Source organism: Triturus cristatus, chromosome 1_2 (genome assembly GCF_964204655.1).
Source record: "Triturus cristatus chromosome 1_2, aTriCri1.1, whole genome shotgun sequence".
NCBI lineage: Eukaryota > Metazoa > Chordata > Amphibia > Caudata > Salamandridae > Triturus > Triturus cristatus.
The window spans coordinates 183,242,252-183,314,340 of NC_140580.1; positions in this window are offsets into that span (position 1 = coordinate 183,242,252).

Consider the following 72,089-nt stretch of genomic DNA (forward strand, 5'->3'; position numbering starts at 1 on the left):
TTAAGTGGGTAGCACAAGCAGTGCTGCAGGAATGCCTGACATTGTTCAGCAGTCTGTCCATCAATTGTTCTTTTTTGATTTGTCACCCCGAGTGAGACAGGTATGGCCAGACGTGGGTCCCGTGCTCTCCATGCCACTGGAGTCAAGCTAGCCTGGCTGATGCGGAGTGAAACCCCGAAAACAGTCCCAGGATGCCTGTTTTCGGTCCAGGGAGGACCTGGCCTGGCAGTTAGGGCTGGACTGTTCCCATTGACAACATGATCAAGACTGAATTGCATATGGCTGGGTTTAAACTGGACTGGCATGAGGTGCAAAATGAACAATGGGTTTAGACCCAGTTCTCTGCACTGAGGTGAATGTTAGACATTGTTCAGCAGTCTGTCCATCAATTGTTCTTTTTTGCATTTGTCACCCAGAGTGGGATGGGTATGCCCAGACATGGGTCCCGTGCTCTCCATTCCACTGGAGTCAAGCTAGCCTGGCTGATGAGGGGTAAACCTCCGAAACTGGTCCCAGGATGCTTTTTTCCAGTCAAGGGAGAACCTGGCCTGGCAGTTTAGACTGGACTTTTCACATGGGGACCAGTGTCAAGACTGATTCGCATATGGCTGGGTTTAAAATGGAATGGCATGGGGAGCAAAACAAACGATGGATTTAGGCCCAAATGTCTGTACTCATGTGAATGTTTGACATTGTTCAGCATTCTGTCCATCAATTGTTCTTTTTGCAAGGCCCACTAGTAGCAATTAATGTTCAGGCCCTGGGCATATGTAGTGCACTTTACTAGGGACATACAAGGAATTTAAATGTGCCTTATTGGGTAGCAGCCAATGTTACCATGTTTTAAGGAGAGAGCACAGGTAGCAGTGGTAAAGTGCACAGAGTCCTAATATCAGGAAAACTGGGGTAAGAAAAGTAGAGGAGCTTGGCAAAAAGTTGGGGTCTAACACTTATGACAACTCCAAAGCACATTACCATGACGTGTTGCACAATTGGAAAGCAACCACAGCAGACCCCACACCACCAGACAAATGTCACCAAATGCTACTCTACCCACTACACCAATACCAAGTGCTGCCCGTTTGCAGCAAGATTGTCAGGGATCTGTATCTCATGAAATCATATTCTTGATATCACCCTACATGTGCGTCTCTAGCGCTTGCATGGCCTTTCACCACTCTTTTCCCGTAAGATAAGCCCAGCATTACTTACATTGTTTTGCATGGGTGCTACATGTGTCCAGCGTTGGATGGTTTTTCGGGCACTCTGACACTGCCAGACGAGTCATCTTTAAAGGGCCTGTGTGCTGACTACTTTTTTAGGTCCCATCATAGCCCATGGGACAAAAAAACGGCCTCTTGCCTTTCAAACTGGCCCATCGGGCAGCGACAGGGTCTTCTAAAAAGGCGAGTCTAACAGCGCTTCTGTCCCTGAAAAAGAATCTGAAATCTGGTGCAGATGGTTCCTTAGATACACTAGATTGGAGTCAGGCCCTCTCCTCTCGATTTATATTAACTCTAATGTTTTCTCTCTCTGCTATAGCAAGTCATTCCGACATGTTTGCATTGATTGGTGATACTAAAACGATTTACAAGGCCACTCCCTCATTATTAATCAAAAGAGAACAGTTTTTATATCACTGCCGAGAAGAATACATTTTAATGCAACAGTTAACAAATACTATTCATGCAATACACTAGTTTGCATGAAATTATTTCCAGTATTAGTTTCACTGGACTTAATTAAAATGTTTTGACCCTCCAACGTGGGTAATTATAGTTACTGCTATCGTAGTTTTACCATAAAATCCAGAAACGGTATAACAAATTAAAAATATGTTAAGAAAAGAAATTCCATAAACATGTTTGGTATTTCATTCTTTCAACGTTTTTTATAATGTAAAATGATAGTAAAAGGCTGATGTTGAGAGTGGATTTTGTCCCAACTATTTCCATGACTGTTTTATAAATATAGCAGCATTCTTACAATGCTTTGAAACATAAAATCTGTGCTCATTCAGTTCTTGTCATCGCTATTATTCGTTTCCCAGCTGCATACTTTGCTATAACATTTTCAGTTTTCTATGAGTACCCTTCAGATATTGTCTATTTAGCAATTCCCCATTAAGTCCTTTTGCAGAGAATCCATGAAAAGTTCAGCAAACAAAAAAATCGATAACAGGACACTGTCTTGGGGAAAGGTCACCTCTGCTTGCCAGAGCTGCATCTCTTGAGCTGGAAGAGCATGCATTCATAAGAACCGCCTGGGGTCCTCCCAGGTGTTTGCACAACCACGAAGCATTTACGTAGGGTGTTGGAATTCTAAATATTCAGATGCTATTCTCTCCATTGCATCTGGCAAGTTTGGCCATTGTCATTTTAAACTGTCAAATTGGACAGAAAGAGAAAAGATTTACGAAATATGTCTCCTTTATTCCTCCTACAACTGGTATGTAAATATTTAGATCAAATATGGAACAAATGCAATTCTTGTGGTTATAATTTGTGGTGTACAAATGTTGTGCACCGTTTTTCTAACCTTATCATTAAAATTTACAACACATCATCCTGGAAGCACACTCTGCTGCTCCCTTAAGAACACTGCTCGCTATGCTGAATAGTGCAGCACACCGTTTACCACAAAATAACACCAAAAACATATTTTCAACATATCATAGAAAGTGGCATGTTTAGTAGTTTAAAATTAAGGCTTTACGGTTCTGATCAGTAATTAAAGGGCAAACACAAGCCAATATAGACTGAGCACCAGAGATGCTTTTTTCAGACATCCGAATTTTAACTTTGGTTTCCAAAGTCGATTGGCTGATAGGGTCTAGCAGATCTGTTCATTGCTCTAAGGTTTTCCAAGAAGATCACAGCCAGCAAAACGTAATCTGTTTGAGAGGACAACCCATGTAGTGCTTTTCTGTAAATTTTAAATTTTATGAAGTTCGGGGAAAGTTTTGGATCTTACCGATTTTAAAGCTGCTTGGTCTTAGGCAATGTCGCCCAGCATTTTTATCCCTTCAACTCTCAGATAACGAGTACACCGTGTGGTCTGTGGAAATCTTCTTGAAGAATGTGGCGGTATATTATCAACGTCCGGCAATAAATATCGCAAAGCGCGCTTAGCGCTTGCATATTTATCACCGGTTACCTCTGGAATTTATCGCCCGGTTAGCGCGTTATCAACAACGCGCATCGCTGAGGCGATAAAAATTCCAGAGATGGTGGGGAAATCGCCATTTTCCATGGTGGAAAACTGCGATATCCTAGATGATAGGGTCTGTGGTCTTAGCCACACAATCCACCCTCCATGTTAGGTATGCCTTAGTCAGGAATTTAACAGACGTTAAATTCCTGCGTTAAGGCATACTTAACGTGATTTTAAATATCGCTAACCCTCCTTGTCAATATGACGAAGCTGGGTTAGCGATATTTTCCCAAGGGAGTCTTGTCAGGCACGCCTCCTTTGCATCTCATTAGGGATGCGATGGGAGGCGTGCTGACAAGGGGCACTATTGCCAGTAAACTGTCGCTAACAGCTGTTAGGGCGATAAAAATATCGGCGTTTTAGCGGCAAAAAGTGCCGCTAAAGCAGCGATATTGCCCTTGATGATATGCCCCGTACTTAGAAGTAGAAAAACCATAATAGTGTGATCAATTAGTGTCACTGACTGTCCGGGGCTATGTCAGGAACACAGTCAGGGACTTGGGCAAGGACTGGGAACAGGGTAGAAAACGTACACAGAGAGAGAAGTACAGAGCTGCCCAGGATCACACAGGAAGTTAGAGGAGAAAAGGGATCCATAGGGGAGGCCTGTACAAAGGAAAAAGATGGCTAAGACTCAGAAAGGACAGGCACTCATGAGGGGATTTAGCATTCAGAATAACTACACCCAGGACGAATGTGCAAGACATATATATGAAACAAATTTAACAATAAAGCAAGTGTGGGGTAAAGCACTCAGGAGCTCCACACATTAAGACTGAAGCTCAGTAAGTTCCTCACCCACAATTGCTGTTACAGATACTGACCGCAAATACCCACAAATAGGATATGCATGCTAAGGCAGGGTGTGTGGAGCTGATACCTATGGTGATGTTATAAATGTAACTCAAAGACAATACTCACAGTGAACAAAAAACACCACCGAGTTAGTTAGCTGTGCCCATGGATTCTGGTGATCAAACAGGAACACGCAAGGCAGTAACAGCAAGGGTGTAGAACTAAATACAAGCACAATAGAAAAGGAGCTAGCAAGGAGGAGTGCTTAACAGGAAAGGAAGAAATCACATGGCACACATGGCAGAAAGCAAGAAACAAACATACAAGGTAATAGAAGCAAGACAGCAGGAATAAAAAGAAAGCTAACTAGGAACTGTAACCAAGGAAGTGAGAAGAAAGGCAAGCACTGGAAAAAGGTAAATACAGAGGGAGAGGCTACAAAGGTGTACTAGAAAAGAGCAGGTTCAGGAATCAAGAAAACAAAATAGCATTGAAGTCAGTGCTGGTGCAGGAACAAGAATTGAGCTAAGGCTCAGGAGTCAAGGTAGCACTGCATGCAGTGCAAGTTCAAGGAAACAGGAAATAGCTGCAGCTCAGGAAACAAGGAGTCAAGAGAGCGCTGCAAACAGTGCAAACCAGGAACAAGAAGTAGCTGAAGCTCAGGAACAAAGAATAAGTATAGCTCAGGAACTCAGGCGCAAGGAATAGCTAAATCTCAGGAAACACTGGAAACATGGATATCAAAGCTCAGGAAACACTGGAAACAAGGATCGGTCTCACCGGTATACAGCTATAATGACCAACCTTGGCCTGAAGGGAGCTGGGGTATAAAAGAACTCACAGTAATCACATGCATCATGTGTGAGCAGGCTAGCAGCAGCCAGCCACAGGTGAGCTGAATTCCTCCACCCATCCTTGGCCGGCAGGAGTGGAGAAGAAGCAGTGAGCAGGGGATTATAGGTAATGGAGTTTCCAGCATGAGCAGACTGGCTTCCACAAAACCCAGCATTGATTGGGAATGGATGTCAATTCCTAAATGGTGTCCAAATGCCTGGGAGTCAGGATATGCATGCAGGGGCGTGTCTGGAAGCATATTAAAACACTGGAAAGCCCCACAATGTGGCACCGTGGTGGTGGGCATGAGAGCACAGGGAGTGAATTGTGACAATTGGTGATGTAAATAAGATTGTTTTTTATGCTGAATTCTTTATCATTTGCTGCTGAAGATTTTTAAGTTTTAAATAAGCTTATTGTATAGTTCATCATTTTGTATATGACTTTTAACCTTGTAAATCGTATGTGGCTTATGTCTGTACTTGCTGTTATGATTTCAACTGAACAAATAGAATAAAGCTTATTTTGAATTGAATTGAGAGGACTGTGTTTATTTATTATAATACAGTGTACATTCTAATGTCCGTAAGTTGTGAAATATCCGACAATTACTTAAAGTACTGTTCCCCAAAAAATCACGTATGACTTGTCTATTTCAGGCATCTTTGGACTAGCGTATTTAAATGTTATGGGGAAATTCTGATTGCCATCCTCAATTAGTGGCAGAGGATGCTGAAACAGTGGTAGTAAATATCTTCTGAAAATTAGACTATGTCAGAAGTTCACATGATTTGCTGCTGAAAAATGACTGCACGGTTACTAAAAAATTGCTGAGCAGATGGCTCTGTCTCATATTTGTTCTGTGGGTCACTAGAGCAGGTATAATTGGGCACCTCCATCTTTTTTGTTATTAGTAGCCAACAACTGCACCCCTCTTATACTTACTCTTCATAAATTGTCACAATATTTCTTTAATTTAAACTCTAGACATTTTGATGCTAACCATTTTAAAGGGTACATTGTACTTACTGGATAATATAGAGAACAATCTCATTTTTTCTATCTGTATTTATCATTTTTTGTAACCCCCCTTCACCCATTCTTCATCCTTCATCCTTGTGTGATTCCGTACTTGGTTAAGATCTGTAACTAATGAAGCCAGTCTGACTCGCAGGTCTGGCTTACATCTCTTCTCTACACTTTGTGCTTGAAAAGAGAAAATAAGCGAGTGTTCTTGGCCCTCCCTTCTGAAGCCCTAAAAAAACAAGCACTGGCAAATCCAATAGGTCTTAGCACAGATACCCACTCACTGGCTTTTCCAATGCTTTAAATGTATCCTATATGGGTGCTGCAAACAAGTACATATCTGGCAAAGTGTTAAAAATAAAATCAATACAAAAAATGGCCACCATAGGCATGTTTACATACATGGCAGTCATCTTTAAAATCCTTTAATGATATTTTTACCTATCAAGTTCATAGATGGCCACCATGGATGTGAGCACCTCTGCAGTGACAATCTTTGAATTAATGTTGTATTCTATTTTTTTACACCTTATTCAAATATAGCCTGCTTTTCAAGAGTGTGCATGCACACACATGGCTGCTTATGCTGAAATTGTTAAAAACCGTTTTAAGATCAGCTCCACTTGGAGGGTTGAGAGCCACAACGTCACCCGTTGGGAGGTGAGAAAGGAGTAACTGCATTGAAAAAAGAGGGAGATGAGATGAATATATATATATATATATATATATATTACCTACTGGCGGTCGCCAGTAGGTAGTTATAGTTAGGACCCCTTTTCCATAGGAAATCCGCAACATTCTATTATGAATAACTTTGGCGCCGGTCGATGAATCCTCGCGAATTTCTCAAAATAGGTGGGGCGCTACGCTCCGCTCCTACCCTGAAAGTCTCGGGGGGATTCGTCAAGCGGGGGCTGAGATAAAAGGGGGGTCCCAAAACGCGTTTTTCCCATGCATTTTTCCATAGGACCTTTAGACAGGGCTACAGCCCGAACGGCTGAACAGAATTACTAGAAATTTGGTAGAGAGGTAGTCCCTAGGTCAAGGAAGTGCCTTTTGTAGGTTTGGTGTAAATCTGTTCAGTAGATTCTGAGAAAATAGCCTTTAAATCAATATATATATCTGAGCCAGCTTACGGTACGCGTACCGTAAGCTTACCGTACGCGTACGGTGGCGTGCGCGAGCGCGATTCTGATTGGCTGTTAGATCTTAGTAAACATTCGAATCGGCCGAAACCAGGAAGCGGCGGCCGCCATTTTGTGTGTTTCACTCAGAAAAAAAAGAGTGAAAACAAGAAAAGGGGGCAAGGAGGAGAGTTACAGACCCCCTTACATTTGTGAGGGGGTCAAAGAAGGACTGTAAAGTTCAAAGAAAACATTTATTGATTTTTAAAAAAATCACGGGGTACGCGTACGGTAAGCTTACGGTAAGCGTACGGAAGAAAAAATAAATTAAAAAAGAAATGTAATGCAGATTTAAGAGTTTAGATATTAGGGAGCTCTAAAAAGAGCCGTTGTGTTTATGAAGTCATTTTTTTAGTGGTACCTACAAGTAAGTACCGATGCAGAGTCTAAGGTTCAAGAGGAAGACTCTGTTCCCTTCATCATTGAAGTGCACACCATCTCCTCTATAAATGTCTTGCATGTCATAACGCAAGTTGTTGTGGTAAATGGCACCCATTCCATAGTCACGGAGGAAAGCAGAAACAGATTTGTTGACGTGCTTTCTTGCTTTGTCAATCTGCGGACAGAAATGATTGGACCAGTTCCATTTTTGCCTTTGGCATATGTTGGAAAACACAAAGGCAGTTTTAGGGAAAAGTGAAAACAGTTGTGCAAAGGTGTCCTTCATAAGCATTTCCAGACCTACCCCAGTCAAAGTGCCTAGGTCATTGCCACCACAGTGCACTATTATGAGGTCAGGGTGTTGGATTTGCATGAAGGATTTCACCAATGGCATCAATTGGTGCCACTTTAACCCTCTCTGACCAATCCATTTAATGTCTACATTTGGCAAAGCAAGGTCTCTCACCATACCTGTTTTCTCTGCAAACTTTTCACTCCAGAAGACATAGCTGTGCCCTACAATCCACACTGTGAACATCTTCAAAGGAGAACTGGATGCACTCAGGAGGTGTCTTTCAGTAGAATGGCAATATGAAAAGAAAGACAGTTTGGAAATGGAGGCATACATATTTTTTTCAAAACAAAAAGAACTGATTGGCTGTTTCATACCATTCTAGAATAAAAACTAGGCTGTATGTGTAAATTAATAGAAGCATGTTTTGTATTGGTACAAAAAAATGTGTTACCAAAGAACAGTACTATGGATTTGCTGTTAGGTTTGAAAAGTCAAGCACTCTTGCTCTGTGGAATTGAAACATTGTGTGGCGAACTTCTGACCTAACTCCACACAGCAGTGTTCCATGAGCTGTTGCTATGGTAGCAGGCAGAAGTCAAGTTGGGGGAAGGGTACTAGGCAGAAGTCAAGTTGGGGGCAGGGTACTTTTGGAAAAGGGTTGGTTTTCAACCAATAGAAATGTGTGATTACATTTGAAAAAAAGGGGGAAGCACTGAGATTTGAAACTTACATGTATATGTGTGGAAAAATAGAGGGAAAGTTTGCCATTATCTGGTTCTGCTGAGAGGAGAGAGGTGTACAGCTCTGAGATCCTGGCTCTGCTAATCTGCTGTTTGAGTGCCACATTTCTTTCACAACTAACTAATTTTAAAGGTGAGGTTAGAGTTTGAGAGGAGATGTATATGGTAAATTAAGAAATGAATAATAGAAATGGAAATCCTTTTGTTGAAGTTGCGTTTATCATTTTCTGTTTTGGGAGAAATTTAAATGTGAGGAACATGTAAAATAATATGGACTATGTTTTCACGATAAATTAAGGTGTACTGGAAAAAAAAAAGAATAGTTTAAGGGTTTGAGGTTGGACTCAGTAATGCAAATACATTCAGCATCACTAAGGCTGGTTGCCCTTGCTGGAATGTAGGCAGCCACCCAGGTTACACATGGTGGTGGTCTGAAAAAGCAGTTTGGACATGTGCATTTAAAAAAATCAAAAAAGTGGATTCATAATGTGTCAGTCTGTAAAAGTGATTTTCACTTGCCAAAAAAAAAGAGCAGTAAGTGTGCTTTCAAATTGGCAAAGAAATTTCGTTTTGGGACTAATGTGAAAACATGACTCTGTGTGGAAATAGGAATTACAGGCAGAGATTTATTGCGTTTTTCTCTGGTGATTTCACAGTTGCATTAGTAGGAAAAAGGGGGAGCGATTTTTTGGGGGAAGAAGCAGACTCTTAGCATACACCCAGCTGCTTGCCATGTATAATCATGCACAGTATTTACAAGCGAGTGGGGTTTTCAGGTTTCAGTCTGTAATGCAAATACATTCAGCATCACTAAGGCTGGTTGCCCTTGCTGGAATGTAGGCAGCCACCCAGGTTACACATGGTGGTGGTCTGAAAAAGCAGTTTGGACATGGGCTTTTTAAAAAAACTGAAAAGTGGTTTCATAATGTGTCAGTCTGTAAAAGTGATTTTAACTTGCCAAAAAAAAAGAGCAGTAAGTGTGCATTCAAATTGGCAAAGAAATTTCGTTTTGGGACTAATGTGAAAACATGACTCTGTGTGGAAATAGGAATTACAGGCAGAGATTTATTACGTTTTGCTCTGGTGATTTCACAGTTGCATTAGTAGGAAAAAGGGGGAGCGATTTTTTGGTGCAGAAGCAGACTCTTAGCACACACCCAGCTGCTTGCCATGTATATCATGCACAGTATTTACAAGCGAGTGGGGTTTTCAGGTTTCAGTCTGTAATGCAAATACATTCAGCATCACTAAGGCTGGTTGCCCTTGCTGGAATGTAGGCAGCCACCCAGGTTACACATGGTGGTGGTCTGAAAAAGCAGTTTGGACATGTGCATTTAAAAAAATCAAAAAAGTGGATTCATAATGTGTCAGTCTGTAAAAGTGATTTTCACTTGCCAAAAAAAAAGAGCAGTAAGTGTGCTTTCAAATTGGCAAAGAAATTTCGTTTTGGGACTAATGTGAAAGCATGACTCTGTGTGGAAATAGGAATTACAGGCAGAGATTTATTGCGTTTTTCTCTGGTGATTTCACAGTTGCATTAGTAAGAAAAAGGGGGAGCGATTTTTTGGGGGAAGAAGCAGACTCTTAGCACACACCCAGCTGCTTGCCATGTATAATCATGCACAGTATTTACAAGCGAGTGGGGTTTTCAGGTTTCAGTCTGTAATGCAAATACATTCAGCATCACTAAGGCTGGTTGCCCTTGCTGGAATGTAGGCAGCCACCCAGGTTACACATGGTGGTGGTCTGAAAAAGCAGTTTGGACATGGGCTTTTTAAAAAAACTGAAAAGTGGTTTCATAATGTGTCAGTCTGTAAAAGTGATTTTAACTTGCCAAAAAAAAAGAGCAGTAAGTGTGCATTCAAATTGTCAAAGAAATTTCGTTTTGGGACTAATGTGAAAACATGACTCTGTGTGGAAATAGGAATTACAGGCAGAGATTTATTGCGTTTTGCTCTGGTGATTTCACAGTTGCATTAGTAGGAAAAAGGGGGAGCGATTTTTTGGTGCAGAAGCAGACTCTTAGCACACACCCAGCTGCTTGCCATGTATAATCATGCACAGTATTTACAAGCGAGTGGGGTTTTCAGGTTTCAGTCTGTAATGCAAATACATTCAGCATCACTAAGGCTGGTTGCCCTTGCTGGAATGTAGGCAGCCACCCAGGTTACACATGGTGGTGGTCTGAAAAAGCAGTTTGGACATGTGCATTTAAAAAAATCAAAAAAGTGGATTCATAATGTGTCGGTCTGTAAAAGTGATTTTCACTTGCCAAAAAAAAAGAGCAGTAAGTGTGCTTTCAAATTGGCAAAGAAATTTCGTTTTGGGACTAATGTGAAAACATGACTCTGTGTGGAAATAGGAATTACAGGCAGAGATTTATTGCGTTTTTCTCTGGTAATTTCACAGTTGCATTAGTAGGAAAAAGGGGGAGCGATTTTTTGGGGGAAGAAGCAGACTCTTAGCACACACCCAGCTGCTTGCCATGTATCATCATGCACAGTATTTACAAGCGCGTGGGGTTTTCAGGTTTCAGTCTGTAATGCAAATACATTCAGCATCACTAAGGCTGGTTGCCCTTGCTGGAATGTAGGCAGCCACCCAGGTTACACATGGTGGTGGTCTGAAAAAGCAGTCTGGACATGGGCTTTTTAAAAAAACTGAAAAGTGGATTCATAATGTGTCAGTCTGTAAAAGTGATTTTCACTTGCCAAAAAAAAAGAGCAGTAAGTGTGCATTCAAATTGGCAAAGAAATTTCGTTTTGGGACTCATGTGAAAACATGACTCTGTGTGGAAATAGGAATTACAGGCAGAGATTTATTGCGTTTTGCTCTGATGATTTCACAGTTGCATTAGTAGGAAAAAGGGGGAGCGATTTTTTGGGGGAAGAAGCAGACTCTTAGCACACACCCAGCTCCTTTCCATGTATAATCATGCACAGTATTTAGAAGCGAGTGGGGTTTTCAGGTTTCAGTCTGTAATGCAAATACATTCAGCATCACTAAGGCTGGTTGCCCTTGCTGGAGTGTAGGTAGTCACCCAGGTTACAAATGGTGCTGGTCTGAAAAAGCAGTTTGGACATGGGTTTTTTAAAAAAACTGAAAAGTGGTTTCATAATGTGTCAGTCTGTAAAAGTGATTTTCACTTGCCAAAAAAAAAGAGCAGTAAGTGTGCATTCAAATTGGCAAAGAAATATTGGTATTAGATGATATTTTTTTAGAATATTATGCATTTCTATAATGTTAAGTTTAAGTAAAAAGAGATTCTGGGCTTTTTTAATACAATCTTTGAGATTGTTATTTTTTTTTGCCCGCTGTAAAATGATGAATGCAATTGCTTTCACAATTTATAGTGAAATGCAATATATTCTGAAAACAGCAAAAATAAGGCAAAAATATTTTTTGAAAAATATATAAATATGTGTACTGTATTATAAAATGTTTTAAAAATATTAATACTTTTTTCTTTTTTTTCAGATTGATATAGAAAAATTTCGAAAACTAGAACCATTTTTAAAGCAATTTTTTTTTAAAACAAATGAATAAATATTTTTTTGAGTGGGTATGGTAAATCAATAATAATAATTGTAGTCTCTCAAGGACCTTGTAATGTGATAATTGATTTTTAGTGTTTTTAAAAAAAAAAAAAAAATTACGCGTACCGTACGCGTACGGTAAAAAAAAAAAAAAAAAAGTTTTTAAAAAACATATGTAAAAAAAAGATGAAAGATAAGGTTGGCTCTTAAAAGAGCCGTTGTGTTCATGCAGGGACAGAGGAAAGAAAGACTGGGAAAATTAGTCAAAGCGACAAGTGTGCTGATCTATTTTGAGGTTCACTAGGGAAACACTGGTCTCCCTATGACAAATTAGATCATGACAAGAGGCGCATCGAATATCAACCCTCAGAAATCGAGTGTTAATTTCCAGAGGGCCAGCAAAAGGAGATGCTCCCCCCACAGATGAAGGGCTCACCTGACCTGCAGAAGAAGGAGTCAGCCCTGCAGATGATGGTCCAGGCTGAGCTGCTGTGGATGTGCTTGGTTGACTTTCTGAAGAGTTACCTCCAAAAAGTCGAGCATGTGTCCTTCTGTGTACATCCTTGAGGTGTCTCTTCATGGTATGATTCCCAAAGGAATACTTCTTGTCAGGATTACCTCTTGAAAGTACACGCTTACACAGCTTACAAGTTACTAAAGGTGCATTTACCTTTTGCTGGCCTTCAGGAAAAGTAAAATAATCCCATACATAAGAGGGCTTGTTTCCTCGCTCTCTGCCTCAAGGTAGTGCTGCTAGTGCTAGCCTCACTCTCAGAAGAGCTCTGCTGTTCTGCCATCGTATCACAAAGACAACCCAGCTCCTTCTCCTAAGGGATCACAAGCAGAAATGAGAGGAATGGGTGTGGTGTAGGAGAGTTCTAGAACTGAAAGTAGTTTCAACCAATCAAAAGTTGTGTTTCATGATCACATGACCTACCGTACGCTTACGGTACGCTTACGGCAAAAGTGCGCATGCGCGTAAAAAAGACACGCGCTTGCGCGCATGCGCATAACAGTCACTACCCGACACTTCCGCGTAACGTGCGCGTGTAGCGTACGCGCGCACGCGTCCCACGCGGAGTACGCGCGGCTACGCAAATTGCGTAACTATACGCAAGCAGCGTAGAAAAATTACGGGCGTTGCGTAAACCGTACGCTTACCGTAAGCTTACGGTACGCGTACTAAAAAAAATAATAAAAAAAATAGAAAAAATGTACTGCAAATAAATTTTACATGTTTATTTTAAAAAATATATTAAAAAAAAACATATTAAAGAATTTTAACAATTTAACCATAGTCTTTATAAAAGGTAAGAAAATAAAAAAATATATATGTTTAAAAAAAATAGAAGAAAAAAAAAAATTAGCATTTAAAAAACCTTGCAAATTCACTGAAAAAACCATGGGTTTCACACACGTTATAGTTAGGAATTAGCATTTAAAAAACCTTAGAAATTCAGTGAAAAAACCATAGGTTTCACACACGTTATAGTTAGGAATTAGCATTTAAAAAACCTTAGAAATTCAGTGAAAAAACCATAGGTTTCACACATGTTATAGTTAGCTGGACATTTTACTCGTAAAAAACCAATGAAATTCCCCCGTTATAGTTAGTTCAGCTAACTATAACTCGCGCGCCCGCAATGCACTGCTGATGACGTCACATATTACATCACTCATGACATGGTCAGTGACATCACTCATGACATCACTGATGACATCTCAAATGACATCACTGATGACATCACTGATGACATCATCCTTGTGATAGAGTGGCAGACCTCCTCTTCCCCTAATATAACCTTTGATACACACATTCAAAAATAGAGACTAAAATTTTCAAAACAATGGACATACCAATAACAGTTACAACAACCTCTTCAGTAATTCTAAGATCCACATACACATCCACTCATTCACCAACAGTCCTATACAGTCACTCATACATGTACTCACTTATCATATGTACTCATACACCTATACATCCTGTTACACAATGCCACTCATCCATAGAGCTACTCACACACATAGTCACTCATGCTAATAAAGAATCAAACATACATTTACTTGCATATACAGTTATACACACACCACCACACTTACTTCTACGGAAACTTACACATACTTAGTCTTTTAAACAATCACTTATAGAAATACATACTTATTCATACAGGAACTCTTTCAATCTCTCACTCTCACATATACTCACATATATAAACCAATAGTCACATATACTAGTTTTAAACATATGTAGTTACTCATAAAGACACTATTGAGACAGTCATTCACTCACTAACACACCCATACACACACTCATCCACCCATGCAGTCCTGCACACATGCTCTGTTCAACACATACAAACAGTGAGTCACACATTCATGCACCTATGCACTACGTCATACCCCCCACCGAACCATGCAGACACTCAGACTAATACTCAAAAAACCAACTAATAACCTATATAGACACCCATGTAGCTACTCACCAACCCATGCAGCCACTTATACACAAAGTGAAAAAATGATACAGATATTTACATATTTAAACATTACTCACTAAGCCATGTATTCACTATGATACACTTAATCAGTCAGTTACACAATCAATTTTTCAAAAAGAAATCTTCCATTTAGACAGTAATATACCCATTTATTCTTCCATCAACCTTGAGATATACATATATAAAACATATTTAATTTTCAGAAAAAACACACATTCACTGGAGGATGTCATCAGTGATGTCATCAGTGATGTCATTTGAGATGTCATCAGTGATGTCATGAGTGATGTCACTGACCATGTCATGAGTGATGTAATATGTGACGTCATCAGCAGTGCATTGCGGGCGCGCGAGTTATAGTTAGCTGAACTAACTATAACGGGGGAATTTCATTGGTTTTTTACGAGTAAAATGTCCAGCTAACTATAACATGTGTGAAACCTATGGTTTTTTCACTGAATTTCTAAGGTTTTTTAAATGCTAATTCCTAACTATAACGTGTGTGAAACCTATGGTTTTTCACTGAATTTCTAAGGTTTTTTAAATGCTAATTCCTAACTATAACGTGTGTGAAACCCATGTTTTTTTCAGTGAATATATATATATATATATATATATATATATATATATTCACTTAAAAAACCATAGGTTTCACACATGTTATAAATAGGTGGATATTTCACTCGTAAAAAAACAATAAAATTCCCCCGTTATAGTTAGTTCAGATAACTATAACTCGCGCGCCCGCAATCCACTGCTCATGACGTCACATATTACATCACTCATGACTTGGTCAGTGGCATCACTCATGACATCACTGAGGACATCATCCTTGTGATAGAGTGGCGGTCGCGCAAGTTATAGTTATCTGAACTAACTATAACAGGGGAATTTCATTGGTTTTTTACGAGTGAAATATCCACCTAACTATAACATGTGTGAAACCTATGGTTTTTTAAGTGAATTTGCAAGGTTTTTTAAATGCTAATTCCTAACTATAACATGTGTGAAACCTATGGTTTTTTCAGTGAATTTGTATGTTTTTTGAAATGCTAATTTATTTATGTATTCTTTTTTTTTATATATATTTATTATACAATAAACTACGTATTTTGGGTTTACACCGTGCGCGCACGGTGCGCGCACCCCCGCGATGTTTGAAAAAAAATTGTTCTGCCTTCGGGGTCCTTCAGGGACCCCCTGACAAAAGCTAGGGGGTCAGGAACTCTCTACCCTGCCCCCTTTTCATGTTTGCCACCTTCCTTTTTCACTCTTGCACTGAAAACAAACAAAATGGCGGCCGACACTTCCTGATTTCGACCGATTCGAACGTTGACTAACATGTAACCACCAATCAGAATTACGCTCGCGCACGTTAGGGTGCTTGCACCGTGCACGCACGGTGCGCGCACGGTGCGCGCTTATAGATATTTATATGCTTTTAAATGCTATTTTCTCAGGAACTATTGAACAGATTGACACCAGACCTGCAAAAGGCACTTTCCTGACCTGAGGACTACCTCTCTGCCAAATTTCAAGTAATTCTGTTCAGCCGTTCGGGCTGTACCTTCGACTAAAGGTCCTATGAAAAAATGCATGGGGAAAATGTGTTTTGGGACCCCCCTTTTTTCTCGGCCCCCGCTTGACGAATCACCCTGAGACTTTCAGTGTAGGAGCTGAACGGAGCGCCCCATTAGTTTTGAAAATTTCGCGAGGATTCGTCAACCGGCGCCAACGTTATTCAAAATAGAATTTTCAGATTTCCTATGGAATCTCGGTCCTAACTATAACTATCTACTGGCGACCGCCAGTAGATAATATATATATATATATATATATATATATATATATATATATATATATATATATATATATATATATATATATATATATATATGGATATATATATATATATATATATATATATATATACTAATGATGCTGTCATTATATATTTCTTTGGTGATTTGTATATAGGATACAGCATCCCCAGAGTAGATGGTATTGAAAGAAAAGATACTCTGGTGGAAAAAACATCCATTTCAGAAGAAACTATGGATGTGGACACCAGGGTGATCCTCACTTTCAACTCTGAATCAGATAACATCAAACGTATTCTATCACGTAATTGGAATACACTCAGGAATGATGGTAGTATAGGTCACACCATCAAGGATAGACCTAATATTACCTACAGAAGAGGGAGGAACCTTAGAGATCTGCTTGTTCACAGCGACATCACTCAAACACAGGACAGGAGCATACAGAATCTCAAAGGTTTCTTTCCGTGCAGGCATTGCAAAGCGTGTTCGGCTAGCACTTTTCGCAAAGAATACACTAGTGGTCCTAATCAGAAAGAAATCACCCAATTCCTGACATGCAGCGCCACATCTGTTATATATGCCATAGAATGCCCCTGTGGGTTATACTACATTGGCAGTACCACTCTCATGGCAAAAAAGAGAATTCTTGAACACAAGCAAGCTATCACAAATAATGATCCCAAGTATCCGGTGGCTCGCCATTTTCAAGAACGACATTTTTCCAACTCCTCGTTACTCAAATATTTCATTTTTGAACAGATCCGGAGGGATCATAGAGGGGGGAACAGAACACTCAGACTCCGACAAAAAGAGTCAAAGTATATTATAGATTTGCAGACGAGAGCCCCAGGCGGCATGAATCAGGATGAGGAACTGTCGATACATCTGGAGAAAGAGTAAATCTTATTTGTATCATGAGACTTTGTAATTTCTTTTCTTTCTTTCCTGTGTTCTGTCCATATTTTCTTTCTCGAGTTTCTTTCTTTCTTTATTGTCTTTCAGTGTGATGAATTTTCGAATAGAGCTGAGTGACCACACACGATGAAAAATATGTAGGAGCCTTCTCCATCCTTGTAATAAGTGCATTAGGAACTGTGGTTTTAACAATTTTGTCATTTTATATTGTAACTTTATTTAAGTTTGTTTCTTTTGCAGGAGAGAAGGAAGGTACCTAACCACTACACAGGTTGCCTAACCTTTTCTTCGACTTCACTTTTTTTGACATCACTATTTTGGATATTTTGATGACTCTGGTGTACACGATGGTATCACGGACAGTTTGTATTGTTCACACGTCTGGAGGATAATAAGCTAATACTCCTTTTCTTTCATATGTGGAGATCTTGTTGGTTGAGAAAATGGTATTGTATACACTATTTTTTTACTACTATTTTTCACCACCATGGACTTATAGATTTATTAATGATATCAGCTAGAAATTCATGGTGCACTAGGCACATCATTGTTGGATGTATCAACAGATGCCCTTCCTGATATCCTTAGAGCGTTTTATAATAGCGAGATAATGCGGATATGCTTACTGCATAACAGTGCCTTTACACTATGATGCCATTAGTAATTTATGGTTTTGGTAATGCTGAATAATTTTTAACTAGCACTGGCTAGGTTAGCATATGACCTAACAAATACGTTTTTCCGAGCATTCCCGCTTACATTAAGGGAGAATACACTTCTACGTTTTATGTGATTCACACGTAGATGAGCACTATGCCGTCACACACTTTTCTCATTTTCGTATTATTCGTATCGCTTTACTTTTATCTACCTTCTGATCTCCGCATTAATACGCATTAGGCTGCTACTAAGACACTGAGTAGATAGCTACGATTTACTAGTCCAATATGGCGATGTTATTTTCCTGGTTTCTAGTTCCTCCTTGTGAAATTATCATTCAGTTATTTATTTATTTCGTCATGAGAGCATAATCACGCATACCATTTGTGATACTTGTATATAGACCTTCTGAGATACAGGGACATGATACGAATTTCTGTACAGGATTTATGCACTTAAGTTTATGTTGTTTTTACACGAAGTAATGAACTTATGTGGCACTTCCAATATGGCGGCCAAGATTCACAGTGTCATTGTCCTTTTTCCATGTCTGTTGATTATGACGTGATGTCCGTGACTACTTAATGTATACTTTGTGTCAGTGCACCATATTCACGTGAGCAAGGCTGCGGAGGCAGTTGAAACGCGTCGTGTGGAATAAACCTAGTCGCATTTCATTTGTGAGAGCGTGTTTTCATTGACTGAGAGCGTACGTACTTTGGAGTTTTTGCATTGAGGATTGCCAGCACGCTCCGCTGGCGTGTACGCCACTTTTCATGGGTGCCAGCTGTCCAGAAGGGGCTATGCTTTAAGGATATATACATATATATATATATATATATATATATATATATATATATATATATATATATATAAATATATTTATATATACTGAAATAAACAAAGATTATAGGGACATTATAGTTAGGTAATAAAATTTAAAAAACCTTAGAAATTACCTGAAAAAACCAAAGCTTACAGGAACATTATAGTTAGGCTCAGATTTTACACGCACAAAACATAGAAATTAATCAGTTATAGTTTCTTGAGTGAAATAAAACATATGCCCCTGCAATGCACTGCTTATGACCTCACATATTAAATCACTCATTACATGGTCAATGACATCATTGATGACATCTCAAATTACATCACTGATGTCATCACCTGCCGGTTTCTCCAACAAGTGTCCACAATTTTGCATAAAGTGTCTACCTATCACGGGGTGCCTTTTGGTAAGCTGTCATTCAGCCTGGAAAAAGACAAGAAGACTTTAGCCTACTACTAAGGTGAATGGTGTGGGGCTAAATAGGAAGAGCTTGTAAGGGATTTTGTGCACTTGTATACTTTTAGTAATTTAAAGGGAGAACCATGGACTCTGCTCTCACCAGGAAACAAAAAGAATGAACCCACTCATCACAGTCACTACAGAAGAGATTGCGCTCCGATACATCAACAATGCCTTCAGCTGGATTGAGGATTTCAGATAAGTTTTCAAGGTTTAGGAATTGCTGAGAAAACACACTTGCTTTGCATTAGCCATGCCCAAGACGTTAGGATCAACAGTTCTTTACAGAAGTGGAGCTTCACCGGGGGCACCTGCCATGTTTTTATTTATGAGCGCGTGCATTTCTGTGATGTTAATTTTTAATTGACAAAGAGTTTCGGCATCCCGCCCTAATCATGTCAATTTTGGAACACTGACACCTGGTCTATCCCGCAAAGCAACACACCAGGTATGTTAGTCCTCTTTATACATGTTCATTTATAGGCCTGGTTTTACCACACTTGCCATTTTTGCAGGATGTCTCCAGCACTCAAAATGGGTAAAATACCAACTGATGGTGAAAACTGTCAAGGACGCATATGTTTAGCAACACACTGCAATGGCGATAAAAAAAACAGCCATTTCAAAAGGAAGTCCTCTTTCTATGTGCACGAATGAACTCATACTTAACAGGGGACCAGTTGTCAGTGTTCCAAAATTGACATGGTTAAGGGGGGATGCCGAAACTTGTTGTCAATAATAAATTATCATGATACAGCCCGTTGAGTCCTCCGTTTGCTCTGTTGCGGAGTGTTGGTGAAATTTTTACGAGTGAGTACCACAAACTCACTAAGGAGGCACACGTTCAAGTGTTCGGCAGGAGGTTTGTGGAATTGGTGGTAATGGATTTTTCAAACTGCCAGAACCGCCGTAACTGCATTTGGATTGTGGAGCCCACCTTGCTTAAGGGACATTACTAAATGGAGTGATGCCTGCCACTGAGATCGGCACCTTTGGTAACGTGACTAACTGGCAAGTGCGGTAAAGCGAGGGTGTATGAATGAACACTGTTAATGCATAAAGAGGACTAACATACTTGGTGTGTTGTTTTGCAGGATGTGTCCAGGGCCCAACTTAACTATCCAGGTCACATATGTTTGGCAACACACTGCAATGGCAATAAAAAAAACAGCCATTTCAAAAGGAAGTCCTCTTTTTTTGTGCACGAATGAACTTGTACTTAACGGGGACCAATTGTCAGTGTTCCAAGATTGACATGATGATGGCTGGATGCCAAAACGCGTCGTCAATAAAAAGTGATTAAATGTGTGGCGTGTCATGTGATGCTCTACGTGCACTTTCGCCATTGAGAAAGGCAGTTCCTGCCGAAACGCGTCTGGCTGAAGAAATAAATCAATAACCGACTAACCTGTGAATGCTCTGTTCCTTTGGGATTTTGGTGATTAAGAAATGCATGGCGTGTCCACTGCCACGAGGGAGGCACCCATTCTATGGTGTTCGGCAGTAAGTGGCAATTGGTGGAATGAGAAAGTAACTGCCAGAACCGCCGCACCCCAGGAAGCGTGAATGCCGGCCAAAATGGGACAATACTAAATGTAGAGACAGACGCTACAAAGCTAGGGCCTCCTGGATATTTACACGGGAGGGCGTCAGCGGTAACAAAGGTAACAGAGGTTAAAGTGCAAGAAGATTGCTTCCGCGCAGAAATCAACATGACTAATGGCCGGCATAACAGAAACAAACGATTTGTGGGTCCAGTGCCTAGTATGGCTTAAAGAGCTACTGAAGCGTAAAAGCACTCACTAAGTCTGCTATCGGGACGTAATTAGAACTGTTCATCTTATACAGTGATGGCGTTATGCTGGTTTAAAACTTCATGGAGGCAGAGTGATTTGTATTTGCCATCCATGATACAACATCCAATAGGAATGCTTCAGTCCCTTTAAAAGTGAAATGTCATGTGATGCTCTACGTGCACTATTTCCATTGAGAAAGGCAGTTCCTGCCGAAACGCATCTGGCTGAAGAAATAAATCAATAACCGACTTACCTGTGAGTGCCTCGTTCCTTTGGGATTTTGGTGATTAATAAATGCGTGTCGTGTCCACTGCCACGAGGGAGGCACCCATTCTATGGTGTTCGGCAGTAAGTGGCAATTGGTGGAATATATATATATATATATATATTCCAATCGCCATTTACTCTCCAATTGAGGCACCACACATCAGCGTTTTTCAACCTTTATTCCTCAGGAGTGGCAGGGAAAACTGCAACTTCATCTCGCAAATGTAAAGACCAAACGCGTTTCAGGCTTCTTCAGCCCTTGTTCACTGGTGTCATCAGGAGGGAGAGTTTCACAGTTTCGCGCCATGTTTGTAGCGCTTAATATTCAATTGCGGCCGTAGTGGGCGTGGCTACATTGCACTCTGATCTCGGTAGTTCGTATTGCAAATGATGTGTCTCAATGTCTCCTTTCAAACTTATAATCCTATAGTAGGTATGCTGACAATGAAATCATCGTGTCCTCGCCAGTGTTCACCTGGAAATCGGTCTCGCTGTTCCACAAAAACACCGCTTTTCCGCTTCACACGGTGTCAGGAGCCGCTGCATCAGCGGCGGGGTGCCTCGCGACCCGAGTAGAGCCGCTACATATTCCAATCGCCATTTACTCTCCAATTGAGGCACCACACATCAGCGTTTTTGTCATTGTGGAACAGCGAGACCGATTTCCACATCATTTGCAATACGAACTACCGAGATCAGAGTGCAATGTAGCCACGCCCACTACGGCCACAATTGAATATTAAGCGCTACAAACATGGCGCGAAACTGTGAAACTCTCCCTCCTGATGACACCAGTGAACAAGGGCTGAAGAAGCCTGAAACGCGTTTGGTCTTTACATTTGCGAGATGAAGTTGCCGTTTTCCCTGCCACTCCTGAGGAATAAAGGTTGAAAAACGCTGATGTGTGGTGCCTCAATTGGAGAGTAAATGGCGATTGGAATGTGTAGCGGCTCTACTCGGGTCACGAGGCACCCCGCCGCTGATGCAGCGGCTCCTGACACCGTGTGAAGCGGAAAAGCGGTGTTTTTGTGGAACAGCGAGACCGATTTCCAGGTGAACACTGGCGAGGACACAATGATTTCATTGTCAGCATACCTACTATAGGATTATAAGTTTGAAAGGAGACATTGAGACACATCATTTGCAATACGAACTACCGAGACCAGAGTGCAATGTAGCCACGCCCACTACGGCCGCAATTGAATATTAAGCGCTACAAACATGGCGCGAAACTGTGAAACTCTCCCTCCTGATGACACCAGTGAACAAGGGCTGAAGAAGCCTGAAACGCGTTTGGTCTTTACATTTGCGAGATGAAGTTGCCGTTTTCCCTGCCACTCCTGAGGAATAAAGGTTGAAAAACGCTGATGTGTATATATTCACAGTAAAAACCATAGGTTTCAGGCACGTTATAGTTAGGAATTAGCATTAAAAAAAAACCTCAGAAATTCACTGAAAAAAACATAGGTTTCAGGGGTGTTATAGTTAGCAGGACTTTTCACTTGTACAAAACCATTGAAATTCCCCCGTTATAGTTAGTTCAGCTAACTATAACTCGCGCGCCCGCAATGCACTGCTGATGACGTCACATATTACATCACTCATGACATGGTCAGTGACATCACTCATGACATCACTGATGACATCTCAAATGACATCACTGATGACATCACTGATGACATCATTCAGTGAATGTCTGTTTTTTAGAAAATTAAATATGTTTTATATATGTATATGTCAAGGTCGCTGGAAGAATAAATGGGTATATAAGTGTCTAAATGGATGATTTGTTTTTGAAAAATTGATTGTGTAACTGACTGATTAAGTGTATCACAGTGAATACATGGCTTAGTGAGTAATGTTTAAATATGTAAATATCTGTATCAGTCTCTCACTTTGTGTATAAGTGGCTGCATGGGTTGGTGAGTAGCTACATGGGTGTCTATATAGGTTATTAGTTGGTTTTTTGAGTATCAGTCTGAGTGTCTGCATGGTTCGGTGGGGGGTATTACGTAGTGCATAGGTGCATGAATGAGTGACTCACTCTTTGTATGTGTTGAAGACAGCATGTGTGCAGGACTGTATGGGTGGATGAGTGTGTGTATGGGTGTGTTAGTGAGTGAATGACTGTCTCAATAGTGTCTTTATGAGTAACTACATATGTTTTAAACTAGTATATGTGACTATTGGTGTATATAAGTGAGTATATGTGAGAGTGAGAGATTGAAAGAGTTCCTGTATGAATAAGTATGTGTTTCTATAAGTGATTGTTTAAAAGACTAAGTATGTGTAAGTTTCCGTAGAAGTAAGTGTGGTGGTGTGTGTATAACTGTATATGCAAATAAATGTATGTTTATGATTCTTTATTAGCATGAGTGACAATGTGTGTGAGTAACTCTATGGATGAGTGGCATTTTGTAACAGGATGTATAGGTGTATGAGTACATATGATGAGTGAATACATGTATGAGTGACTGTATAGGACTGTTGGTGAATGAGTGGATGTGTATGTGGATCTTAGAATTACTGAAGAAGTTGTTGTAACTGGTATTGGTATGTCCATTGTTTTGAAAAGTTTAGTCTCTATTTTTGAATGTGTGTATCAAAGGTTATATTAGGGTGAGAGGAGGTCTGCCACTCTATCACAAGGATGATGCCATCAGTGATGTCATCAGTGATGTCATTTGAGATGTCATCAGTGATGTCACGAGTGATGTCACTGACCATGTCATGTGTGATGTAATATGTGACGTCATCAGCAGTGCATTGCGGGCGCGCGAGTTATAGTTAGCTGAACTAACTATAACGGGGGAATTTCAATGGTTTTGTACAAGTGAAAAGTCCAGCTAACTATAACACCCCTGAAACCTATGGTTTTTTCAGTGAATTTCTGAGGTTTTTTAAATGCTAATTCCTAACTATAACATGCCTGAAACCTATGGTTTTTACTGTGAATTTCAAAGGTTTTTTAAATTCTAATTTCTAACTATGCCTACAGAGATAGGACATGTGAAGAAAGACAAAAAATGCACAGAAAGAAAAAAAAGAACTGCAGAAAGAAGCAACAGAAGTCCTCAAAGACGAAGAAAAGTGCAGGAAGAAGGATAATGTGCAGAAAGAACAAAAAGAAGAGCGGAAAGAAGCCTTGTTGCAAAATCATCCTGTACCCTCAACTTTTTCAGACGGATACTGGTGGTAACTGAGTCTGACTAACCAGTCCTAGAGCCAGTGCTATGTTAAAAGACACTTAGAATACAGTGAAAACACCTACATACACTAGGGAACATTATGCGTTGGGGTCCCCCTGTGATTAGCATGACCTCCTCTGTAAGCCCCTAGTATATAATAGGGCAGGGGGATTAAAACTACCTCTTAAAACAGGCCACAGGGCGTTTTTGCACACGTTAACTCAGGCCCCGTCCCCTCCCTTCACCACTGTGTAAACACTCCCTGTGTCCGTTTTTAGTTGGGAGATTGAGTTCATTTGACTCCTGAGGGTAACTAGGGTCCAACTAGCCCACTAGGTACCTCCAGTAAGTGCCACAGAGCTGCGTTGCAGAGAGGTGTAAAAAGTGGCACGGCCTGGACCACCTCTCTGCAATGCAGCTGAGTGGCGCTTACTGGAAGCACTTGGTGGGCTAGTTAGCCCCCAGGGGCCCTCAGTATTGAAGGAAAATTATATCCCCAATTTAAAACGTGCCATAGTGCGTGTTTGCACACGTCACCTCAGGCCCCGTCCCCTCCCTTCACCACTGTGTAAACGTGCCCTGTGGCTGTTCTAAGTTGAGAGTTTAAGTCCCCTTGAATCCTAAGTGTCCCTAGGGTCAAACTAGACCACTAGGTACCTCCAGTAAGCGCCACAGAGCTGTGTGGCGGCAGAGAGGTGTAAAAAAGGGCTTGGCCTCAGAACGATGCCAGTCTTTTATTTACTTTAATTTTTTAAGAAGGGGGGCTGTGTGGTTCCCCTTCTTATTCTAATGGATTGGCCCTGATGACCCCATCCCCCAGGGCCTGTCTCCTAATTATATTTTTTTGACCCCAATCCCCAGGGCCGGCCACTGTTTTTTATTATTTTTAAAAAATATATATTTATAGACACACCTAGGACATGCTGGACAAACCGTACATACATATCACCATGACGATTTGCGTGATATTCATTAAAAGGCGACTATGCATACAATGAATCCACGTGGAATGTATTTACACCACTAGTGAAGCTCTGACATGTCTGATGCCCTACCGTGCCTAATCCCGGTAGACACCCTTGTCGTTTATTTATACAAACATGGGTAGCTATTGACGGGCACATTTAATACACATGCACACCAAGCCATTCAAAGGGGATTCGACAAAAATTCGACCAAAACTATGCAAGAAACCCCCCTCACGGTTAATAAAACACACATCCACTGCCAGATGTGTAATACTTTTTATTTTACTCACTGGAAAGGGGACGAACATCACTTGAGAGTCACAGCGCGCTCCTGGCAGAGCCCAATGCTGTGTTACACCCACCATTGCCTGCTGAGTGCCACACACCTCTATGTTGTATTCCACTAGCTAGTGCATATGCTTTGACACTCTCTAGCCCATGTGCACTGTAACACCACCCCGTGAATATGTCCTGCCACACTTGTCTTCGCACGGGTTATATTGCCCCATCTAACGTGCCTTCCTCGATGCCTATGTTATAACGCACAGTGCTATGCCATACATATTACAATCTGGGATCCATATCTTTGTCACAGTGCATATGCAACGTTACACTCCCCAGCACATATTTTATATTACAACTTTAGAGACTAGTTAGGTTACACAACACTGCCCTGTGCATATTACACTCCAAGGCGCATATCGCATAGCACGCGCTAGTGCCTGTGCTATCTTGCGCTCTCCAATGAATCTGTCATTGCGCACAATGTATTGCATATTATATTTCACGCCCGGTTCATCTTATATCACACTTTTTGGTGCATAGTTTATACCATACACTATATCTAGTTTTCATTTTCAATCGTGCTCTCAGGACTATGTTCTATATAACACTGTGTTCACCTACCCTTTTCATGGGCATTACATTTTGCGATAGGTGGTGGAGGGTCAGGGGATGTTTCTGCCAAGTGAGCCCGGAATCACAGTCACAAATGTCCTCTTCTTCCTGAATAAAAGTGAGATTATGCTGCATACTTGTTTATATTTTAAGTAGTTCGCACAGACACATGTTTTAAAAACAATAAAGTTCGTAATACCCACCTTCTCTGAACAGTTAGCTTGCTGCCCCATCCCCCTCCTCCCTATCCTCTGTTGTGTGAATCCATGGACTAGCCTCCTCCCTCCTGCCATGCATGGTCTGATGTGCTGCCACTGCCCTCAATTTAGTATGATGTACCAGTCCACTCCTCCTGCCCTCCATTGCCCAATTCTATGCCCCATCATTGACCTCCTGCTTAAACTCTGTGCTTAGCTTGCTGCCCCTATTCTCCTTCCCCCTGCCCTCCGATGTCTTTGTGTATGCCCCTGCTCCATTCTTTTTGCCCACCATGTTCCATGGACCTGCCACTCCTATCTACTCTGAGTGTTCTGTTGAGCTGCCACTCCCCTCCCACCTGCCTAGCATTGTCAGATGACTGTAACCTGTCCCTGCCACCTCTACCCTGCCTGTCCACATGCCATGCCCCTATCCTCTTCCTCCTGTCCTACATGGTCCATTGTACTGCCACACCCTTCTGCCCTCCCTGGTCTGTTGTGCTGCAACTGCTCCTCCTGCCTGCCCCGTGCGGTCTGTTGTGAGGCCCCTTCCCCTGAACTTTCTTGTCTGTGCACAGGTCCTGACCCTCCCTTCGATCCTCCATCGTCCTTTGTGCATGCCCCTGCACCCTACTTCTTGCCCATCATAGCCATTGCGCTACCACTAACCCTCCCAGTTGCCATGCATGGTCTTCTGTGCTGCCATGGCCCCTCCCACCTTCCCTGTGTGGTCAGTTAGCTGCCCCTGAACCCCTCCCACCTTCCCTCCATGGTCTGTGTGTATGCCATCACAGTCTCACTGTTGCTCTTCATGGTGTGTCTTGCTTCTAGTGCCCACCCTGCCTGACCTCCATGGCTATCTTGCTGCTCCTGCCCTGCCCCCTTGCCCCCAGCCCTCTGTTTACATGTGCAAACCCCTACTCACTCCCTCCTGGCTTGTCTGTTCCATTGTAATGCCCCTGATCCATCCCTCCTGCCCTTTGTGGTCTGTTATGCTGTAGCTTTCTCTCCTGTCTGTCCATTATGGTCCTGCCTCTTGCCCCTCCGTTCTCTGTTGTCCATGTGCATGGTCCTGTCCCCTCCCTCTTGCTTTCTATGGATTGTTGTGCTGCACTCCCGTCCCGCATGCCCTGTGTGGTGCATTGTGCTGCTGCAAACCCTGATGCCTGCCCTGCAGGGTCAGTTTGGTGCACCTCTCCATGTCCCTCCTGTCCTCTGTTATCCAAGTCCATGTCCCTACCCCATTTCCTTCCATGATCCAATGTACCATACTTGCGAACATTTTGAACTTGGTAAGAGGGAGATTTTGAAAAAAAACTGGGGTATTGATTTTCCCCTTTGAGTTACATTGAAAAAGAGGAGATTGTAGACAGGAGATAGATAAAATAAACCCCATTTGAGCTTAAAAACATTGGACGTTTCCTGGCTGAATCGGGTCTGTTGGCATGTATGGTTGTACTACCATTGCCTCTTCCTTCTGCCCACAATGGTCTATTACATTGCCACAGCCTCTCTTGCAAGTCCTGTATTGTTGGTTTGTTGCCCCTGCCCCCCTTTCCACTGCCCTCCATAGTCTGTTGTGCTGCCACGGCCCTTCCTGCCTGCTCAGTGTGGTTAAATTGTTGCCTTTGCACCCTCCTACCTGTCTTCAATTTTAAGAGTCCGTGCCCCTGGCCTCTGCCTCTCAACAGTATCCTAATGAACAACTAGATTGCTAACATTCTATATTTATTACAAAAGTGTGGAACGCCTGACGTCATCTTGATGTAATCAAAACTGTAATACCTAGAGCATTTCCTTTAGAAATTACATATATGAGAGGGTCTTATTGGCATCAAAATTATGGTTAGTGCTCTAAAAGACTAAAATGATGACATATTTTCTGAGTTTTCAAATAGCGAGAAAGCACTTTTAAATTATTTGTTACCTTCATGTTTTTTTATCCAGTTGACCACTTGATTAAATGTTGCACTTAGGGGAGAGGATGTGGTGTTACTTCCAGAACTGCAGACTTTGCCACTGGGGAACCAGGTTGGAGTTTCTGCTTCAGCTCGACATTCTGTGATTCTGGTCAAATCACTTAGTCTCCCCATGTCTACAACCAAAATGAATTTGTTCTTGTGTGATGTAACCAATGCTCATGTAAAGCACTCCAATACCTGACAAGTCTGCACTATATAACACTGCAAAAACACAAAATAAGAAGTGTTTTGCACACTTCTGTCATTGGGCTATATTTGGGCTACATCTGGGTGATTTTGGGCTACATTTGGGCTCTTTTGTCTCCGGTGGCCATCTTGGGAGATTTATTTGTTATGAAGTTTCCTAATTTCCTCATGTACTGCAGTCTCCTCAGTAGGAAATGCTTTCAGTTTTTTACTTTGATTCCATCATGAAGGTATTCAGATATGTCACACATTTGCCATAAATTCTGAATGTTAGCACTCTAGTTCCTCATTAGATCACTGTAGTAAAACTACTGTTCACCATGGAAGTCTGCTCCTGGAATTAAAAGTGCATGTTTCAGTCTGCATGTCAGAATTTTTTTATGAAATAGAAGAGGATTTGAGAAGTCACTCAAAATGTGCCCTCATTTTCTTTCTTCAGCATTAATCATAATTTCTATGGCAAAATGAACCCCCTCATTGTGTTCCTTCTTAAATTAAATGTTTTAACTGTTACCAGTTTATTCCAATCAAGATGGCTTCAGGTGTGCCATACTTTTGTCATAATGAAGACAGTAAGCGCTCTAGTTGTTTTTAAGAATACTCTGGGACATTCTGTCATTGGGCTATACTTGGGCTACATCTGGGTGATATTTGGGCTACATTTGGGCTCTTTTGTCTCTGGTGGCCATCTTGGCAGACTTATTTGTTATGAAGTTTCCTAATTTCCTCATTTACTGCAGTCTCCTCAGTAGGAAATACTTTCAGTTTTTTACTTTGATTCCAAAGGCATTCAGATGTGTCACACATTTGCCATAAATTCAGAATGTTAGCACTCTTTTTGCTCATTAGATCACTGTAGTAAAGCTACTGCTCACCAGGGAAAACTGCTGCTGGTATTGAAAGTGCATGTTTCAGTCTGCATGTCAGAATGTTTTTATGAAATAGAAGAGGATTTGAGAAGTCACTCAAAATGTGCCCTAATTTTTCTTTCTACAGCACTAATCATACTTTTTATGGAAAAATGAACCCCCTCATTTTGTTCCTTTTTAAATTAAATGTTTTAAGAGTTACCACTTTAATCCAAGCAAGATGGCTTCAGGTGTGCCATACGTTTATCATAAGTAGGACTGTTAGCGCTCTAGTTGTTCTTTGGAACACTCTGGGAAGCTGCAGTAGAACACAAAGGAATCAACTGACAGTCTCTGCCCTTGTTGGATGTACATGTTTTACTGAGAATGTCAGACTTCATTCTCACATGACTGAGAAAGATAATGTGAATTTACAGAAAATAAGCTCTCAGTTTAGCTTATAGATCACCTTCCAAACCTCTGTGGGAAAAGCATGAGAAAATATTTTTCTCTCAATCATGATATCCCAGCAGAAGGCTTTTTCACATGGTGAAATCACCTTAGAACATACCACAATTCCTAAAATGAGTATGGTACCATCAACAAATGATTTATAATGTAACTAAAGTCTTAAAACCTTCTATTAACTGCAATGCTTTTTAATGAGGTGCTATCATGTATATTGGTCCCAAGATGGCTGCCAACACTTCTTGGATGAAGTGCTGACAGCCAATCAGATCTCAGGATGAGATGTGTGGTTAGGCTCCGCCCACATATATATATGATTTTACTTTTGATTTTCTCAGGAACTACTGAACAGATTGACACCAGATCTGCAAAAGGCACATCCCTGACCTGAGGACTACCTCTCTGCCAAATTTCAAGTAATTCTGTTCAGCCGTTCGGGCTGTACCTTGGACTAAAGGTCCCTATGGAAAATTGCATGGGGAAAACGTGTTTTGGGACCCCCTTTTTTCTCAGCTTCCGCTTGACGAATCCCCCCGAGACTTTCAGGGTAGGAGCGGAGCGGAGCGCCCCACCTATTTTGAAAATCTCGCGAGGATTCGTCAACCGGCGCCAAAGTTATTCCAAATAGAATGTTGCGGATTTCCTATGGAAACACGGTCCTAACTATAACTATCTACTGGCGACCGCCAGTAGATAATATATATATTCACAGAAAAAACCATAGGTTTCCGGGGTGTTATAGTTAGCTGGACATTTCACTCGTACAAAACCATAGAAATTCCCCCGTTATAGTTAGTTCAGCTAACTATAACTCGCGCCCCCGCAATGCACTGCTGATGATGTCACATATTACATCACTCATGCCATGGTCAGTGACATCACTGATGACATCACTGATGACATCTCAAATGACATCACTGATGACATCACTGATGACATCATCCAGTGTCTGTGTGTTTCTGTAAAGTTTAAATATGTTTATTATATATATGGAAAGGCATATTGAAGAATGAGTGGGTGTATAAGTGTGTGAATGGATGATTTTGTTGGTGCGTGACTGACTCTATAAGTGAGTGATTAAACGTATCCTACTGAGTGCATGGGTTAGTGACTAAACTGTGTGAATGTCTGTATCGGTCTGCCTGTTGGTGTGTAAGCGGCTGCATGGGTTTGCAAATAGCTACATGAGTGTCTATATGGGTTATAGATTGGTTGACTGAGTATCTGTATGGGTGCCTGAGTGTTTCTGTGGGTGGGGTGTGTGTGACTCTGTGCATAGATGTGTGACTGGGTGATTCACTGGGTGCATGGTTTCAAGAGTTCATCTGTGATGGACTGTATGGGTGAGTGAGTGTGTGTATGGTTGTGTTAGTGAGTGAATGTTTATTTCAGTGGAACATGTGTGAGTAGCTACATGTATGAAAGGCAGTATATATGTGTGTTGGAGTACATAAATGGCTATAAGTGAGAGTGTGTGATTGTGAGAGTGGCTGTATGGATGAGTGTGTGCTTGTATCATTGATTGTATAAGAGCGTAAGAATGTGCTAGTATTTGTAGGAGTAATTGAGCTGGTGTGTGTATATAACTGTATAGGTGAGTAAATGGCAGTGTGATTAATTATTTGCATGACTGGTTAGGTGTGTGAGTACCTCTGTGGATGAGTGGCGGTGTGTGAGTGTCTATATAGGTGTATGAGTGCATATGATAGTCCTGTACTGAGTGACCATAAGTATGAGTGACTGTACGGGTGAGTGAGTGGATGGGTGTGTAGACCTAAGAATCAGTAAGTGGGTATGTAGTTATTGGTGTTGGAGTGTCTATGGTTTTGAGAAGAATGGCAGTCTGTAATGTAGAGTGGGTGTATCAAAGGTTATATTAGGGTGTGAGAATATGCATCAAATTATCACATGGATGACGTCATCAGTGATGTCATTTGTGATGTCATCAGTGATGTCACTGACCATGTCATGAGTGATGTAATATGTGACGTTATCAGCAGTGCATTGCGGGGGCGCGAGTTATAGTTAGCTGAACTAACTATAACTGGGGAATTTCTATGGTTTTGTACGAGTGAAATGTCCAGCTAACTATAACATCCCTGAAACCTATGGTTTTTCTGTGAATTTCTAAGGTTTTTTAAATGCTAATTCCTAACTATAACGTGCCTAAAACCTATGGAATTTTAAGTGAATTTCAAAGGTTTTTTAAAGGCTAATTTCTAACTATGCCTACAGAGATAGGACATGCGAAGAAAGAAGAAAAAACACACAGAAAGAAGAAAAAGAAATGCAGAAAGAAGCTACAGAAGTCCTCAAAGACAAAGAAAAGTGCCGGAAGAAGGAAGACGTGCAGAAAAAACAAACAGAGGAGGAGAAAGAGTCTTTGTTTCAAAATCATCCTGTACCCTCAACTTTTTCAGATGGGTACTTTTGGTAACTGACTCTGACTAACCAGTCCTAGAGCCAGCGCTATGCTAAAAGACACTTACAATACAGTTAAAACACCTACATACACTAGGGAACACTATGCGTTGGAGTACCCCTGTTATTAGCATGACCTCCTCTGTAAGCCCTTAGTATATAATAGGGCAGGGGTATTAAAACTACCTCTTAAAACGCGTCACAGGACGCGTTTGCACACTGGTGAAGGGGGGGGCTGAGCTGACGTGTGCAAACACGCCCTATGGCCCTTTTAATTGTGGGGATGAAGTCCCCTTGAATCCTGAATGTCCCTTGGATACAACTAGCCCATCAGGTATCTCTAGTTAGCACCACAGAGCTGCCTTGCAGAGAAAATGGGCACAACCTGGACCACCTCTCTGCAACGCAGCACAGTGGTACTTACTGGAAGCACCTGGTGGACTAGTTGGCCCCCATGGGCCCTCAGGATTGAAGGGGAATTATTTCCCCAACTTAAAATGTGCCGCTGGGCGTGTTTGCACACGACACCTCAGGGCCCGTCCCCTCCCGTCACCACTGTGTAAACCCGCCCTGTGGCCGTTGTAAGTTGAGAGATTAAGTCCCCTTGAATCCTAAGGGTCCCTAGGGTCAAACTACCCCACTAGGTACCTCCAGTAAGTGCCACAGACCTGTGTTCCAGAGAGGTGTAAAAAGGGGCGTGGTCTCTGAACACCTGTCTGCAACGCAGCTCCCTGGCGCATACTGGAGATACCTGTTGGGCTAGTTGGCCCTCAGGGACCCTCAGTATTAAAAGAGAGTTAATCCCCCAACTTAAAACGCGCCACGGGGCGCGTTTGCACAGTGGTGAAGAAAGGAGGCGTGGCCTGAAGTGACATGTCTGCAAACACACCCTGTGGCGCGGTTTAAGTTGGGGAATTAATTCCTCCTCAATCCTGAGGGTCCCTGGGGGCCAACTAGCCCACCATGTACCTCCAGTATGCGCCAGAGAGCTGCCTTGCAGAGAGGTGTTCAGAGGCCACACCCCTTTTAACAACACTCTGCAACGCAGCTCCGTGGCGTGTTTCTACCCTGCCCCCTTTTTGTGTTCTGCGCATTTTTTCTTCTCTTTTCTTGTGCCTTGGTCCTACCGAGGCACAAGATGGCTGCCAACACTTCCTGGTTTGTAGTGTTGACAGCCAATTAGCATACAGCTCGTGCTCGGCAGGGTGCGTGGATCCACCGCGCCCATAGATATACCTATGATTTTACTTTTGATTTTCTCAGGAACTACTGAATGGATTTACACCATTTAAGCAAAAGGCACAAGTGTGAACCAAGGGCTACCTTTTTACCAAATGTGGTGTAATTCCGTTCAGCAGTTCGGGCTGTAGCTGCGACTAATGGTCCCTATGGAAAATTGCATTTTTCTCAGCCCCTGCTTAACGAATCACCCTGAGACTTTCAGGATAGGAGCGGGCCGGAGCAGGCCACGAGTTTTGAGATGTTCGCTAAGATTCGTCAACCGGCGAAAAAGTTATTCCAAATAGAATGTTGCGATTTCCTATGGATAACAGGTCCTAACTATAACTACCTACTGGCAACCGCCAGTAGGTAATATATATATATATATATATATATATATATATATATACATATATATATGCTGCAAACTCGGTCTCCGGCTTCCACGTTTCAGGGAACAGATGAAACAGACCCAGATGTCAGTGCAAGTATTATTTATTTTTCACCCAGCACTGCCGCCATAACGCGTTTCGGCCTTCAAGAGGCCTTGATCACCAAGAAGTATTTTAGAATGAATGGGTGTATGAGTGTCTGTATGGATGATTCAGTGGCTGCGTGACTGACTGTATAAGTGAGTGATTATACGTGTCTCAGTGAATGTATGGTGGGATGACTAAGCTTTGTGATTGTCTGTATCAGTCTGTCAGTTGATGTGTAAGTGGCTGAATGGGTTGTTGAGTAGATACATGAGTGTCTACATGGGTTATTGATTGGTTGTCTGAGTACCTGTATGGGTGCCTGACTGTCTGTGTGGGTGGGTGAGGCCGGGTGTGTGTGACTCCCTGCATGGATGTGTGAGTTGGTGAATCACTGAGTGTATGGATTCATGAGCGCATCTGTGAGTGGCTATTTGGGTGAGTGAGTGTTTGTTGCTGAGTCGGTGAGTAAATGGATATCTCAGTGGTATATAGGTGAGTAACTGCATTCGTGAAAGGCATTACATGTGAGTGTTGGAGTATATAAGTGACTGTATGTGAGAGAGATTGATTGTGAGAGTGGCTGTATGGCGAGTGTGTACTTGTGTCAGTGATCGTATAAGAGGGTAAATATGTGCTAGCATCTGTATGAATAAGTGAGGTGGTGTATGTATTACTGTATAGGTGAGTAAATGGCAGTGTGATTAACTCTTTGGGTGTCTGACTAGGTGTGTGAGTAACTCTATAGGTGAGTGGCAGTCTGTATGGGTGTATGAGTGCACATATCAGTGGCTGTATTGTGAGTGACTGCGTGTATGCATGGCTGTATGGGTGAGTGAGTGGATGTGTGTGTAGACCTATGAATCAGTGAGTGGGTATGTACTAACTGGTATTGGTGTGTCTATGGTTTTGAGGATGGTAGTCTGAATTTTGGTGTGGGTGTATAAAAGGTTATTTTAGGGTGTGAGTAGGTGAATCAGAGATTATGTGGATGATATTAATCCATAACTTGGGTTACTGTTCCTAATGAGACATGAATAATCTCCCGAAAGAAGGTAAGTAGAGAGATAAGTTTCTAGGTTATTTTTACTCAACATGAGACAGTCACAAGTTGTGTCTCTTGTTGCCCTCACTTCCCTGGAGATGTCATGCTTCATCATTGGGCGTTGCTCCTTGTAGGGCCGGTGCTGCAGTGCCCTACTTGTCCCCCAAAGGGTCTCTTTAGCGGAGATCTTTTTATTTCGCCGTATGATGAGGGAGGGTGTGAGTCTTAAGAAGGGTTGTGAAACGTGAGTGTGTGAATGAGTATTAAAACTGGCTAGGGGATGCCATAAATATTTTTTAATGTGTTAGTTCCCCTGTCATAGTACACAAAAACATAGGTTGTTTTTACCAGTGGGGTAATACTCTCCTCTAGTAACTAAAATGTCGACATGTTTCGCGCTTTACAGTGGTCAAAACGATCCTTGGCGATTCATCAGGACCACAAGAATTGTTTATAAGTGTAAGATTTATTTTATTTATTTATTTGAAAAATGTTATAAAGTGCTGGCTAGACCCGGAGGTATCAGAGAGCTTTAAAGGAGGATAATGGTTACAAAAGAACAGTGTTACATAGTTACAGTAGTTTCTAGAGCATAACATAGCATAAAGAAAGACAGTGTTAAATAAATAACATCAGTTGGTAGTGCAAAAAATAACATAGATGTCAAGTCCTGAGAAGCACAGATGGTAGAAGGGGAGAAGCCAGGGGGTATGAACAAGTATTTAGTCAAGGAAGACCGGTCATGGCAAAGAGAACATCCGTGGATACCAACAAAGAGTAAGTAAGTCAAACAAGACTGGAGGCTCAGAGGGGGTCAACAAAGGCCGAATGTTCAATCTGGAGGTAAAGGGCGCTGACCTGTGGTAAGAAACAATCAGGGGGACCTTCGGATCCACAAAATGGAGGAACCAGGACAATGACCCCATAAACTGCGAACACAAGTGTGCAAGATTGGAGGTAGACAGAAATGGGAATAAAAAGTCAGCATTAAAAAAATTTAAAGAAACTACCCTAAAAGCGGAGCTGAATAGGGAAGGCAGCAGTCGGTTTGGGAGGGAGGAAAGGTAGAGGGTCACAGATCACTCTTGGGGTCCTCCAGATCAGGGAAGTCAGCACAGGCGTCAGGGCAGCCATCCCGGAAGAAGAAAGCAGTTGCTGAGCCAGGAGGGTGAGCAAATAAAAAAAAAAAGGAAAGCGGGCTCAATGGTACAGTACAGCAGCGTCATGAAGTAATCTTTGCTGCGTTCAGATCGATTCTCGTTCCTGCGCAGCGGGACCCCAGGAAACCGCATCTCAGGTCCGGAAAGTCAGGCGATGGTCGGAGGAGAGAGAGACCCTCCGCCATATCCCCAGCAGCCACCCAGGAAGAAAGAAGATCCACTTTTCCCTGGTATCTCAACAGGGAGGCATGGAAAGAAAGCAACACCGTGGAGAAGACAATGAGAGCTAGGACCGAAGTCTGGCTGGGTAGGTTATCGCTGAGGCGATGAAACCAGAGCCAATCTCCCCTATAGCCGATCTAACAGCTCCACCGGACATCAGCGAAGATAGCTCAGTCTCCGCGGTTGGGACATCCATCAAACCTTCATCCAAAGATCTTGAGCCACAAACCAGGAGTTTGGAGAGACGAGGACCGCTGTTGAAACATGTAAAGGGGTCCGGGTAGGAGGTAGAAATCAGGGGATAGATGCCAAAAAGGCAATCCCTCGCTGGCATTCTGAGTAAGTTACCTCATTTGAAATAAGTGGTAGAGCAGTCCCCCTTGAGTTTTATTGAGGGTGGCACCAGCTCGTGATAAACACTGGTATTCCGACTTAGAGAACTATTATTTTTGTTCAATAGGCTTCATAAGCTATCACATGGCTGCCGCACCGTAACAGGGGTTTTTGCTGGATGCGCGAGTCTGCTACACCTACCCTCGCCCATGCGTGCCTAGATGTTGACTGAGAGGCTTGCCGGTGATGAGTACAGGCCCCAGCTAGGCCCGCAGGACACAAGGGTTCGCTCTCCTGCAATGGAATCTATAAGGAAGTTGGCACGGAAACTGCAAAGTACAAAGACAAGGTTTATTAACCCTTAAGGGTGGTCCTACAATCCATACAATACCCTTCAGTATTGCATAGAGTAGCACCAAGAACTTGCATACACGGTCCCCTTTTATACACAACAGAGGGGCTCATAAGTGGGAGGGCACGACATGAGACGAGGAATGTTACCTTTTATGGACATTTGCAATACAAGATCGATATGTGGGCGGAGCTGACATACTCCTTAAGCCCGCGAAAACATGGTCAAGCAAGGACTAACTGATAACAGATGTGGTCAAGTCTGGGCATGCGCCAGACGGACAAAGGAACTATTTATAGACTGTTACTAGGCAGATTACAAGAGCAACTAACACAAAGATAAGACTCTCCTCGTGTTGAGCACGTGAAGACATGACAATACAAAATGGAGTCCAGACTTCAGTCAACATAACAAAAGGAACATGTGTAAGGGAGGAGAATTCATGTCTTTAGTAAATGCTTAATCACATCGAAGTTGCAATTTACAACAGACGACCCTTTCAGCATTTACTGAAGACATCCGGCTTGTTAGAATAATCATCATATATATCAATTATCATCATCTCTTCTACTTCCTTAGCTAAACGTTTCTGATAAGTGACATTGGCAATAGCTTTCTTATCGGGGATACAAAATGATACATATACGGAACAGAGCAAAGGACCACATTGAATACAGATACAGCAAGAAAACAGAACTGCTATAATTATGCAGAGACCAGTCAAAACCTTCCAACCCCAAGCAGTGATCAATGCCCAAAACCATCCAGAAAAGGACCAAGTGCCGTTTTCTGTATGGATTTCAGCTGCAATTTTATGCAACCTGTTAATTGCATTGTAGACTGAGGGTGTGTGGTCAGGAATAAACACACAGCAACTACTTCCGATAATTTTACAAGCTCCACCTCGATCAGCTAACATAACATCTAACACCATACGATTCTGCAATGCAACAATTCTGGTAATCTGTATTTCTTCCGTAAGATTCCCAAGAGCAGCAGCGGTTTGGTTTGTCACAGCCTCTACCACTCGTGTTAATCTTCAAACTTTCCTACTATTTAGGGCAGCTCCAACGAAGAAAAACAATCCTAGATTGAAGTCGATGTACTGCTGTAAACTGGTGTCTGTCTGATCCACATCATCAATTGATAAAGTACGTTTATACCTATTTACAGTCACATTATTTAACAACTTTAAATCCTTATGATAGGATGCAGGTGCCAGAAATACAGGAGGTAACAAAAATGATACATAACATACTCCAGACCAACCGGCTGGCAAACGATAATAACCCTTAGTTCCACACACGAAGTACGTATTATGGGATGCTAAGAAAGTACTGTTATTCAATCCATCGATGTTTAATATGGTAATACAATCGCTAACACCGACGGGAATATAACCCACACTTTGGACACACAGGTCCGCTTGAGCTTGTGCCACTTGAATCACAAATTTATCTTTTCCCACAGTGTCTCTGGTGTTCGTAAAAACATATGGAATCGATTCATTGTCTGGTCGATACTCTTCCCATTCCCAAATTGTCCCATTCGCTTGCGGATATCCATCTTTATCCTGATGACATTCTTTATTGAGTCTGAAGAGTAATCGTCCCACTGTGGGTTTCCGAGTGGCAAAAAGCAAAGTGTACCATGCTCTACAAGAGCCATTATGAGAGAAAGGAAGAGGTATAAATGGCGTTCCTCCCTTCTTCTGATGAGCTGGCATCATACCACATATCCAACAGTTCGTAGCATTGGTGGCAACATGGGTATGATGTAACATCTGAATGAAAGTGTTATTCAAATAAGACTGACGATGCTTCAATTCTTGATACGGAAGGGTATAGAAATAGTGCTCCGCAGGCACTGGAGTGGTCAACACAAGCAACTTTCGGGCAGGAGTCACGTTCTCCACAAACCATGTGGTTATCCCAACAATAGTTACTGTGAGCATAAAACCTGTTGCACAGAGGATCTTCTTCTTCTCCATGTCAAAAATAGAAAATCAATATCTTCCTGAAACTAAAGGTTTGTCAGAACTCTTCCCCTTGGGCAGCGGTCGATTTCTTCACCAACGGGCCAAGACGGGTGTCACTACACTAATGCAGGGCTGATCCCCCCCCCTTGCCTCACTGGCTCTCCGTTTCACTAACCCAAGGGCCGTTCTGACAACATGTCCCGATACTGAAGGATTCACTTTCTTGGCCTCAGATGATATCGCCTTCCTCCAGGAGTCGCGTGGTCCGGAAAGAGCTCCTCAGCGTCATTCGATTCCACAGCACGGCCTTTCCTTGTGGTCAGAATCTCTCGTTGATCGGTCAGTACAGCGGGCTCCACCAATCCGGGCGGTACTTTGCGGCAGTGCAGGGAATGGATCCAATTCTTTCTGTCGGAAACTCGCACAGCCGTCCTTGTTGCCAGCAAGACTTGCTCAGGGCCCACCCATCTCGGCTCCAGGCTGTTCGTTCTGTCGAAGATTTTCAGCATGACATAGTCTCCAGGCCGGAGACTATGTCCTTCGCCGGTGGACCGATCAGGGAGCGCCTCCCGGACCTGTTGATGAATGGAAACCAAGTTATCCGTTAACTGTGCCAGATAATCATTCATCATTACACAAGGTACATCATACACAGTCTTAGGTTTTAGTGGACCCCAAATATTCATTGGACGTCCAAAGACAATCTCATACGGTGTAAGACCGATTCGAGAGTGCGGTACCGACCTAATTGACAACAATGCCAGCGGTAAAGCGTCTGGCCAAGTCAAAGACGTTGAAGCTTGAATTTTAGCGATCTTGAGCTTCAGTGTACCATTATACTTCTCGACTAGTCCTGCAGATTGAGGGTGGAATACTGCATGGAACTTCTGGGTGATGCCTAGACCCTTCAGAACATACTTTATAACGTCCGCTATAAAGTGGGGCCCGTTATCACTCCACAGAAGTCTACAAACGCCATATCGAGGGAAGAACTCCTTCAACAGCATCTTAGCGGTAGTCATTGCAGTATTGTCTTTCGTAGGGTAGGCCTCAACCCATTTGCTAAAGGCACACACCACTACTAGAACATACTTCAAATTGTTACAACGCTCCAGCTGGATGTAATCCATCTGTAACACCTCAAAGGGTGCAGTAGGCATTACGAATCCTCCTGCTGGGGTCCGAGTCCCCTTTCCTGGGTTGTACCGCAAGCAGATCATACAGGTCTGCACCACTCTCTTTGCCGTGCTAGCAATCTCTGGATGCTCCCAAACTTGGGTAAGCAATTTTACAATTGCGGAAGCTCCAACATGTGCTAGCCCATGTGCCATCTGAAGCATAGGTTGTACAAAAGCCGTGGGCAATTTCCATCGATCCATCTGCTTATTTCTCCAGCAACCCTCATCATCCAATTCTCCCTCACTGGACCATTGCTCCCGTTCTTTATCAGAAGCGGTCCTCTGTATTTCTCGCACTTCTTCCTTCGCATCATGCCATCTTTCTACTTGCGACTTTACTACATACATGGCAGTAGCACCGGGCTGCATCGCAGTCTCCCGCGCCACTCGGTCTGCTAACGCATTCCCTTCTCCAACTTTATCGACTACTTTCCTATGGGCGCTACATTTAATGATAGCAATTTTCTTCGGATATGTCAATGCAGTTAAAAGATTATGAACTAACTCCCCATGCATTATTTGTACTCCATGCGACGTTAAGAACCCTCTTTCCTTCCAGAGCAGGCCGAAATCGTGCGCTACTCCGAAGGCATAGCGGCTATCTGTATAAACATTCACACACAATCCTGTACTGAGCTCACATGCTCGTGTTAATGCTATCAGTTCCGCTGCTTGAGCTGATTTCTGTGGTATGCGTGCTGTCTCCACTATTGTTTGCAATGTGGTAATCGCATACGCTGCTGAAGTCGTACCATCTGGTAGCTTCAGGCATGACCCATCCACCCACAGTTCTCCATCTACATCTGAAAAGGGCGTATCCTGGAGATCAATACGACCCTTTGTTTGTTCCTCGGTCATGAGGATACAATCATGTGCTTCTCGTGCCTCAGACCGAGTCTCGCGGTATGGCAACAATGTGGCAGGATTTAACGTCACGCACCTCTTCAACGTGATATGAGGAGCCAAAAGCGTCAGCTCATATCCCGTTAAACGGGCACTGGTCAAATGCTGCGTCTTTGTCTGATTAAGCAGGGCATCAACAGCATGGGGGACTAATACCAACAGCTTATGAGATAACACAATTCCCTCGCTCTGGCGTATTGACACAGCTGTCGCCGCAACCGAGCGAAAACAACCAGGCAATGCTCGGGCAACAGGACCAAGTACAGCCGAAAAATATGCACAAGGGCGCTGCTTATCGCAGTGCATCTGCACTAAAACTGATAATGCACATCCATCTTTCTCATGCACATACAACGAAAAAGGCTTGGTATAATCAGGTGTCCCTAATACTGGTGCTGAACAGAGGGCCTGTCGCAGTTTCTGAAAGGCAGTGTCACACTCATTCGTCCAGGGGAGCGGGATAGGTGTATCTTTTGTCAAAAGGGCTAACAATGGCTTGGCTATATACGAAAACCCTAATATCCACTGCCTGCAAAAAGAGACAAGACCCAAAAATGCGCGCACGTCCTTCTGCGTGGACGGCGTCGGTGTATCCAGAATCACTTGAACACGGTCTGGTGTGAGTGCACGTCCCTCCTTAGACAAAAGGTGACCTAGATAAGTCACCTTTGGTCTACAAAATTGCAACTTTTTCCGAGAGACTTTGTGATTGTGGGATGCCAAAAAGGAAAGCAAAGACAACGTACTCGTTTCACACATCTCCGGGGTGTCAGCCGCCAGCAAGATGTCATCGACATATTGAATGAGGGCGACACCCTCGGGCAGAACAAAGGAGTCCAATTGTCTTTTCAAGGCTTGACTGTAGATGCTAGGGCTTTCCGTATAGCCCTGGGGAATTCTACAAAATCGGTAAGACCTATTATTGAGAGTGAAACCAAAAAGGTATCGACTATCGGGATGAATGGGAATTGAAAAGAAGGCATTTTTCAAATCAATAACAGAAAACGTGGTCGCCGTAGGCGGGACCAAAGTAAGCAACGTCGTGATATCCGAAACCACTGGGTACTGAGGTATCACGATCTTGTTTACTTCTCTCAAATCAATGATAAACCGATAGACTTTGGCATCCGTATCCTTTTTCAGAATGGGTAGAATCGGGCTATTACAAACATTATAGGGAACTTCTTCCACTACTCCCACCTTAATCAAATCCTGCACAATCTGTATAAGAGCCTCTTCCCCCTCCTGCGAAATACGATACTGTGGAAGGCGTGGTAACACCGCCCCCTCCTGGACACTAATGTGAACAGGCGGAATCACCATCTGCCCCACATCAGTATCCGAGGTGGCCCACAGAGCACGGGGGAGGGCAGCTAACACAGCATCTTCTGTAGCCACACACATCCGTTCAGACAGGGGGTAATTGTCATTCAATATCACCCGCACTCCAGCAGGGGAACACCGGATCGTAGCTCGGAAGTGCTTCAGCATATCAAGGCCCATAATATTATCCGGCGTGTTCGGAGCTAACAAAAATGGACAGGGTGCAGAAAAGGAATGAACCCGAAATGTAAGGGGCTGCGAAAGAGGGCTTCGGGAGAGTGTTCCATCAAACCCTACCGATGTAACCATTAAGCCAGATGGGGGAGCCCTCGGAACCAATTGTTTAGACAGCGCACTACGAGTCGCTCCTGTGTCCACTAGAAACTGATCAGTGGAGCCCAAAACCTCAGCTGATACGTAAGGACCCCTCTGATCAACTGGCACCTCAACTGATTCTAACCCCCATCCAATGCATTCCTATGCATGCTGAGAATCATGATACCCAGACCGGTCAATCCCCGACACTTGATACTGATTTTGTTGATCAAAAACATTAGACCTATCTCGTTGCTGCCCAGCAAGGTCAAAACGAGCGTGATCATTAGAATTCCCTCTAAAATTCGAGAAACCCCCTCTACCTCTTGGGCCACTCTGAGTGTGTCCCTGACCGTGCCCCTGCCGTGAAGCATGCAACGCTGGGCATTCTCTGGCCCAGTGCCCCGATTGCTTACAATACGCACATTGATTCCTATTCAGATCAGATCGGCCCGAGGGAGGACCATAAAATCCTCCCCTACCTCTATTTACACCCCGTCGGGGCGGACCATATACTTGTGCTAACATCACCTTCGTTTTTAAATCCTTCGATTTCCTTTCCTCCTGCCCCTTCGCTTCTAGCTCCTGGCGCTCATAGTACTGAGCTATAGTCAGAAGGGCTGTCGGGGTCGTAGTGGACCAAGAACTTTCACTCGCTTTGAGGCGAGCTGCAATTGCCGGCAATAGATTCGCCACATATTTGTCAGCAAAAAGGTGCCGACCCGTATCATCCGTAAGAGACTGACCACTAAAATCATGGAACGTCTCCTCAAAGCGCGTAAAGAAATCTGCAACTGATTCATCGGCTTTCTGCTTACACGAGGCTAGCATATTCCAGTCAATCTTTTTAGGGGGAATAATTGTCTTCAACTTAGCCAGAATAGCAGCAGGGAGATCTAAGATAATCTGAGGTGGTTTCTGCGCGGGCTTTCTCTCCCTATCCTCATCCTCAAGCTCAGACCACCGAGCCTTAAAAGCGGCAACATCGTCCACCTTCCGCACAGATCGCCACATATCTGGTGGTAGAATAAGCCCAAAGAACAAATCTATATCTGCTAAGGTCATAGTACAAGAATTCAAGGCCCCCTCGACTTCTTCGTAAAAGGCCGCTGGATTCTTGCGGGGATCAGGCAACGCATTCTTTAATGCCATGACGTCAGCCCTGTGCCAGGGAGTATAAACCCAATTATACACAAAATATCCCTTAGCATCGGCGGAGGTAATATCCGAGCTAGTCCCCGCTCCTTTAGGAGGAACATACAAAGGCGCCGCCTCGCGCATTGGTTTAGCATGCACTGGATCGCTCTTATCTGATTGAGAGGTGGATGAATGGCCGCCTCCAGTACGCGAATCCGACCGCTTTTCCTCCTCAAGATGTTGGCGCGCTTTCTCTTTAAGGTCTGCTGCCGCATCCCGCAACGCAAACAGTCTCCGAACCGCCTCAGGCGCCTTAGAGGGAGAGAAAACACCATTACACAATGCTTTAGCATCCAATACCACATCGTCAGGTTCAAAGACACTGGAATATTTCCGAAAGGCACCAATCACTTCATCAGAAAAGTGTCCCAAGAAATACAACCTTTCTCTATCTTGCCACGACTCCCAAGAAGCCAACAGTTCATCAAGGGATAACTTGCCCTTACATGCACGATAAGAAACCTGCCGAAGCTCACCCATTCGCTCAGCCGATAACATGGACCGCGTGTCTACCTTACTCGAACCCGATCCAGAATCTTGTGGCCTCGGGGCAGACGCGCCGACATAAGGAGGCGGAGAACGATCTAATAAATAAAAATCATCGTCATGATTATTAAGGACAGGATAGAGTGGCTGACGAACAGCATATTGACCCGAGAATTGTAACCTATGTTCTTTCTCTTGTTTCTCCGTCTGTTCTCTTTCCTCCCGACGCTTTGCTTCCTGCGCTCTCACATGATCATTCTTTCGTTGCTCTTTATCAAACAGCGCTTTCTCGCGTTTCTCTCGCTCACGCACTTCCTTCACCCATAGTCGCACACATTCAAACATGTCTTGGCGCGCACGCCGTTTACACATACACTGTTCCACATACTCAATCTTACGTATATCAAACGACCCATACAACGGCCACCGTAACTCAGGATCCTTCTTGGTATATTTCCTCCATACTGTGCTGTACATTATGGAGGAAAGACCATGCTTCACATACATATCCCTATTAGGAGTCCCCGCTGGGGGAGCTGAAGCAGATTCCTCGAGGTTTAACCGGTTTCCAAAGCAGCAGCACCACTTACGGAGTGCGCTAAAAGCAGGCATGCTCAAAAATAATGCAGAATATGCAGTATTATCAAAAAAATGGCACTTAAACGTTGTGCTGGTCAAAGTTACACAGTTCCGGAGAAATATCTCCACATTACCTGCCTATATGTGTTGCAACGCATATATTCTCACAATAATCAATACAAGATATGACCGGTCATCACAAATCAAACTCAAATAGCCAACCCAGGCTTCAAAAACTCGGAGCAAGTACCGTACAACGGTTCTTACCAATCAAGAGTCCAGATTCCAACTGCCAAGCTCCGAAATTCGCCCAAACGGCTGTCACGGCAGAACCGACAGAAGAGGTCTCAGTCGAGGACCGGCGCCACCCAGATGGTCAGCTCGGAAGGGAAGGAAGAAAAACCTCGGGATGCCAGGACTAAAGTGCCTCTGGCAGTGATCACATCCCCGGCCAAATTCCTCACCTTCGTCGCGACCAATCCTTCGAGCATCCGAGTCGCCGATGAGCCTCACGTTGGGCGCCAATTGATGAGTACAGGCCCCAGCTAGGCCCGCAGGACACAAGGGTTCGCTCTCCTGCAATGGAATCTATAAGGAAGTTGGCACGGAAACTGCAAAGTACAAAGACAAGGTTTATTAACCCTTAAGGGTGGTCCTACAATCCATACAATACCCTTCAGTATTGCATAGAGTAGCACCAAGAACTTGCATACACGGTCCCCTTTTATACACAACAGAGGGGCTCATAAGTGGGAGGGCACGACATGAGACGAGGAATGTTACCTTTTATGGACATTTGCAATACAAGATCGATATGTGGGCGGAGCTGACATACTCCTTAAGCCCGCGAAAACATGGTCAAGCAAGGACTAACTGATAACAGATGTGGTCAAGTCTGGGCATGCGCCAGACGGACAAAGGAACTATTTATAGACTGTTACTAGGCAGATTACAAGAGCAACTAACACAAAGATAAGACTCTCCTCGTGTTGAGCACGTGAAGACATGACAATACAAAATGGAGTCCAGACTTCAGTCAACATAACAAAAGGAACATGTGTAAGGGAGGAGAATTCATGTCTTTAGTAAATGCTTAATCACATCGAAGTTGCAATTTACAACACCGGCAAGCCTCCCAGTCAACATCCAAGCACACATGGTCCCGATTTTGGCCCGTGACCCCATACCCAGGGGCACGGCCATTTTCTTTCTTTCTTCATTATTTTTAAGGAAGGGGGGCCCGGGCCAGTTTTGGCCCCGGGGACCCCATTCTCTGGGGCCTGCCCTGTGTTTTTTTTAATTAATTTTTGGAGGGAACCAGGGCTGATGCTTTAAAAAAAAAAAGAAGAAAAATGGGTAGGGGGGCCTGTGCTGCCCCCCCTACCTGCGCCGATATTGCCCCATGGACCCCACACCTCTTAACATGGCCACTTTGTTGGGGACCGTGAGGGGAGCCTCAAGACCCCCCGTGGTTCCTGCCTGCTCCTGGCCTCCTGTGGGATCCGGCATTGCTTTTGGGCAGAGGGAGCTGCAAACATGCACCTCCCCCGGCCCAAAAGCAATTCTGCTCTGCTTCATGGAAGCAAGAGCATTTTTCCTGCTCTCACTTCCATGAAGCTGACCATAGTCTCCTATGGCTTGGCAGGAGCAGTGCTGGAGCTGTCTTTGGGGGTTGGTGGTCCCCAGGCACATTTATGGCTCCATGAGGGAGGCCGAGCGGCCCCCTCCAACAATATTAAATCCCCTAGAAGGTGGAGGTCCCTGGGGCTGTGTGTGGAGCTCGAGCCCCCACACTTTATTTTGGAATGTAGACCTGGGGAGGTGGTGGTCCCCAGGCCTTTGTGGGGGGTCTGTACCCCATGCATCTTTTGAATTTAGACCCGGGGAGGTGGTGGTCCTCTGGGCTGCTGGGGGGCCTCGTAGCCCCCCGCATTGGATGTATAAGCCCCCCGCATTTAAGATAATTAGCCCTGGGGAGGTGGTGGTCCCCTGGGCTGCATGGGGCGGACAAGAGCCCCCCCACGCATTAAAAAAAATAAGGCCCCGGGAGGTGGCTTTCCCCGGGGCTGTGGCGGGCCCCCCGCATTTAAGATAATTAGCCCCAGGGAAGTGGCAGTCCCTGGGGCTGCTGGGGGGCATTGTAGCCCCACGCATTGGATGAATGAGCCCTGGGGAGGTTGCGGTCCCCAGGGTTGGAGGGGGGGCATGTGGTCCCCCCGCATTTAAGATAATTAGCCCCGGGAAGGTGGTGGACCCCTGGGCTGCGTTTTTAAAAAAAATAAAGCCCCGGGAGGTGGCTGTCCCCAGGGCTGCGGTGGGGCATCGTAGCCCCCCACATTGGATTTATAAGCACCTGAGAGGTGAAGGTTCCCAGGGCTATTTAAAAAAAGAAAATCCCCAGGAGGTGGCCTCATAGGCTAGCCCCCACGCATTGGATGTATAAGCACCGCACAGGCCCCGTATCATTATTTTGATTGCCCCAGGATGTGGCAATCAAAAGAAAAGAATTAGATAGCAGGCACGAGATCGGAATGGTTCGCGGATCCTTTGCGTCCCCAGTTATATACTTGAGAAATATTTAAATTTCTCAGGAACTACTGAACGGATTTACACCATTTAACAAAAAGAGTGCTTTCCAAACCAAGAGCTACCTTTTACCAAATTTGGTGTAATTCCGTTCAGCAGTTTGGGCTGTAGCTGTGTCTAAAGGTTCCTATGGAAATTAACATGGAGTAAAGGCATTTTGGGGCCCCCTTTATCTTAGCCCCGTTTGATGAAGCACCCCAAAACCTTCAACAGAGCAGCTGAGCTGACCGCCCCATGATTTTTGAACATTTAGTGAAGATTCGACAAACAACGCCAAAGATATTGGCAAATCAAAAATCGCTTTTTCCGAGGGCATGGCTTGCAGCTGCGGAAGATGGCTGCTTCCTAATCGAGCTGCACTAGCAGTTGGGGATTGAACCTACATATCCGGCATAATCCGTGCACCTTAAGAGCGCCTAAGGACACCAAATGAAACCGGAGTGTGGTGGCTATCTGAGGCAGCGAGCGGCGGCCATGTAGTGGGGCCGTAGGCACGGAAATAGCGAGCAGCGGTCTGTGGGGGAGAGAGGCTGAGATGGCACCTGCTGTGGACCTGTGAGCGGAGACCGCCGATCCTTTCCTGATCACCTGCGGCGTTCAGCGGGGCCAGAGCGGACTTCCCCTCGGGGCGTTACGAGAACAGAGAAAGCTGTGGAGAAGACACCAGAAGTGAGAGGGAGGGTGCAGAGCCCAGGTATTGCGTGGCCTGAATCGCGGCAGCCATTTGCTACAGCGGCGCGGGGGAGACCCAGTTGATCCCGTGTCTCTCCTGGTAAAGGGTGCCAGGTACTTGTTGAGGCATACATCCCACTGGGGGCGGCAGTTCCGGCCTGAGACCTCACGCTGCCTGGAGCCACGAGCGGGACTGTGCCGGTGTGCGACCCCTCCCCCATTGGCCATTCGGGAAACAGAGAGGGGGTGGCTGCCAGCTTGCTTAACCGGTGACGCTAGTAGGGCCCTTCGGCCTCTTCCATTGCACCAGGGACCCCGGAGAGTGGAGCGAGTGCCCCCCACCACGGGAGGGGTGTGAAGAGTACGGACAGAATTGCCTCAGCTGCTCTGATCAGTTTACTGGGTGCAGACACAGCAATCTATGAGCCCACTCAAACTCATTCCTGGACTGGAGATACGGTGGTGAGCCCACCTGGTGGGTATCCCGCTGCTGCACAAACCTCTTCCTTGGGCTGCTGTGAGGTGCCCTTAGTCTGGTCCAAGGTGGGGTAAGCTGCGGCCTACAGTGTAAAACGGGCACATCTGGTCCTAGCTGCGGCCTGGTAGCCCTGGGGGAGAGCTCACGGGGTGGCGTAAACAGTCTTTACAAGCCCCGACAGGGCCGTTCCAGCTGCAGGCATGCTGTTGCAACATCATCCACTCTCCGCCATGGGCCGAAATAAGTCAGTGGGCCCTAGTCAGACTAACCAAATCGACAAGTATACTGTTGCTATGGGTTGAGATGAAGGGGCGATGGGTAGACAGTGGCCCGGACCCCTCCCTGAAAGATATCATGAGGGCCATCAGGGATTTCTGTGGTTCCCTGGAGCCTAAATAAGACTCTGTGAGTGAGGAAGTAAACCTCCTACGAGGGGACTTCAGAAAAATGTCCGAGAAGGTTTTCGCAGCCAAGACTGGGATCAGGGGCCTTTAGTCTAAGACCACGAGGCTGGAAGAACAAGTTGCTACCATCACAAAAAATCAAGCTGATATCTACGCTCTGCTGGAGAACCAGGAAGGACGAGCCCGACGTAATAACATATGTATAGTGGGGGTGCTGGAGGGGATGGAAAGGCCATCGACGGACCTGGTGCAGAACCATCTGAAGCCAAAACGCCTATCGAACTTTTACTCAGTCGAGCGGGCTCACAGGGCCTTGGGGGGTAAGCTATCCTGCAGGCGGCATGTATGCATGAAGATCTTCAGTTGGAGAATGCCACCATCTGCTTCTTTCCAGACTTCATGCTTCGGGTCCAACGTCAGCGACGCTCCTTTGATGGGGTGAAGAAGGCCCTTAGAGACCAGGGAGTGAAGTACATGATGCTCTTTCCGGCTAGACTCAAAATCCTGGATGGAGGAAAAGTGTACTTCTTTGACGAGCCGGAAGAGGCCAGCGACTGGTTGGAAGGTTTGTGGACTGTTGGTCAAAAGGGAGGACAGCAACGCCCAGTATCAAGCCCAAACAAGGAGGTCACTGAGCTCGAAGAGGGGTGGGCTACTGGTGGCCAGAGGCCACAGCAGCGGACAGTTAAGTGATTCTGGGACAGTTCGGACATTGCTGGGCCTGACGGCTGGCTTCTAGTGAGCCTTTCTTTCAGGTCCCTAAATGTGGGATGGTGGGTGGCGTAAGATGGGGCAGTTGGGTGGCGGGGGCCAGTGGGCTTACAATTGACTTAGACACTGCATGGCTAGCGGTTGCTAGTTGATATCTATGTGTCTCCGGGAATTGAGGAGCACAGACGGGCTGGTACAAGGGGTGCTAACTTAAAACTCGTAGTGTGGGTGTGTACCTTTCGTTAACAGATATATAATTCTTCCTGCTGACTGCAAGTTCACGGTTCCTCACAAATGTTTTTTCTAGTATTATGGGGGCGGCAGGCACTCTGCAAGTTTGCATGGTGGGAGGTTGGGGTCTCAACTGGCAGGGCGGCAGGGAGGGGGGAGTTGGGCTTCTGGATTGTTTTGTTTTGGGGGTGGGGAAATTTGGGGGTGAGGGGAAGTTTGCTCGAGACCACAATCTTCACCACTGCTTGGGGAATGATCCTGGGGACACGGCAGGGACAAGGGTTTCTCCGAGGGTGTGGGCATGGTTCTGCAATGATGGGTGATTCTGCTAAGATAGAGGTGTGGACCTGGAACGCCAATGGGCTTGGTAATAAAATTAAACGTACACTAGTATTACAACACCTAAAGAGGCATTCCCCAGATATAGTCCTGATCCAAGAATCCCACCTGCGGAGGAAAAGATGTAAAGTCCTAGATATTTTTGGTTATAAAATGGTGGCTCACTCGGGGTTCACCTCCTGGTCACGAGGAGTGGGAATCCTGGTAGGTAATACCCTACCCCTGGTTATCTCAGGCACGTGGGTGGACAACACAGGCTGTTTTGCTGCGGTGGTGGGTGGATGGGAGGGGTGCTTCTTTGCTAATGTTATATTCCTCCGGGCCTACAGTCCATGTATTTCCCAAAGTTGAGTTTGTTCTTGGCGAATCTCCCCTCTGGAGTACTTCTTATTGGTGGTGACACACGCAGTCATGAATCCGGAATTTAATCGGTCCACCTCCCAGATGGGCAGACAGCGGGAACGGGGTCTGATAGACTTCATCATGGCTATGGCACTGTGTGACCTATGGCGGGCACATAACCCTTCACTTAGGCTGTGCACGTTCCACTCGGAACGACGTGGGCCCTTCTCCAGGATCGATCACTTCCTTACCCGTAACGATCAAATGGGAGAATTCAACAACACTAAACATATGGCTCGTGGGATTTCGGATCACTCCCCCGTTAGTGCCACCCTTAGAGGTCCGGTTGTCAACAGGGTGGCCTTCCCGAGGATAGATCCCTGGCACCTTCGGGATCCGACGATTGGGGAAAAACTTCGGGAGGGTTCCAAGTTGTACTTCGAGGAGAACAAGGGGTCAGTAGAATCCCAAATTATTCTGTGGGAGGCTTACAAGACGGTTCTGAGGGGTTTGGCCCAGTCACTAATTGGGACGCAGAAAAAGGAGGAGTCTCTCCAGATTCGGCTGTTAGAGCGAGAAATTGAGCAGCTAGAGGGTGATAGTGCAATGACCTCCTCTGTGGTACTCTGTCACATATGAAGCTGAAACAAAAAGACCTAAGGGCCCTGGCTGAGGGTGAGGCCCAAGCCTATGCAATGGCCACACATCACCGGATTTATGAGGTGGGGGACAAGGCACTGAAATTACTAGCGTGGCTGGAACGCCGTGCTAGGGATCGCTCATGGGTTTCCGAAGTTAGGGATGCTGCGGGTTCACTCTGCTCGACAAACATGGACATATCAGAGGCCTTTGCGGCACATTTCGAGCGAGTATACTCTCTAGTATGCACAAGGACCGAAAGGGACTGTGCGAAATTCTTACGGAACTTTGCACTTCCTACGCTGTCTGAGGAAATGAGTGAACGTCTCGAGGCGGACTTTACGGAGGAGGAGCTCGGCAATGCTCTAAATTCCCTGCAGTCAGGGAAAGCCTCAGGGCCAAACGGGCTTCAAATTGAGATCTACAAAAGACAAGCGATGATTGTAACAGCCCCCCTGCTTAGGATGTTCAATGAGGCGGACGGGTCCGGGAGGCTCCCCCCTGATCAGAGAGAGGCCATGATTGTAGTAATCCATAAAGCAGGGAAGGTGGCAGACCAGTGCGCTTCGTACTGACTGATATCTGTACTAAATGTGAAGGCTAAGGTTCTCGCCAAGGTCCTGGCAGATCGATTACTGTCGGTTATTACAGAGTGGGTACACGTTGACCAATACGGGTTCATGCCCCGTAGAAGCACCCGCCATAATCTATGGCACCTACATGGGGTGCTATACCTGACCAAGGATGTTGGGGATACTCAAATGGCATTATTGCCGCTGGACGCCACAATGGCTTCAACAGCATCAAATGCCCATATTTGTTCATGGTACTTCAGAGGTTAGGATGCGGACCGATCTTCTGCAGTGGGTACGGCTCCTCTATGAACAACCGACGGTCTGGGTGCGGATCAACAGGGCAGTATCTAGGGCTTTTCCCCTGCGGAGGGGGACCGGGCAGGGATGCCCCCTGTCTCCTCTTCTCTTCGCACTCGCATTGGAACCACTGGCCCACTGGATCAGGAGAGACCCCTCAATTTGGGGCATGGCGGCGACTCAGGAGTGCGAAGAGCGTATACCCCTATACGCTGACAATATAATTCTATATCTGGCAAGACCATACCACTCAATAGCTCAAGTGCTACACCTTTTCGAGTTGTTTGGCAGCTACTCTGGCTACACCATCAACTGGTCGAAATCTGTGATTTTTCCTTTGTCGGGCTCTCCCCCTCGGATCCCATCTCGGTGCTGAGCTCCGGTGGTTATCGAGGGGTTTAAATACTTAGGAGTTTATGTTACGCATGACAGGAAGGAGCTTTTTTTATAGAAATCTCGAGCCCCAGTTGGCTCGCCTGAGTGCCGATGTAAATCATTGGCATACCCTTTCACTCTCTCTCATGGGTAGAGCGTCTATGTTTAAGATGCGTACATTGCCAAGACCCCTGTACGTTCTGCAGAACACACCATAGCCAGTCCCCTCAAGCGTGTTTAAATGAATCTCACAGGCGGTGCGGACCTCGCTGTGGGACGGGGGGTCCCCTAGGATAGCTTTGCACAAGAACTACACAGGGGAGTATACGATGGGGGGCTGGCGCTCCCAGATGTTAAAATATATTACTGGGCTTCACAGCTTCAGGTGATCAATGACTGGGTGTATACAGATAGTAGGGAACCTGCCTACAGGGTGGATAGAATGGCCATGCAGAGGGGCAATTGTGAACCTCTTCTTTATGTCCGGAGACCACAGATGGCATGGCCTGAGCACACTAAGGTAGTGCTGCAGTGTTGGAGAGAGGCTAAAAAACTTCTACGCTGGGTGGGCACATTTACGGCGAGAACATCACTGTGGCAGGGTGAGCAGCTGCAGGAGGTGACCGCTCTGACGGGGTTCAAGGGGCGGCAGCTGATTGGCATCGATTATCTAGGTGATGTCGTGAAAGGGGATTACCGCCGCTCCTTTGAGTACCTCCAAAAGAAATACAACTTACATCACTCACAGAGATATCATCACATACGACTCCTGCATGCCCTACGATCTCATATACCGAGTGGTATACCATCCCGGTACACTCCCCGATTGAAGATAGGTTGTTGCTTGACCCCATAGTGGAGAAAATCACATCAACAATTTATCGTAAATTAATAAACAATATACCCGATCCCTTGGTCAAACTTAGAGAAGTTTGGGAGTCTAGACGATGAAGACTGGCAGGACGCGCTGCAGGGTCCTCGAGAGATTGCAATTTGTTCAAGATTCAGGCTGGTGCAGCTCAAAATCCTTCACCGTACCTACTACCCTCATACACACCTTTATGCATGGGGAAGGAGCCAGTCAGCATCCTGTGTAAGGGGTTGTCAACAGGAGGGCACCTTTTTTCATATCCTTTGGGAGTGGCCGGAGATCATTCCCTTCTGGATGAAGGTCACGGACACCATGTCTAGGGTAGTCCCGGAGACGGTCCAGATGGAGCCCAAAGTGGCTTTTATTGTTGATTAAAGGAGACACTGATTGGTCGAGGTATGTGGAAATATGGTTGGCCCAGTCTGCGGGAGTAGCGAAACAAAATATTGCTAGGGGGTGGGGGGTGCAAGCACCCCCTCAGTGGGAGGAATGGAAGCGTGACCTTGACTGGTGCCAAAGGGCTGAAGGAACTGTATACAAAGGTAGGGGGTGTACTAAAAAATGGAAGAAAGTGTGGGTGCCTTGCCGTAAATACAGAGAAATGGGTGCACTCATGGAGGGGTCGTAGTATTGGGGATGTCTGACTGTCCCTGTGGTTCCCTGATGATTATTTTCCTGATAACATTTGTGATATCTCCCAATGTGGTATGTAGACACTGTTTTGTACTGTATGGTCTCATGAACATTGTTAATAAAAAGAATTTAAAACAAAAAATGCTTTTTCCTATGGGAACTAGGTCCTAACTATAACTATCTACGCCAGTAGCTAATATATATATAAAACCCAGTGGCGGTCACCACTTGGTAGTTATAGTTAGGACAAGCGTTTTTTTGTGTTGCTAATATCTTTTCCCTCATTTCATAACTCTCCACAAAATGTTCCAAAAAGGTGCTACTTTTTGAGTAGTTTGGAAAGTTTCAGTGTGATCTGTCAAGTGAGAGCCAATAAACAAGGGAGGTCCCACAACACCAAATCCCCATGCATTTTCCATGGAATTATTTTAGAAGTGCTACTGCAAAAACTGCTGAATGGAATTACACCGAATTTGCCAGAAAGCTAGATCTTTTTGAGCCATTTGGTATTTGGTGTAAATCAGTTCAGTAGTTTTTGAAAGATTAAGGTTAGAAAATATTTGCCTACCGGGAGTCCTATTACAATGAGTGCGTTTGCACCCGCTTTGCATGCCCCGGGGGCACTTTGGTCTTGCAGACGGGGGCACAGATGCTTTTGCATCCCCTTCAGTAATACCAATAGCATTGGCACACTTAAAGCACCAGCACTACCATCAGGGGGCATTCCCTATGCAAATGAGGGAATTTCTTTGCCTCTGCACCCGCGCCATACTACAGACGTGGGTGCAGAGGCAAAGAAGCTCTCAGGGGGAGAACTCACAGTGTGCCACCAGAGAGAAGACTTCTGGACTGCACCCGCCTGCAATGGAATCTCTAATCGCCTTTAAAAGTGCAGGCGGGTTGCCGCCTCCACTGTAAAAACACAGAGTGGCTGCAAGTTCGAGTTCACGGCTGCCTTTGAGGACAGCGCATTCATGATAATGGGGCGCATTGTCATTGTTTGCACCCGGCGCACCTTTTAAAAGGTGCACCGGGTGCAAGCAATAACAATGCGTAATACGGGCCCTGGATGATTGTCTGTGAGGGGCTCAAAAGACCCTTACATGAGCGCTAATTCAAAAATAGAGCTTTCTGATTGCCCCAGTGAGCTTTATTTTCCTTGGGCCACTTCACTCCCACCGAATTTAGATTTTAACAGGAGCAACCGCTCTGATTGGCTGCCTGTGGGGACTTTGACACAGGGCCTGTCTGCAAGCCTGGCCCTGTGGCCAATACCATGCTGTGTGCGATGAAAGGCCATGCACAACATGGATTTGGCTGACTGTGGGGGTTTGTCGCAGGGCCTGGGCACAGGTCAGGCCCTGTGGCCAACACCCCGCCATGGATTTATGCATTGTAATAATAAAATATTAATTTACGTTTAAAAGACCCTAGAAAGAGATGTTATAGTTAGGTGATTATGCCACTGACAACATTTATGTTTAGAACTAAAAAACACACAGAAATTCACCAGTTGTAGTTAGCAAAGCTAACTATAGCTTGCGCCCTAACCATGCACTGCTTATGACCTCACCTATTACATCACTTATGACATGTTCTATGAAATCATTAATGACATCAGTGATGACATCACAAATGACATCATTGGTATTATTTACCCATACATTAAATACAAAGTAGACCAGAAATGTACTTGAGATCATAGGTTTAATGGAAATCAGTTGCTGAGTCATAAAGAAGATTCAATTTTTTTTTATTTCGTTCAATAAATGAAGTTCATACAAAAGGGTCTACATGTGTTTCACTACCCACAGGTTGCTTCATCAGTGCCAATCCTCCAGTCAGCGAGCTCATATTTGTACACCGGCACTTACTCGCCTTAGAAACAAAGCATAGGCAGTGCACATACAGAGGGGCATTGGGCAGGGGGCTTCACGGCAACATACCACTAACAGTTACTTCCCCCTTCTTTCTACTTACTTTGTCCTCATTTTGCTGTGCCCTACTTCCCTTGTTCCATTTCTGTTTAAAGATACTTTGGTATTGCATGCATTCACATGTGTTCCACGGTGGTACTTCCACCATAGTTGGTGTCCGCCTCTGGGTCTCGTATATGATTATTAGGCCCGGGCGGAAAACTATGCTACGCTTGCGGAGTTTGCATAGTGAGCGCAACTACGCGCTACGCGAATTGCACGTAGCACAGTGCAAAAACGCTTAGCGGTCCTCAACATCAAGTTGGCGACCACGAGTGAGCAAAATCAACATTCCAGCAAGACTTTTTCCTCGTTTGCGATCGGCAACATCAAGTTGCCGATCGCAAGCGTGGAAAATAAACCTCCCAGCGAGATTCTCAACGCGGGAAGGTCAGGTTTCTCATTGAAATTGGTCGCGTATGTTCGCAACCGCTCGTGATGAGAAACTACCAGTCCGCGTTGAGAAAGCTGCCGCTCAAGTACAAATCTACTCATGTTGTTATCCTGTGCGTACCAATGTTATTTATTGCTTTCTTATGTGAAAAAACAATAAACAGAAAAATAAAATCAGGGCCAATCCTCAATTAGAATACCCAGTGGCAACTCCTTCACAAAGGCAGAGGACCTTCCCCCACTGAGCAATTAAAATAGGTAAAATACAATAATAATAACGTTATTATTATTTTATTTAAGCGTACTGGCTCAGTTAATTGGGGGCAGGGTGGGGCTAGGCTGTTTAGAGACAGGGAAAGGAGTGGTAGGCACTCCCCAAGTGTGCATGACATTTTAACCGGCTGGCTTGGGCCGGCCAAAATGTCATGTGCACTTTGAATGTTCTCCACCAAGGCATTACAGCCTAGGTAGAAAACATGCCCGTACTCCCAGCCCCTGTTAAGCATCAAACTACGATGCTCAGACCAATCACAACGCTTCTGTAAGGAAGTCTTGTGATTGGTCAGGGGGAGTCTGCTTGCTTCCTGCTATCCCAGAAGAAGAGAAGAGGACGAGGAGAGGCGGTGGCCATCCGGCCGCATACAGGTAAGTGTTTTGTTTTTTAACTCCCTCCCCCTCCGCTCCACCTTCAGACACCCCACCCGTTCCATAGCAGCCGCTACTTCAAATACATAGTCAATAAAATACTGATGCACAATTTATTAGGACCGTTTCCTAGTTTTCATCCATAGAACATTAAAATCAAATAGTAGCTTTCGGTAATTCATATACGTGATCACCACACCTCACAATATATCTAATTAAAATACTGACATGGTTACCTGCAAGGAAGAATGTCAGCGTTTCTGTATACCTGAACCTATAAATAATAAGCTCTTCTTGCATTGGGCATATGAAAAAAGTGTGCCTTCTTTGACATTCTTAAAGCCATATGCTGTATTTCTTCCCTACTCAGTATAAAGTGTGTGGCAATAGTTAAACCATACTAAATTGGACTTTTATAAAACAATAAAAAAAAGAATCAAACAGTAGTGTCCTATCCTTCGAAGAGTTCTGTGTCTGCACATCATTTGCTATGGCATCTGATCTTTCTTCAGCCTTTCTTCAATCTGAACTGGCACTTTACAAAACTACTGTATCTTAGAAATGAAGCCAGTGCATATTTCTCAGCAATACCTGTGTTAGTAACAATAACAGAAATATCCTTTTGCTTTCTCACCATAATTTATTGACTCTTGTAAATGTGGTATAGCATCTATGGAGGTCTGATGGTGTTTGACTTTGGGTATCTATGTATGTCTGATGGTGTTTGGCTTTGGGTATCTTGTACTAGGATAGCTCTTTGTAGGAACGAGACATTTCTGAGAGTTCAGCAGCAAGCTCTTCCACATCTAATTAGGCCAGAAAAGTATAGAAACACAGGTACAAGCTGATTAACTTAAAGATTGCAACCAATGACTAGAAGATGCAGAACGTTTCCCAAAAGCATGTGTGCTTTGAGTGTCTGATGACTGACAAAAATTCAGCATTGAGCAGTAACGCTTCAATATAACCTGTTAATTAACATCAAGACTGTTGTAGCATTTTGTAATATTTATCGCATAATTAGGAAACAAGTAAAGCAGTAGATAACTTCTAACAAATCTAAAATCTGTAGCAGGGACTACTAGCTGCAGACACCAGGGCCAAAGCTAGTAAGTAGACAGTGCCTCAATTGTGCCGGCATTTGCCATCGTCCAGCTCTGGACATTATTTCTAGGCTCAGAATCTTATGCCACAGTACCACAAGGTGGCACTCTTTGGGGGATATTCTCAAGAATGTGTGATAATTACTGCAAAATTAGCTTAACGCAACTCTTCACATCGCAGTCCATCCCGGGAAAATAACACCGTGTCAACGTGGTATTCTCAACACGGTGGTACCATGCAATAGTCCCACGATAACGCGTCAAATGTTCGAGTTAAAATCAATGTAACGCTGCAAAAATGCGAAACACGAGTGCGAAAAAAAGGTAGAGATGACGCCAATCGCGATACAAAAATCTGCAAAAACCAGCGACAGGCCTGCAATTCCCACGCGTCATGCGTGAAAATGCCCTATAAAAGTAGAAAGAAAACATACAAAAAAAAGCCAAACAACAGCGAAGCACAATGAAGGTAGACAGAGCAAGTACAGAGGACAACCAGAACCCTAGAAGCCCCCCGGAGGACCAGCCTGGGACCTCGGGGTCAGAGAAGGGCAAGGACAAGAAGAAGAGGAAGACGCGGTTCAGTCCGCAGGAAAACAGGATCCTGATAACGGAAGTGGTAGAACAACTACTGTTCGTCACCTCCACTGTGTCATTGGCCATCGTGGACAAGGTGAATGCAGTCGGAGTGCTGAAGAGGACAATGGAAGAGGTCAAGAGGCGCTCGAAAGATGTGAAGCGCAAAACCAAGTAGAAACTCGCAAATAACCGGAAGGCAGCAATGCAGACTAACCGGAAGGCAGCAATGCAGACTGGCGGGAGTCCAGCACCACAGGAGGAGCTGGACAAGATGGAGGAAATGGTGTCCACAGTCATCAGTGGGGAGACGGTGGCAGGAGTTTGGGGGCCGGACACTGCTCAACATGACCGGACACAACAGCAACAGGGTGAGTAATGACCAGGGACTGGGGGGACGGGGGAGATGGGCACAATGTCACACATGCACAATTAAGTATATCACATCTGTGGACAAACCCTGCCCCAGACCCCCAACTCCTACCAAGAGACCAATGTACCCAAGTATGCAACATCTCAGCACTGTATAAGCACAGAAGTCAGAGGCACACCGCATCAGAGCTGCAGGGGCCACTGCGGCACACACATAACATGTAGAGCACATCAACATGGACAACAATGTGGTACAAACCGCAACACGTCCACGACAAAACAGAGGACACAACTGGTGCCGCTTGTGTGTAGAAACTGGCTAATCACATCTGGCATTGCAGAGAAATGTGAGTTGACAATGTACAAGTACAAACACACATCTGTGTGTTGTCGGAATGTCCACTGCCCGCATCAAATAGGCAGCTCCTCCAGAACAGTCACAATGTACTTTGTCATGCAGTCTGAATGTAAACATGGACAATGCATGCTGCTGCTACCACTCCATCCACATCTCCGCCCCCTGAAGTGTCAGTGCCACACAGTGCACCAGACATTCCACCTCCGGCCCCTGAGGTGTCACTGCCACACAGTGCTGGAGACAGAACGCCACCACTCACATGTGAGGCACATGTAACAGCAGAGGATGAAGATGCGGATGAATCTGCCTCGATGGTCAGAAGGACGCAGTAGCATTCATCTCCGCCATATGGCCTGTTTCTGCTTGGTTCTGCCCTCTGCATCATCATCTTCCACTGTCCCCGGATACAATCTGCAACACTCACCTTGGACCTCGACATGGACTGCCATATTCTGTTTGGTCACCAATGACACAACTATCAGACTGCGAACTGAACTCCTCCTCTTCTGATGTACTTGTCATTCCTTGAAGGACACTGTAAAGTGGGGTTTGCATGGCCCTGTATTGCTCCAGCTTCAACACTCCACTGAATGTGCAATAAACATTCATATTCACACAGATGTGTCATGTCTATAATCTTTCAAGAGTGGAAGTATGGATGAATGTAGGGTCAGTGATTCCCCCTTACGTCCCTGTTGCTCATGTTGTGGGACTTGGGTCACACATTGCCTATTGCGGTCCAGGTGGGCCGACACTACAACAGAGACACACGCATTAGTTACTTTCTTGTCCAGCCCAGGACAGAACCACACCCAGAGCCCTGGGGTCATTGTTCACACCCTTACGCTGGACTGGCATAGGCCAGGCCAGCCCACTCTGCTTACGCTCACAGGGGGGGACGACAACGCTACATGTCCCAGGTCTTCCCTGTAGGGATCTGCTGCTCACAGGTCTAGTTGTCAGCATGCCACAGCAACCCCCTCATGGCTGGTTTACACCCGCACCACATCCATCCAGCACAGGTGTCACAGGACATGTGACCCTGACAATATAAAGGGCCTGGCGCACGTGCTGGACACCATATCCACTCTCTAACTGAGTGTCTCCGTGTCTCCCTGCCACCTCACATTGCCCAGTGCCAGGGGTAACATGATGGCAAACACACCACGAGACTTAATCATAAAGGGTCCATGACTTGCGGTGCACAGACTTGGTGGCACCGGATACACTGTGGCAGGCACAGGCACACTGCCACGGGACAGTGACTTTTGGTGCACTGAGGTAGGGGCACCTAAAGTGCTGAGCGGGTGTGCAGCCTGCGATGATGCCCTGCCCTGGTGGTCCGGATTGGTAAGGATTTGTGTGAGCCCTGCTGGACCGCAGGGTAGGCCTGAGCCAGCAGGCAGAGCGGGCCTACCACCACGTGGCATTGCCTCACGATTCACAGAGTAAGTGGCACCTCAAGAGCTGAGTGGGTGTGCAGCCTGCGATGATGCTGTGTGCAATGATATGACCTCTGCCATGGCGAAATCAAGACCCAGAATTAAGTGTGTGACCTTGTGGCCCGTGGTGCTGGGCTGCATGATGTGGAGGGTGCCATGGTCACGGGCTACAGGCTTGGAGATTGCACCAGCATGTGGTGGGCCCTCCTGGAGACATGCTGGTGGCGGAAGGTGAGCAGTGGGGCCTGGTTGTACAGGGGCGGGCAATAACTGCTGGGCAGCAGGAGGGGCTGGGGTGCAGCAGCCTGTGTGCGCAGGGGCGGGCAAGCGACAATGGCATGTGCAACTGTATGGACTCTGGCATTCATGACTCTGGAAACTGTTTCAGATAAGGGACCTGGGGGACTGCAGTGTATACCGGCACGTGGTTGGAGACACACCGGTGGCAGCAGGTGAGCAGTGAGGCCTGGGTCTGCAGTGACGGCACTCTCTGTCCCTCGCTCTCTCTTTCTCTCTTTCTCTCTCCCTCTCCCTCTCTACCTCTCTTTCTCTCTCCCTCTCTCTCTCCCTCTTTCTCTCTCCCTCTCTCTCTCTCCCTCTCTTTCTCTCTCCCTCTCTATCTCTCCCCCTTGTTCTCTCCCCCCCTCTCTCCCTCTCTTTACTCTCCCTCTCTCTCCCTCTCTTTTTCTCTCTCTCCCTCTCTTTTTCTCTCACTCTCTCTCTCCCTCTCTTTTTCTCTCCCTCCCTCTCTTTTTCTCTCCCTCTCTCCCTCTCTTTCTCTCTCCCTCTCTCTCGCCCTCTCTTTTTCTCTCCCACTCTCTCTCTCCCTCTCTTCATCTCTATCTCTATCTCTCTTTCACTCTCTCTCTGTACTTTGATGTGCGCATGACACACCTTCTTATCTAGATATTTGTCTTGCAGGCTGTGACTTACAGAATGTCCTAAGAAGACCCGCCATGACTCTTCTGAATTGTTGTTTTGGGTTTATTCTGTAATAACAGAATGATTTGGAAAGATGAATGTATGATTCTCCTTTTTCTGTTAGGTGTTGTGATTGTGCGACTTCAGGCGAATTGTTTGGTTCATGAGTTGATGTGCAATATCTTTTGTCCAAAGGGGGGGTGCCCGGGGTAGGGCCCCGGGGAATGGGGGTCCTGGGGTTTATGGCGGTGGGTGTTGTTCTACTATTGGGGCTCCGGGCTGCATGATCAGTTGCTCCAGGGCATCTGTTGTTCTTCAGGTGTCGCTCTGGGCTGTGCTTCCTTTTCTGGTGCCGGTTGTTGTCTGACTCTACACCAGGTAAGAGCAGGTGTTAAAATCCTGCAGCTAATGCACCTTATCACCTGTTTTGTGATCTTATCGCTGATCTGGCTGGTCATTGAGAATGAATGGTGTTGTTGCGGCTTTTTGCACGGGAACGCCTACTCTGCATCTCATTGGCGTTAGTTCCCGGGGTCATCTGTGGCTATGTTCTTTGCTGCTGCTATCGCAGGTAAACCGGTGATATCGGCTGTTAACACCAGTTTGTGAATGGGGCGGTAATTTTATCGCAACTTTGGCTGCGATAAAGTGCCGATAACTCGGCCATAGATCCTTGAGAATATGCCCCTTTCTTTTTTCATGCAGACCACTGCTGCATAATTTTGGGAAAATCACACCGTATTGTATGTTATGCATGCATATAGTCTCTTGTGCGGATTATTTACTAGATTGACAACTATGGTCCTTATTTTAACTTTGGCAGATGGGTGCTATTGTCATGGCAGAGTAGTTTGCTTCCACAATGGCGAGGGTACTACGGCCACCAAATTTAGACATATCCACTAGCCCAGTGAAAATCTCTTGAATTTCCAATAACCACAGTCACAACAGTTCCTGTGACGACTTTGAAAGTTTGTAGTCAAACTTTCATATTTTTTTCTTCAAAATCGAAATCCAAGAGCAAGATTTTGTTATTTAAAATTTGAAAAAAAAACTATGAACCCCTTGCCATGGGAAATTTCTTCCATGGTGTGGGGGTCATTTTCAGTTTTAACTTCCCCTTACCATCAGGTTTTACCTGGCAGAAATTAACAGTGAAAACATTCCATTTGTCCGCGCACTGAAAGCAGGGTGGGCGAGCTAATGACAAAACCTCTGACAGCAATTATTCTGTTGGCCTGTCAGAAATTAATGTTGGGTGCAGAGACTGAGTGGTCCCTGCTGGCGACACACTGAATGTTTTCTTATTTTAAGTGTGACAGTGGTGCTGTCATAAGCTTTCAGCATCACTGGTTTGGACAGTGGATAGAGCCAGGAACAATGGACACCTAAGAAATTCATTGTGCCTGACACTTACTTTTTTACACATTAAACACTGCATATCCAATTCCTGGCTAAATGTGAACATTCACTCATCAAGAAGACCTCTTCAGGAAAGCAAAGTCATCAATGTCATGACGGTTCCTTCACACCCATTGTTTGGTTAGAAAGCTAGCATTGCAGAAGACAGCCTCCTGCATGCAGCAGCATGCTGTGTCAAGAGCTATCACAGCAGGACACCATCACAATGGAGACAAAGAGCAAAGGAGGAAAACCAAGGCAACAGGCCTTGTCCATCTATGCAACTAATATCTGTAATGACATCCCTTCATCCATAAGTACTGTCGCAACCCTGCTCCAAATTAGAAAAGAGCTAAAAGCACTCCTTTTTAACCCCTTGTGTGCCACGCCCTTTCCCCACCCTGTGCCGGCCGTTGCATTAACGGGCGGGGTTCATGACGAGCTGGACTCGTCATGGGCACAGCGCCACCGCGGCCCATGACGAGTCCAGCTCGTCATGGGCACACAAGGGGTTAAAGAATACTACAACATGATCCAATAATTTCTGCATTCACTTTTAGGGACCAGCGACCTCTCCAATAGCATAGAGTGACTGTGTCTTGCTTTGGGCCCAGTGCAGTGCTCCTTTCTGTGGTTTGCGCTATATAAATAATACACACATACAAGTCATCAGCTCAAAAAAATCTAGCATATGCTTAAATATCATCAATATGGATCTTAGTTTATTTAAAGGTTCCCTTGAAGGGAAAAAGAAACGCATTTTATATGACAGAGTGTCAATAAGTCATTAATGTTTATTTTGAAAACGAATTATATAAACCATCGTGCAGCATTAAAGCAAAATATTATCATTAAAGAAGAGCACATATTAATAACATTTGCATATTTCTCCGCAGGGTATTTCTAATTCTTACAGTTAAAAATATTTTTAAATACCATGCAAAATCATTCAAACCAATTATGACAAAAGCTTGATTTAGTGCAATTTTGCAAAGTTGTGTAGCCGTTCTGTTACACTGTTAATGTTGCAAACAATTTCATGGTACTCAAACACCACCCCGCTGCAATTCAAGTTCCGCTACTTCTATGTAATACACCTGAAGGGTGTAACTCGTGAATACATATTAAACAGATACCTTGCATGGACAAATATTAACCACTTTGACTGTATTTAAGGTCCTAGGGAATAGAAGGATAAATAAACTTGGTCTCTCATGGCTTTCAACAGTACCCAGAAAATGGTATACGAGGCCAAAGCATTATCCTGCACAATGTATGAAGCTGAAATTTGGGGTCACGAAAGTATCCATGAGCTAGTTAAGTCCGAGAATAAATTCATGAGGGATCTTATTTCTCTTCCCACATCAACTCCACTAAAACCACTGTTTTATGATCTAGGCAGACATTCTATTCAGGACATTGCAAGACTTTAACCTTTATTATTCTGGGCAAGACTACGAAGGACACCGGAGCTTGCTAAGTATGCTGCAGCCCTAAGCGAACTCACACTAGCTGACACTGGAAAAAGGATAAACTGGATCTCCTATGTAAGACAATTGCTGAGAGAAATTGGATACGAAGACTGTTGGGAGTCTCAGACACCCCCTTCAAAATTGGATCTCAAGAAGGCATATTGGAGTTGGGTTAATGATAGAGAGTCAAGAAATGCTAATATGGGGAAGCTGACTGAGTCTTATTTTGAGCACAAGACATTTTGCAAATTGGAACCATATCATGATCTTATCCAGATTCTACTGGATAGATCATTGTATGTGAGATTCAGATTAGGAACCTTACCTCTCAACTCCGTCATGGCTAGTTGGAAGGGTCAGATAAGCATATCATCTGGTTGCCCAAGTTGTGCATCTCCGAAGGAGACTATTCTTCATTTCCTTTTTGCCTGCTACACTTACAGAAGAGCGAGATCCAAATGGCTGAGACCAATTTGCTTAAACAATTGGAATGCTAATACTGCCCTAAAACTAAAAGCTCCATATTATTTTGGAGGGCACGTTTTGAAAGAATGAAACAAAACGTGTCAAAAAAGTATTTATTCTTTTGTTTGACTTAATCAGTATTTAGTAATGTAATTTTTAAATTTTTTTAGACCTTCCTGTTGCCGAAGCAACTGGATTTAGAAAAAGGAATCACAAAAGCAGAAAGGTTCTTAATACAATATTTACATCACCACAATTATTCACTCACTACTAGCATACTATAAGCAGATCTCATGCATTCTAATCCATTCATACAAACACACAGCAGCAATGCCACAAAATAAACCCACTACGGTCCGTGACTATGTAGGATTACAACCAATCCAAGGCCATCATAAATGTGGCTCATGCATCTGTTGTGATTCGACAATAGAAGGAGATCTTTTTGAACATAACCGGATTTATTGGAAACACGAATCTTTTACCAACTGTAGAAGTAAATCAGTAGTTTATGCAATACGATGTCCATGCGACCTGGTGTACATAGGCAAGACTAGCCAAGAAATCAGAATTCGAGTGTCACAACATAAGTCCAGAATCAATAATAATGTTATAACAGCCCCATTGGTCAACCATTGGCGAATTAACAACCATCAAATCAAAGATCTAAAATGGACAGTTATTGCCAAAGTAACTAGAGATGCAAGAGGTGGTGATCTCGAACAGAAACTTTCGAGAACAGAAGCTATGCTAATTCTCAAATTCAACTCTGCCACCAATGGTCTGAATGAACTTTCTGAACTGTATAACCTAAATTAGTAAAATAACAGAGCTTCACGGTATATCATTTGGAGACTTCACAACCTCTTTCCCTTTGTAGTCTATTGATCTTTGAACAATACTTCATGTCTACAAATGACGTTTCTAAAATAATTCACGCTAATCGAGGACCACTTTTCTACATGGAATACCATCCAATCAGACTATGGATACCTTTATGTGCTGAGATATTGATGAAAATTTATTATTCTATATACTTTTGCATTTCCGAATGATACCTGAACGTAAGTGACAGTAGCGATTCACTATGTTTCTGCTCAAATACATGCAGACTCCATAAAAGGTCATCTCAACTGATATATGCGCCTTATCTTCAAGTTCCCTTTTGATGTTTCACTTCAATTAAGACGCACGGAACACACATCAAGCCATTCCCAGGGACACTTCCGCCTCATCAATCAGTCTCCTTTCTATGTTTAAACTCTGCAACCAATCAGCACGCGTACGCATATAACGTCATTTACATCGAGACATTAAGCGCGGAGAAATCGGCTAACTAGCACGGACGCGATCGGCTCATTAGTGCGGATAAACCCTCTGACTTATGCAGGTATGCGGCGCCGGGTGACTTTGATTCTAGTGAGAACGTAATCGGCACAATTTTAATTACTTCCTGTGTCGATTCTCTACAGCTCCGGTTGAGAATTCCAGACGACCATTAGCGTCTACAACCGAGTGGACAGAAACAAAATTACTCCAAGAGGCTCTCTTTAAAGGTAACATTTCTGTTTCACCCCCAGTGATTGCATACTCTCCTTGTGGTCTCTACTTGAAAATGCAAGGCATTAAAACACTGAAAGCATTCCTGTTCTTTCCTCAGTTACCATTTGAGGACCAGCCCAACACGTCCCCTTCCTGTTCTTTCCAAGCACAAAGTAATCAATCATGGTTGAGTGATACACGTCCCTCCCCTCACAATAAAGTAAGTCACTGCTCAAATTAAGTTCATCTCAACTTAATTAGATTGAATTGGATGTTTTCACACATTTCTGTTTCACTCTTTCTTTTTGTAGACCACTTTCTATCACTATTCGCCCGTCTCCATCTGATACAAGGTAATTTCTCAGTTTTACATCAAAAAGCTCGCAGAGAGAGGTATAGGGGCAGCACAAAAACTTATACAGATTTTTCCTTACTTTACAGGTCCTGACGAGAGGCCCAGTGATCTAAGGGTCTCGAAACGCGTAGACCTTATAAAGACCACAAGAAGTCCAAATATTCAAAAGATTAGGAATTGTTTAGAGTTAAGCTTGTCGCTTGAACAATCCACTTCTGTGGTCCCATAATTGAAAAAAACGCTTCTCTTTCTGTGTCTCAATGAACAAGCCTGTGTGTTTGTATGAATGGATTAGAATGCATGAGATCTGCTTATAGTATGCTAGTAGTGAGTGAATAATTGTGGTGATGTAAATATTTTATTAAGAACCTTTCTGCTTTTGTGATTCCTTTTTCTAAATCCAGTTGCTTCGGCAACAGGAAGGTCTAAAAAAATTTAAAAATTACATTACTAAATATTGATTAAGTCAAACAAAAGAATAAATACTTTTTTGACACGTTTTGTTTCATTCTTTCAAAACGTGCCCTCCAAAATAATATGGAGCTTTTAGTTTTAGGGCAGTATTAGCATTCCAATTGTTTAATCTATTAGAGGCTCAGCTTCACTGCTCTCAGCCTACCTCCAACATTGTTCATGAGACCAATTTGCAGCATTCTGGGCTCCAGAGACTATGTAACTGTGTTGCGTATTTTAAAAACAGATACCTCGTCTCTTATTGTAGTATGTGGATTGGCCAAGTATCTGGGTTGCGCTTGGCTGTTGAGAAAAAAAAATCTTGCCACTTTTGCACATTGAAATATGGTTGAGGTCTGGTTTTTATCCTTTTCTACCAATTCCTTTTCATTGAAATTTGTGTCTCTCTGTATATAGTGTCTTATTCTGAGACATAGTCCATTTTTAGATACATTTATGATCAATTCTTTTTATTCGACAATGTTCTACTTGATCCTTTCTAACTTGTATTGTATGTTGTGCTTTTATGATATTTTCTATCGAATAAAGCTTTACCTACCTATTAAACAGATACCTTGCATGGACAAATATTAACCACTTTGACCGTATTTAAGGTCCTAGGGAATAAAAGGATAAATAAACTTGGTCTCTCATGGCTTTCAACAGTACCCAGAAAATGGAGGGAAAAGTAAATGTGGTGGACTACTTTACCACCCTCCTATACCTTGTAGCTCCAGAACAGCAAGTTATTCGAATTTAGATGTGTTATGTGAGCATCATTATTAAAGTGAAACATATGCCAAAGTTTCATGTTGTTCGCTAACCTATCATAATGAAATATAGATAAATCGTCTATCATCCTACAACTACAAGTTATCCGGTAAGGTACTCACTTTCCTGAAGATGTTTAGCATGCTCTCTTGCATGTGATGTTCCTGTGGGAAGGAGTTCCACAGTCTGCTAGTGGCAACTGAAATGGTCATAGTCCATATCCTTATGAATCCAATGAAGTAGGGACTATTATCAGATTGTGATTTCAGATCTCAGATAATGCAAGAAAATACATCTTCTAAACTTTGAAGCTAAGCTAGCGTGTGAAATCCCATTGGAAGCTCTTTGCACATTTACCAGCTGCCTTAGTCTCTACCGTTGTTTCTAGTACACTCCTGGCCAGTGATCACCACACACAAATACAGTGCAGTATAGCAAATAAATAGGGCTTTCTGTAAGTTCTGCACTTCACAATTGCGCATTATTGGTCAAAGTGTGGATTTCTTGAAGGTAGGGTTTTAAAAAATACGTTAGTTCTGGAATCTCATAAGTGACAATTGCAAACACCTCCAAGATTTTTATGGAGATGTTTAAAGGATTTTCCTGTTTCTGTGAGCCACACAAATAACTTTGACAGTGTTCTGAACTCTTTTACCAGGTCCACCATATGCCTAACTTAAAGACAATCACAGTAATATAGCTTCAAAGAACTTGGGGGCATATTATTAAGGATGGCATTAAAAATTATCGCCAGTTTTGCGGCAGAAAACTGCTGCTAAAGCGGTGATAATGGGCTTGATAATATGCCCTGGAGAATTCCAATAGAAGTCCATGTTCTGGTGTGATCATGGGCTTCTATTGGAATTCTCCAGGGCATATTATCAAGCCCATTATTGCCGCTTTAGCAGCAGTTTTCTGCGTTGTGCAGAGTTCTGCGGGTGGGCAGAGTTTCCTGGCGCAACCGTTTATTGCGTTTTCCATTGAACAGAACGTGCTGCACACCTCGCATTCCAAATAGCGTGACAACGGCACCACACAGTTCACATGTGCGCGGCCATTTTGTTTTTGCTCTGTTTATGGTGTTGGGCCTATTTTTTCAATCATTCTTTAATCTCTTTAATCCTCCCCCATCTAACTTATCTACCCCTAAGTTTTATTCATTATGTTAGTGTGTGTCTTTGTGTTTGCGTATTTTATATTTTCTCTAAGTTTTTTCAGTTTTTTTTGACTATTGTAGTTTTTTAATTTTTTGCTTCACTTCCTATTTTTTTCCTTCCTTTTCCTCTTTCTATCTTTCCCTCTATCTTCCCCTCCACGCTGCAAGGCCCCCCTGAACCACCCACAGCACCAGTCGCCTACCTTGCAGTCAGCAACCCCACACCATTTTTTCAAAGGTGGAGGTAGATGCGCTAGATTTTTTTAAGTGCAGAACCACATCCCCTCCACCCTGGCAGCAGGGGGCAGGCCTTGCAGTGGGTATGACCTCCGGGGGAATCGGCAGCACTAGGAGAGAGTACGCTGGGCTGATTATTTAAGAAGTCATTTAGATGCTCCTCTGTCCTGCCACTTATATAGCGGCAGTTATTAGTATTAGTGAGTTAGCATTCTCTCACTTCTCTTTGCCTTTCTTTTTGTAGCTCGTACAGTCCCAAGCAATCTCTTAGTAATGTATAGTATGTATTCATCTATGCACTGAAGAAAATGCAGAATGAGTTGGCTCCTCAAAGGGGGTTAAGATATTGAGAATGAGATGTTTAACTAAGATCATTTGTTGCAAATTTATTAGTAGTTCAAAAATTTAGTTTAGGGAATTTGTAATAGGGTTAGATTTAAGAAATTAGGAATAAGTCTGTGATACTAGTCGTATTGGCGATCTGATTTTAAAAAGTTCAATGTTACTGCGTTTGCCTTTTCAAAATATATTTGGGGAGATTATTAACTGTACCACTAATCTTTTTTTTTTTAAATGTTGTTTTATTTATTTCTTACATCAGCCTCAGGGGCAAGAATAAGTCTGGGCCTGAAACCACAGAGGTGGGTGAGGGAGCCGGGGTGCCTCCACAAGTGCTGCAGCAGATGGTTCTGCTGGCCCCAATATTTCCTCCTGTTAATAATAGTATTATTTCCCTAACTTTTACAGCCCCACATTTAGAAGTATTATATTTTTTATTTTTGCTTTGCCTGCCTCCTAATTGTTTTCCAACTCTTCTCCATTCTACTGTTTCCTAAATTGTTCTTATCCCTGCATTATCCTATTTTCTTATTTTCTCTATTTCAAGTATCTGTACTTGACTTCAAACTGTCTGTACTAGTCTGTCTGTAGCTTTCTTTCTTCTCCTTTGTCAGTAAGCTTTCCCTCTCACCGTATAGGTCTTTTGAACCTGTACTGTAAGACTCAGAAACCATTTCAGGTCAGTTACTCTACTGTGAAGACTACATGCTCCAGTTAGATATTCTACACATGTTTGTTGAGAAGGCTTTCTTTTTCTTGCTTGTGCTCAAACAGTAAAAAGGGAGAGTGGCCATGGTCATGGTGGACCCCCCAATGTTGTGTATGTATTATTATCATAGTATATCAGCAGTTGATGATAGTGCAACATGGCTGGAAGTATGAGGACAGCCCTATTGCATTTGTCAACCAACGCTATTTATCCTTCATTGACCAATTATTTCACCCCTTCACTGCACTTCAGTGACTCAGATTCATCATAGCTCTGCCCCTCCATTACAAAACATTTTTGAATGGCTTGACTACCTGGCTTTTCAAACATTGCCAACCAAGAAAATGCCCAACGTGATATTTTGATAGAAGATACTGTAACTGAATTGTAGTGATGTATTGTGGTTGTATTTTGATAAATAAAATAATAGTTGGAGGTGTATCTGGCATCTATAATGTGTAACATTTTTTCTACATACACAATTAGTAATATATTCACTGGAAGGATGTTGACTCCTGAGTGAACTCCCAGCTTTAGCAGGTACTGTGGGGGTTGAGTAGTTAATGGCCTCTTCTATCTGCAACTCAGTAGACAAAGGTTCATAATGAACGTTAGCAACAATGGGTTGATGGAAAAGTAGAAAAAAGATGAAAGGAGAAAAGATGGGTGAAATGTAATAAGTGAAAGGGTGCGTGGGTTAACAGATGCATAAAGGTGGGTGATAGGATACCTGTGTGGGTTAAGGATGGATGAAAAGGTATACAGATAAAATGAGGCCTTCCAGGGTGGGTAAAAGTATGCCTGCCTGGGTGGGTTAAAGGAATGCTCGGGTGGGTTAAAGAAGGATAAATGAATGGGAAAATGGGTGAAAGGATATGTGAGTGGGTAAATGGATGTTGGTGAAAGGTTCGTTGAGAACAATGTTTGCATGGATGGATATATATAAATGGATGGTCTTCAATGGTAAAAGACTGGATGAGAAAATGTAAAGCTCAAATGGTGTGTATCAAAGCCAAGGGTGCAGAATTGTCAGGAAAATGATTGCAAGTGTTTCTAAATGCCCACCTAAGCAG